Source organism: Falco peregrinus, chromosome 3 (genome assembly GCF_023634155.1).
Source record: "Falco peregrinus isolate bFalPer1 chromosome 3, bFalPer1.pri, whole genome shotgun sequence".
NCBI lineage: Eukaryota > Metazoa > Chordata > Aves > Falconiformes > Falconidae > Falco > Falco peregrinus.
In genome coordinates this window covers 39,499,858-39,571,946 of record NC_073723.1, presented here as the reverse complement: position 1 = coordinate 39,571,946, position 72,089 = coordinate 39,499,858, and positions in this window count along the sequence as shown.

The window sequence follows — 72,089 nt, the reverse complement described above, 5'->3', positions numbered from 1 at the left end:
TTTTGTTTTACTTTTAATATTTGTATTTCTTTCTGATGTGGACCATATATCCAAGCCGGTATTGGTTTTGTGCACATGGTCTGGCTTTCTATTTGTCTAAGTGGTAATAAATTCCCATTGATCAGGGCTTAGTGGAAATTAGAACACCCTCCATGTGCCTCGGCCGGGGAGGCTGCTCCCAGCAGACTCTCGCTCACATTAAAAGCCCACTGGAATGTTTCAGGATGGTTGGTGTTGCTGCATATTACTTCATAATGTCAATACCAGAAGGCCTATTGATTTGGATCACTTTCTTTAAATAAAAGAAATTATTTAGTATTTGAAAATGGTAAAAAATGGCCACCTGGAGTAAAAATAACACCACCGCATCTCTCTTTCTTAGACTGTCCATCAGCTTGGGTCAGCCTTAAATTATTGCACACTAACTATTTTTAAAAATTGTATACCACATGTTGTGCTTTCAATATATTGATTGTAAAGGCTTATATCTGTACCCTTCTGCTAAAGAATAAAACCTGAATTTATTAATTACATTATATTTTAGATTAAGATTAGTGGGATTTCTTTTAAGCAGTGTGTATATGTGTTTTGAAAAAGGTGAGCTGAGAGAGAAACAGATACATGCAAGGCTTATCAGCCTTTCAAACCTGTACTTCTTCAGTCAAGCAGCACCAACAGAGGACGTGTGGAGAGGTCTCTTTCTAATGGTGATTTCCATGCGAGTGTCAGCAGACTGCTAAAAAAGTGACAGAGAGAAGCTAGGAAAGCAAAAAGGACAGAAAGAAAATGGAAGGCAATATACACTATGCTATTATCTGTACACAGTAAACACTTCATAATTAGTAAATACCTAAATCAGCTGCCAAAATCCATATTATAAGGAGCTAGAAGTCAAAATACATCTGTATGAAATAAAGTTGGCCAATAAAGAGGGTGTGGTTTGGTTTTGGGGGTTGTTGGGGTTTTTTTCTCAAGAGGTTAGGAAGGCTGGAACTCAGCCACATATCAAAGCATGCCATATGTCAGGGAGGATCTTCCTTCTCTACAGCAGTAGCTTATTATCTAAAAGTATTTTCAGTATTTTCAACCAGATTGTTTCCCACCCCTTTTGGGTTCCCTTTTCCGTTGCCTGATCTTTTGTCACCCCACATAAATACTCTGCATATATGACCTGTGGTCAGTGGGTGATGAAGCTATTAAAGAGATGCAGCTACTTGGGCGGGCTGGAAAGATGTGACACTACCTCCTGGGCGTTCTCCTTTGGCATCCTGGAGCTGTATCACACTGAGGACCTGTTTTTAAATCCTAGTACTATTCCATAAAAATAATGCAGCTTTCTCTTCTACCTTAAAATGTGTTTTCTTCAAGAAGAACATCATTCATGCACAGCCTGTTAAATGAACACTTGTATTCAAATAACTTACTGATTATGCAAAACAACTCTGCCTGTTACGGTACACATTCAGTGCAGAAAATTGCTCTGTTAGTTGGACTGCTTTTCCCGTCACAATGAAACATATATCTGCTTACAGCTAAAAGTCCAAGGGCCTGATTTACTAAAAATTAGTGATCCATCAGATTGATGGGCAATCTGCACTCTTGGTGCCTTGAAATTTCTTGCATCAGTCACCAGATCATGATTTACTAATAGGGTTTCAGGGCTTGCAAAATAGCACAACTCTAACCACATATTAATATTTAATCTGGCATTTTAAGTGCACCTAACAAAAGACCCCAGAGCTGCTGACAGGACCCTAAATTGTGAATTTCTTAAAAAGGAATTGAGTATTTCCATAGTGGTTTCATGTGGAAATCTGAAATAAGAAGAAATAAATGAGTTAAGCCCTGCACATGAACTTAGAAGCTTCTGACTATATTTTCTTGAAAAACTGTTTGTAGTTTGTTTTTTTGCCGTCTAGCTTCATTAACATATGACAAAGCTTCCTTTGGCAGTTTCAGTGTCCATAGCTCATATGGCTGAGAAATTTCAAAACTCATTCCTATATTGTGTGCAGCTAAACAGTCTGTTCTTTAAATACTTAATCCACTTGGCAGCTCCAGAAAGGTTCTAAATGAGGATAAAATAAAGTATAAATCACGAAGACCTCTTTATTACCATGAAATTTAGTAATTGAATCTGCACAGACTTAGTAAATTGGGCCCTCTGTGTTTTGTATAGCATTTTAAAGTAACCAAGATAGCTAAGAAGCTGAATTACATATTAATAGTGTTTCTACCATTTCATGGCTTAAATAGAGCAATAGAGTGTGTTAATAAGCAACTTCTGCTGCTGTCAGGTGAATATTCTAATGTTACAGAATGTATATAGTGCATGTCTAGAAAAGGGTTTATTTGTTTCTTCTATTTTCATATGCCATAATTTATGAAAGATGTTCTCAACACCACCTGTAATAACAGAATGTTTATTAGTGTGCAAATGAGGGTTATAAATGATGTTGCTTATCTATGGAACAAAACACAAAAGACAACTTATTAGCAAAAGACAAATTGCTCAGCAAGTTTCAATGAGCTGCTATGTTTGTCATTAAAAAAACCTTTTATTTGCACCGATCAATGCATTTATAATCCATTTAAAATAATATACTTGCCACTAGGTGGCTATTTCTGATCAGATCATTTTACCATTTTAATTACATTTTTAATATCCCGGCTGCATAAACAAAGATAAATTACAAGCCTTGCACAATCTGGCTGCTAGTTCAGGCACAATCTGTAATAATATCAGCTTTTGTTTGTGCCTCCTCTAATTAGATTCTGAAATCTAGGCTTTATCAATCAATAATTTTAATTTCAGAATTGCCTTTTGATCTTACATTTCATGTTTGTTTGCAGAAAATGATCAGTAGGACAAAGCTGATAATTTATGCAGAAACAATCTCTCAGCAAGTTACAAGCACATTCCTAGCCATCAACACAACCCGGCAGACTAAGCTTGACACAGGTCTAATTAGCATGCAGATATGTGTCGCCTCATTGGCAATTCAAATTGCTTTTTTATAATGTACCTCAAATTGTGCTACTCAAACACTGTATTTGATTTCCAAAGCCCCCTGGGCATCCCATAATGTCTCCCTTCATCCTGGGTACGAAGCATTTATTGAACAATCTGCTTCGACTCTGGCTATCTTTGCGAAAACACCCAAACATTGTAACCATGGGACCAGCTTTTCCTCCTTGTCAGACAGTAACTTGTTCTTCTGCAGAGCAGCGGGTGGCACGTCCGTAGGTTTAGCGATGATATGTTACCTTGCGAGCTCCTGCTCCCACGGTGGCTGCTCTATAGAGGGCTTCGTTCCTGTGCCACTCATTTAAAAAGGGGGAGGATGTCTACAGAGCACACATTAATATGCGGCACATAACCACGTCTCTGAATGCCAGCCTTCCATTCTTCATTAAACAAAATGGCTGGATTGCAGTGATTGTTTTCCCCTCCACACACACGCGCGCGCGCACAGGCACACACACCACACGCGCAGGCACATACCCACACACCCCCCACAAGCACTCCGGCTTTCTCTCTTCTCCCTCACGCACACGCACGCACTTTTCCCCGTGCACACAAACACACAGACACACACACACACAGACACACACACGACGTTCCCTGCCATAGTGTGTCATTGTCAGTGCGGTGAGTTACGTGTGAAAAGTTGTCTGCAGCATGCGTGACATTCAAGGAGATTCCTGCCAACACCAGGGCCCTTTTTTGCCATGCAGCAACAAGTGGCAGAATCAATGGTGTACAGTTATTCAGCAATGTAATTCATTTCACTGGCTTTGGCTCCTAGCCAGATCCGCCATCTGTCTCTTGTTCTCCCTCTCTCTCTCTCGTCTGAATTTGTCCTACATTTTGTAATGTTACGTGCTTGCCATCCTTATTCTATGTCAGAGGTACAGCATGAGCCTCACCCCCGTTCCGGCGTGGAGTTCTCTGAGTTCAGTGGCACTTTGGATATTCCACTTCAGTGCCATGGGAAGAAAAGGGTAAGCAAAACACAGAGGGATAGCTGCAAAGAGAATGGTGCTCTTCTATCCGAAAGCCAGAGCCTCCGCTTTTTATTTAAAGCATTGATATGGATCTGTCTCACATGGGAACTTTTCCTGCTTCGTTAGAGTATCTTCGTTTTCTTTATTGGATGCTGGCACTGTACGCCACTGCACAGCTCCGTGGAATGCCTGCTGTTGGATACTTGCAGATCCCTGCCACCAAGCAACCTCCTGCATTGGAAATCGGGTGACTACTCCAGGATCTTATGCGTGCTTGCTGTTTGAAGCTGCAGAAAAGTGAATAATCAATTAAGTATTGATTTCTTGTAAGATTTGGTAAATTTCAAAGGCAAGACAAAGAGGATGGCTTAAGGAAAGCACTGCAGGGACTTGGCGTAAATTAGACAACTAACAGCAGTGCAGAATAAAATAACACCTCAACTGAATATTTCCTTGGAAGAATTAGCACTAGCTATTGGAAGACGATGGTGGATTTAATCAAGACGGCAGGCATGCTTGAGTTTTAACCGTGAACCTGAAAGAGGAGCTAATTATAACCACCTTTTTATATGGAGCTAATTTGACTGAATGGATGCAAATGTGCTTTATTTATGGATGAAGAAGCAAGCCTTACAGCATTGACTTTGGGATCATCGCATATGCTAAGCTTTACAGCTTCTCTAAAAGTCAAGCCTACAGTACATTTTTATTTACTGAGAAGGTATTTATATGTAAGCATAAGCTTGCCGTACAAAAGATTCATCAGAACAATGTACTGTGGCACTGAGGATCTAATTATAATTTTGCAGCATTTCATGTTTTCTCTAATTTGGTGCTTTTCAACCCTTGCTTGTGATGGGCTATAAATGGGACAATAAATGTATGATTTAAACTATTGTGATTTTCATTGTGTAGTTTATTAATCGTACTGTAGTTTTCTTAACGTGTTTCTGAATTATTCAGCAGTAATTTATAATGAAAGAAGCAGAACTGGTGGGGTGGTTTTAAATTCATTTATAATCTTCTTACAGGTCTAAATGTACAGGTTCTACCAGACGATGAGCTCTATGATTATGAAAGAATGTTGAAATTTTCAGATAAATGGGGCACTGACTTTACAATGGGCACAATATTGTATAATCAGTAAAAGGAGGATTGTTATGTTTTGATTCTGTGGAGACTGGTCTTGGTTAGTTAACTCTTTCTCTGCTGATAATGGTAAGAAAATGTACCTTATATGAGAAAATCGGGGGAGAACGTAATGTATTAGTCTGATGTTTTGCTAGTCTGAAACCTTAACATATTTTTTTCCATTTATTTCCATTTCTGTTACTTTTCCCTGTTTGCTTCTCTGGTTTTTTGTTGGTTTTTTTTTCCCCCTCCTGTCTTGCAATCTACATTCCCTGAGCAGCCACAGGAACCAAGTTACATTAAGCTTCAACACAAAGACGATGTAAGAATAATGAATCCTCATTTGCATCGACATTTGTATTCAGATTTGCCAGGCTATAAACTTGGCAGATCAAGCGGAATATTAAGTAGAAGATTCCATGCTAAATTGTGACTCTTGCAATTGCTGAGTTGTTTTTCCTATTTTTTGCGCGCGTGCGCATGTGTGTGTATATGTGCGTGTGCACGTGTGTATGTGTGTGTGTATGTATGTGAATATCTGTAGTGGCAGGTAAAGTCTCATGACTACTTGATTTCTGAGAAGCACATTGGCCCTCTTTCTCTTTCTGTATATGATGTCAGTTTATGCAGAAATGAAGCAGGCATACACCAGTAGTAAGCATTTTAGCTGAAGATACAGTGTGACATGACTAAAGCATTAACTCCCTTGTCTAGAGACCATGTGAAACAATTCTTTATGCAAACAGATAAACACTATTGCAAAAGCAAACGGGTTCTATGCATCAGCTGGAGGTTTGATTTCACTGCAAGCAAAGTCCAAAGCACAAACTGTGATATCGCACTAAGCCTACCTGCTGCATAACATGATATTCTGCTTTATTTGTGGTGATGTTAATGTATCCATGTATGTTTCCATTAAAAAACTTGGGTCTTGGTATACCTACCATCAGGTGCTCTCAACTTAAGTTTGGTTGGACCTTCTCCAACAGTAGTGTGTCTGAGAGCAAAGCTGGTCCTTCTCTTCCAGGTCTGGACATTGAACCTTTTTGCTTTCTGACATTTGCTGAAGAGGTGATCCTAGCTATACATTTCTACAGGAATTCCTCCCTTCTCTCTTTTGATAAGCCTTTTTCAGAATGAATAATTTCAGAAATAGAAGATTTACCTTATCGTTCTCCTTTCTAACTTTGTGTTATTGAAAGTAATTTATGCATGAAGTTTGAAAATTTTAAGTTTTCCATAATATGGATTATACTATCTTAGAAGCACTGAAAAGGTGCTCAGTCAAGTGCTGAAAATGTTCCAAGACTCACATTTACTACCCATAGATTTTAAAGTAGTTGTCTCAGGACTCCAACAAAGTTCTCTGGGGAGAACTTGAGAGTGGCAGTGAATTAGGAGATGGGGGAAATGATCAGGCATGCAGGAAATGCTTCAATGTCTTCAGTTTGTGCATAGCTCTTCCCTACCACACACATAAACATAAACCTAGCAAAGAGAATGCCAGTACAGTCCATAGCCTGTATTTTTCATAATCGTTTAAAACAGGCTTCCATGTTAAAGAGGTACTATGATAGAGAAAAATCCTGGAATTTTTTCCAGTCCTTCCTAACCAAGTTGAGGGAATGAATTCAAAAGCTTAATCTATGGCTGATCATTTAGCTAAATCCATTGAAAAGCAAGTGCAATGCAATGGCTAAACCTGTTGTAAACAACTGGCAACAGTATTATACTATATCACTATTGACTATAATTTCAGCTGCGAAAGTCTTATCAGCTTTTCTATCTGTAAAAATACATGAAACCCTAATACTGTTTGGATTTACTTTTGGTTTATTTTGATGCAGTAATAGGATAATTCATCATGCAGGGAATGGTCAGTTGTAATGTAGTGTTCGCTAAGGGTGGAAGATGATATGCTGCTCTTGTAGAGCGGTAGCCTATGGCAGACAAAGGTAGTCACGCATCATTATTTGTTTGCTATTTTTTATAAGCTTTAGAACCTGGTTCTTTTAATATGGGGGGAAATATGAAATATGATGTCTCCTTCCTTTAAAAGAGTGTTCTGGGCTACATTTCCAAAATGGTGCTTAAAGTGTAAGGGAAAGGTAGAACTCTTAAGGTATGTTTCCATACTCTGCTTCCTTATGCATATCATCTTGATGAATTAATATTAAACTTTGTTGTACAGGTCAGTATATGTACCTACCATGAACTGTTTTGGAAATTTACCCTAAAACAGCTAACAAAATGGTCCTTTTCTGAGAAGGGAAAAACAAAACAATATTTCATTGGCTTTCTGAAAAAAAAAAATATGTGGAAAAGAAGCCTTGCAATTTAAGTTACAAATCCATGGAGAATAACATAATAATAAACTGTAAAGTTTTTGCTGGACATGCATTTACAACAGTCATTCACAAAAGCGAATCCTGCAAAAAATTAATTCTTGTTGGGATTTTTGTGCCCCATATGCAAAATCCCCCAACTTCTTGCTGCCTGTAACTATAGAACCCAAAGAAAGGAGAGATGAATGAAAAGTACTTTAAGCTCCAAATACATTCATCATGTTCACTGACAAAAAGATAAAAACACCTGGCAAGAAGAAGGTGTGAAGCTAATATTTCCTGGGAGAAACACCAATCTGTTCTCTGGCCTTTTATGTGTACTGTGTTGTTGAGTAAAATACGGAGTGTTATTCATAATAAAAATGTACTGTGTGATGGGTATCCACCATCACTGGACAGAGTGTAGTAGAGTCAGCCCAGATATAGCATACAGATGCTTTAGAAGGAAAACTCAAGGCCTGTTACAACATTGCCGTCTAGCTAATTGTGTGCTAAAAATTTTAAGATTCCAGCAACACGGAGCTCACTATATATTGGCAGAGTCAGATCTCCTGGCCTATAGAATTTAAAGGGAAGTTCTCACTTTTTATAATTATCCTTCTCATCAAAAATCCTTTTGTGTAACCTAAGTTTGTGATGAGTATCATGCAAGGGTTGTGTTTCTTACTAGAAGCTTGGTTGTCTGTTCCTATCACTGTTGTGGACTTCATCTTGGGGCTGAATTGTAAGCTTTCTGCATCTGCAGGAATGTAGTTTCCTAAATATTTCTTTTTCTGATTACTTTGTGCATGTAACAGCAGTTTGAACTTAGACAATTTAACTGTTTCTGTTATATGGGCAGTAAACCATTTCTCCTTCATGTTTTTTGTTTCCTAGACACAAAGGAGACAGAAATGACTTTTAAAAGAAGCAAATAGGTAGATATGCAAACCAAGGACAAGAAGAGATAACAGATTGAGACTGGAGAGTGGCTTTTACACTGGCTTTTCATAAATGATAAGAGTTAAATCTTTCTTTCCAAGGGGAAACTTATGTGTTCTCCTGCTTTACAGTTCCTTCAGTGGTATGCCTGTATCTGTAATCTCCAATTGTGCACACTGCAGTAATTTACAACTAATAATTGAAGGTTTTGTGCAAGGTTTTCTAGTTTTGCTAAAGACTTTGCTGGGAAAGTATAATCCACTGAAATGTGTTATTTGCCCTACTTTGGCAGTCCAAGAAAAGGTTCATCTTTTCCTTAATAAAATGAATGTGCTTTCAATACCAAAAGCTTTCACATGGCAAAGCTTTTAATTTAATTGCCAGGATTCAGTTAGCTATTTTCAGTTTCAAGCAGTCCTTTGATTACTAAAGACAAAATTGTAATGGCTATAAATATTGTTAGATAATGAATAAACTGGATATGCACAAAATTCCCTCAGACCCGAGATCTCTTTCTGTGGTTTGTTACTTATTGGATCTTGTATCAAATTACACTGCAATTCTGTAATTTCTGTTTGTATAGCATCTAGCATAATAAGGCTCCAGTTCTGATCAGTATCATGACATAAATAATAATAGAAATGCATTGGTTTAGACAACAGGAAAGCTTTCCAGAGTGGTTGTTTATTTGCATAATCAACACTGTCTCATTTAGTTTAGTGCTTACTGCTTTTGGCAAAATTCTGTGGTCATTAATTGTACTTCGAATTTCATTGGGAACTTTGCTTAATGAGAACATATTTTGATGCAAGGTCAGCTCTCTGAAAACCATACCAACCCACACTTCATTATTGTCACAGTGAGTCATATAGCGAGCAACATGAAAATCACTTTACTCTGTACTGAACTTGGCCAGCTCCAGGGCTGAATTCAACACTTGGGTAGCAAAACTCAGCAACTGAGCACAGGGGTAGATTGAGAAGAATCTGATTTCTGAATTTTAGGTTATTACAGTATAGAGGTGAGAGGCAGGGGAAAGTTTCTGTGAAATGAAGAGGGAATACTGGATGCTGATTAAACATGTACAAGTTGATGGGAAATTAAACAATATTTTTACTGTTAACTTGATGTCCGTAGTTAAAAGAAAGAACAAGAAGCAGAACACAAATTCCAGCCATTGCAACTTGCAATGTATGACTACCAGTTTCCCTGGATCCATAATTTATGTTGGAACCTGCAATGAATCATGCCACATAGAAGTGGTTCTAGGCTGCAGAAGATAAATCTAATGACACATCAGCTATTACTAATTTAGGGCTGCCTGCTTCTGCTCTCAGTAATGTAAGTGGGAGTTTTTCTGTGGACTATACTGGGAGTTGTATTTTGTCTCATTCACAATACACTGAAGTTATGTGTACTATACTATGCCACAGTCATAAACACTGAATAGGAGGTGGCATTTTAAATACCTTAAATATTCTGAGACTTGTTTATGGGGCTATATTCAGTTTAAAGTTTGCTCATCCTGCTCTAAGCATTTACCTATTAATAGTTAACATAGTAGTTTATCACTGCAGTTTAGAGAAGTATTTGATTTTTCCTTTCATCAAAATCTGGTTTTGCATAATGAATTCTCTATATAACAAATAAAATTTCCTCAAAAGCAGTTTTCATTTTTAAACCGTTGTACTCCTCCTTATAAGATATAAATAAAATGCTGCAAAAGGGAGGTCAAAAAAGGGTCCTGCTATGATTTTTTTTTTTCTTCATCTTAACATTTCTCAAATTCACATTAGCTTTCCTTGGGTTGGCAAATGCATTTGTGTCCCAACCAGCCAGTAAATTCCCCCAAAAAATCCCTGTAGCCAGAATGACCGTTGTGAATCCTGGATCCACAATAAAAACATGGGGATGAACTGGTATCTCACTGATGTCTTTCAGAATCACCTTGACAATTAGCAAGCCCAGTATACCAAAAAATAGAGAGGCAGTCTATGGTGAAGCTGTTGGTCAGAAATCTAAGTCTGGGGGGAAAACGGGAAAAGTAAAGAAGGGTAGACCTATGCATGTGTTGTTGTGTCATAGGAGATGTACTGGGCAACAGTAGCAGAAAGGAACCTCCCCAATAGATCCTCTTAGATACAGTAGGTAGAAAAAGACAGCACTCTTCTAGGGAAGTATTAGCAAAACACAAGAATATATAGAGGACAGGGGAAACATTATTTACATTGCTTAGGCAGTAGACATTTTAGAAAAAAAAGACAAAATGCTTCCTAGATCCTCAGCTGATTTTTTCCTCTGTTTCCAGAGCTGCTTAAATTTTTCTAACTACTTCATTTTACACTTTCAGCAGTATTGTGTATGATCTTGAAGCTCCTACCTTCAAAACTGTTTTTACATTTCTTATACAAACTACTTCAAGACCACTTGTTCTCATACATAATGACTAGTACTATCTGGATGACCTGCTGAAAGTGTTGCAGAATTTCTCAGCAGGATCAAAGTTAAAAACAGAAAGTTGTAATTTTCTTGATTATTTACAGGGAGATCATGAGTTGAGGGAGAAGGTTCTCTTGTTCTCAATAAAAATGGAGGATCATGGGAGACATGCTTAGCATCCTGTGGGTTTTTTTAACAAGTTGTCCACTAGTTTTGTCTCAGTTATGGATTTCAATCTTTCGTTTACTCATTTCTTTTCAAATCAATCTAAATTCTGGTGTTCCTTATTACTTGGATTTTCATTCCATTTTATGTTGTATAATCCATATCTACATCAGGATACTTCCAGATGTTTTACTTCTGTGAACTGTTGAGCATCTTAAGCATATTCAAATCCTCTGCTCAGCACCACATAGGTTTTGTTCAGAATACCTTGTTATTTCTTGAAGATTCAGTTAGAATGTTCTGTGTCATTAAAAACGGACTACAAGGATGGTAATTCCTAAGTTTTGCTTGCATTGGCATTTTGCATTAAAGAAAAAATAAACTTTTTTTTTGTTTTTTTTAAGCTAAAACCAGGAGTTTGAAGTGGGGCCAGATAGCTGAGATTTTTTTCAGATTGGGAGTACCTATTTCAAAGGGACATGAGTGACAGCGCTTCCTAAAATCAGGCCTCTGTCCCGGCTGTGAAAAATAGCAGCCTCCAATCCTTAAATTACCTTTTGAAAATATTAATTTCAGTCACCAGTGCATTTTAGATGACATGTCTTATTACTTTAAAAAACAAACCAGAATTCATGCTGAACTTATCTAATACAAAAAAAAAACAAAACAAAACAAACAAACAAACAAACAAACAAAAAACCCCTAAACAATCCAAAACAAAACAAAAAAAAAAAAACCAAACTGATTTTCATGTTCATTTTACAGTAACTACATACTCATGCACAATTACAGCAAAGATTTCTGTTTCTCAGGCTGTTGATATGGTAGGAAATGTGATGCAGGGAAGCGTAGTGGTAAGAGTTGTTTCTGCCCCTGAAAGGGCAATAGTGGACAGAGCTGGCTTGACCAGTGTTATAGCCAATACAAAAAGGGAGGAGTTTCTTCTCTTCAAAAGAAGAAAAAATATTATCTTTTTATCATCAAATCATTTAGAAAAGAAACCACAGGTGGGAATCCTGAAAGCTTACATGAGTCAGAAAGGTCAAAAACCAATTTCTGACTTGTTGAAGACACCCTCCTGATTCTTTGAAGTGTGATATTTTTTTTCTTTTTTCTTTTTTTTTTTTTTTCTTAGTGGCATTCTTTGCCAGCCAGGCAGCTTATTAGACAGTCAGACTGCTGCATTTGACTTTTCTAAAGACTGTGTTGGCTTCTTATTTGCACCTCTATTTAGTTTAAGGCTTGATCTTCGAAGGTCTATTTGGTTTGTATTTGGTGATATCCCTATATTCATGTCATTACCTTTGTCATACAGAGCAACATTGTTCATTGTGGTGGTCTCTCAGCCCCATAATTTGCAACTTCCAGACATGCTTAACCCTTTAGATCTTGAAAACATAGTGGAAATCTCTATATAAAAATCAGTTTTTTTCATGAAAGTATTGACTTACAGAAAAAAAATACACAATAACATTCTAGGGCGGGGATCTGCTTTGAATGTTTGACTGTGTATGGTGACATGGCCTTAATAATACATTTGGTAAAACTTTTTAATTGCTAAAAGTCAAACAAATATTTCTAAATAATGCATTTAGTCAAAAGTCAGAAAGCATTAATTTTTATAATCTATCTCAAAGAATTTGTCTCCCAAAATACTTTACTCTTTAAGTAAATTAAATTGGAGAGAAAATCAAGTACAGGCAAGGGGGGGGAAAATCTGATACCCTGCCACTTGAGAGCAGTCACATTTCTCATTATTGTCAAATGTGATCGATTTTTGCTATTAAAAAATCTTTGTGGGGGAGGAGAGAAAGAAGAAGGGGATTGCTGACTCAGTTACAGTCCTGATACTTCAGCTAAATGTCTTACTAAAAAACTGGGAAAGTTAAAAAAGAAAAACAAGAAAGACCATAGAGGTAAAATCTCCTGGGAGTTTTTTCCAATACGTTAATGATTATAGCAACATCTGTCTGTTACCTCTGCAGGAATCTGGTAGCATCTCACAGTGATCAGGGTTGGAGGAACATTCAGTGCTGGACAAGAGTCAATCCTGAAAGACATCATGCATTTCCCCATTAGAAACAACCCTCTTTTTATCGGACCTGACTGAATCATCAAATAATTTTCCCTACTTGAATATTCTCTTCTGAGATCCACTTTTATCTTGAAGCATTGAAGCAGAAACAGGCCATTTATGAAGGGGTGAAAATACCTGACTACAGCTCCTAGATTCAATTTTCTTTACATGAAACATTCTGAGTTCTGTCCTTATTTATAATTCTTATTTCACTAAAAGTAGCCCTTGAAGACAAAGCTTTTCATATTCTTATTCTAGACATACTAGGAACAAGTTTAGCATGAGTTAGTGTGTGGCTTTCTTAGAAACGAATGTACCACATGTTGCACAGAGGTTGCTCTAGTATTGATTGCAAATGAAATATTGAAATTTGGAAGCAAAAAATATATACAACCTGCTTTTCCCAAGGGGGGGCGGAGAACAAAAGAAAAGAAAACCCAAACCTTCTGGATTTCAACTGAAGGTTTGCAGATCATTGTGTGAAATACTAACCTTTCATCGCATTCAACAGATCCTGTTATGTGACAGTATGAATCTTCTAATCAAGCTGCTTAAAACCCTCAGGCCATGGCTTGACAACGCAGTAAATCTTGCTTCAAAGCTGCTGCTATAGGACTGAAAATGCCACAGCCATGTGACACAAAGCACTCATCTGATATAAGATCACTCTTATGTTTGCACCACTGACTTTTCACTGGATCAGGTATCATTTTTCCTCCTACAGCTGGCATAAAACCTCTATAAGAGCAGAAAGCTGATATAAATGCTATATGGCATGTTCTGTCCAGTTCAGCAGTAATGCAATGTCATATCCACATTTGAATAAAATCAAATTAGTACCTGATAGTGCAAAAATCTAGTATAAGTGGTGGTAAAGTTGCAGCCTCAGAAAAAATCATTTCCTCTGTGAAGGCATTGCTGATTTCCAAAATATCTGAAATTGCTAGGGGTGCTAAGTCATATACTGAAGACTCATCATGAAATTAAAGACTTTGTTCTACATGTAGACATGGGCACCTAGTGAAGCTTACTAAAAGTTTGAGTCTAAAAGTACTGCCACATAATACTCAGCACTAGTAATACAAGTAAGGGTATGCAGTGTGAGATCCTAAAATCCTGTTGTCCTGAGTTATATGGTGTGTAAAAGTGTTGGCACTAATGTGTTTGGATATTTTTTCAGTTGCTCCTAAATGTTGACCAGAAAGTTGGAAGGAGTGACAGCCTCCTACAGTACGTTCTCAATGGTTTCCACTGCCAAAGTTTTCATGATAATCATTAAAATTTATACCAACAACTGTCCCTGACTGTGCTTAAAAGTAAAACAAGATGGAAAGAACATTTTCAAGAACAAATTATTCATTTGTATGCAAACTACTTGTGCTGAATTTTTTGAAAACCTCTTGCTTTTTCCTTACACCCACATGAATGCTGTTCCAAAATATTCCAGTTTCAGCACACTTAATTCTTATTGTTCCTGGCACAGTCTGCAAAGAAAGGGATTCTGAGGAGATTTCAGAGGTACTTGTGTACAGTTTAACAGTTGTCTGAAACTTAAATGAACTGTGTCAGTCAACATCCAGTGTAATAATAACATGCTTGATACTGCTATACTTTAAATGCAATCGTACCCTCTTTTGTAGAATAAAGAAGGATTAACAGATGACCTAACAGTAGTAGTCCAAATAATGATACTTTTCTTTGGTTGTATTTCTTTAGTGCAAATATGATGACACCCAATTTTTTTATACTTGGAACTCTGAAGGATCTGCTTTCAAAGTTTAAAGAAACTGTTGGTATAAATGACTGTAAGAAGACTTTTGAAGTAGAAAGTATTAATCAGAACTGGAAGATATTCAAAGGCAAATTAAATGCTTGTTCATAAAGTTACAATTTTGCAAACAAGTTAGGTAAAAGGACGTTAAATGGAGAAGCTGAGGAAGCAATAAAACATGATTGCAATACATAGATAAAATAAGTAAGTTGAAACAGTTCTGTGAGATTCTCAGGAGAAAATTGAGTTATGCCTACTTTTGCTTTTGGTGATGATGCTGATAGGAACGAGATTGCAAGTGATTAAGGCATTGTTGTAATACTTGAAGTAACTTTGACCGTTTCCTGACACCTTAAAGCCTTAGGAAAAAAAGTGCTGTAAATACCTGTTTTCAGTGACATCATAGATTTTTAATAACAGAGGTTTGAAAGAGCTGTAATTTTTCAAAACCTCTTCTCTAGGCAATGTTGGAGTTATTTACTTGGAAAATAGAATCAAAAGGTCTGTGTTTCATATTTATTTTCTTTTCTTTTTTTTTTTTTTTTTACTTTGGTTTTAAGTTTGGGATTTCAAAGTATCTGGATATTACCAAACGTGACACTACTTCTACCCTCAAGTCTTATCTTACCAGTGTTTGTATGTCCTTGGCCTTATGCAAGTGAGCTGGAAGTCCATCTGTCTGGCTGTTGCAGAGACTCGCAGGCAACAGCTATGGCAATATTCTGCCTGGATTATTTTAATGTGCATCAGATAAAAGCTTTTCTTCTGCCTGATACATGTAGGGCAATGAGGAATCCCAGCTTTTCCATTTTGGAGAGCACAGGCTGCCAACATGTCTGATTCTTCTCTCTGTCACCCACATATGGAAATAACATGGTTGAAATCATCCTGTATCTGAAGCGCCCAAGCCTTTGTCTACTGGCCATTTCTGCTGAAAAGCTAAAGTAGGGGTGGGTATCTTTCAGCTTTTCTGTGATCACTTGGCATGCAGTTCCAGACTTCAGAAGTAAGTGTCATGCCACCTTGCAGATAATTCTGCATGAGTAGGAACTGGAATTCGTTTAATAGACCTTATAAACAGATATGACTGTTGTCCTTATCCTGGCTTTCTGTAATTGATGCTATCTATAATTCTTTGCATTTTTATGCAACAGCATCACAAAATTTTAGTCAAATATTGCTTCAGTTTGTCTTGCTAAAGAAAGTGTGTGCATGTGTCTTCCTGTCTGTATCTGTGTATAAATATATCAAAATAGATTTTCAAGGTGGTAATGTGAAACATACAAGTAAAGAGCTCAGAGACTGGCTGTAGACCCAATCATATGTCTCAAATTGAAAGAGAATTACTTGGCTGAATTTGTCTCAAAGAGATTTTGGCAGCTTTTTGCTGTATTTTCTGCCTGTAACAGACATCAAAATAAGTGCAAAGATTTTTATTTTCCCCCTAAACTGCCAAATTAAAACATTCACTGTCAGTTCCTTCCAGTTCACTGCTCTTTCAGAGAATCATAAAGTAACCGACTATATGAACAAGAGAAAAAGTCTGATAAATATTTGTACTGGGCTCTTTTCAATCAGAACTTCATAGGGATGTTGTATTGGGAAGGTCCTTAAGAGGTCATTCAATTTATTCCCATGCTCTGTAAGGCATCAGGTATACAAAGTGTTACTGACAAACATTTGTCTAATGTTCTCTAAAATACAGCCATTGCAGGGGCTTCCTCAACCTCACTGAGCAACCTGTTCCAGTACTATTCTTTTAATACAAAAGTTTTCCATAATATTCAAATTAAATACTTTTCTGATACAAATTCACTCATTAATTCTTCCCTTACAACCAGAGAATGTGAAGAACAATTGATCACTCATAACAATAGTTTATGTATTTGCCTACTTTTACCATTACTGTTCTACTCAGCTGTTTGATTCTGTTGATTGCCTCAGTGGCTATATCTAACATTGGTCTCACTAGTAGAGTTTGACCCTGTCATCTTCAATAAATATGCATCTTTACCAGTGAATCTGATATCACACGATATGCATGTATATAAAAATATATTGAGAGAGAAAAACTAAAGTTCCTAAGTGAGCAATCTGTAATAAATGAAAATATTCAGGTAATATATTTCACAACTTCAGAAATTACAAAACATAAAGAATATATATTTACATAGTTGATATCATTGGCTTTCCACCTGCTATTTTTATATATATATATATATATATTTATATGATACTACAGGGTGTGCAAAAATGGTACAAAATTATGAATAAACTAAGAATACAGAAATTCATTTTGTATCCAGAAAGAGCTCCTGTGGCTTTGGGATAGTCACATTTTGCCTAGTGACTGGGTTATAAAAGTGCATGCCAGTTCAGGCTAATTATTTCATGGTCAAACGTTGTCTTTATGTGTAAGACACAAAATCATACACATGCACACAAAAATCAGAAACCACTCATGATTCTGAACTTCTAAAACAGAAACAGAGAAATACTATTAAAAATATGTGCTTCAGTTTAATTCAGCTTTTTCAGCCCATGAAATTTGGGCAGGTTCACTTTTTGCCCCCCCCGAACAGTTCACCCAACCACCATCAAAATGAGTTGTAATGAAAAGAACTGCAATATCAAAAAAAAAAAAAAAAACCTTTGAAAGACCTTACAGTTCTGAAACTTTTCATCCAACACATGTTGTCCACAGGCCTTCTTAAAGAGATTTCCAAAAGGAGAAATCTAGTTCCAAATACAAATCTGGAAAAAAGGTCAGAAGGGGAGCAAGCAACCCTCACAAAAACTGGAACATTTGGGTCATTTTCCCACAATACAATATATATATTCCATGTCTTAACAAATGAAAAAATTGTAAGATTTCATCGTTGGTACTACTCCATGCTCATCGTTTGTATAGGATTAACACACTTAGAAGCACAGAGATACTGAGCTACAGCTTCATCCTCCATGAAAGAGAGCATATTTTTATTCAGGAAAGAAGTAGTATCAAAGTACTTTCTAGTTCTTTGCATGCACTTATTTAAAGAAACCTTTTCTCTCTTTCCCTATGTGTCTCCTCTGTTCACCTACCTAAGAGAAAGTATTGCTTTGATTAACTTCTCTCTGTAATGTTTTAAGACTTATATGCTCTAAAATATATGTTTGGACTTCAATTTGTAAAAATTTTGTCGAACACCATCTAATGATCCAGTCAGTACAATACAATAATATTTTCACAAGCAATTCTTTATTTTTCTGTTTTGTGTTTAATGCTGTGGCCTGAATTTATAAATGCACTTCTACTTCATACATACCTGTAGAGAGTGAAAAAACTTTGATAGTTAAAAATGACTGCCTTGTTAAAAACCTTACTTTTTCCTCATTTGATCTTCTCCTTTGAAACCATTTTAAATGTGACAAATGTGAAAAGGGATTTCAGAAAAGGGCAACCCATAGGCAGCATTTGAATACCTGGGGATCTGCCGTATTCCTATACCAACACATTGGCTTAATGAGAAATTGTACAAATTACTATTTATTGATTTTTTTCACTATTTATAAATTGATGGGAGAGTCTATAATGAGATCATGCCATTATAATAGGATCATAAATGAAACCCGTCCATGAGTTGCTATTTAGGATGCATCCTCATTTTCATTTCAGTTCACATTTTTTTCTGGACTGTAACTACTAAAAATGTCTTTACTGTGAAAATGTCTGAGCTGTATTTTGTGCCCATTTTAACAGGTACATACATGTTTCCTACTGCTTGTACTTTCTGTTGTGTGGTGGTTGTTGTGAGGTGGTTAATAAAGGAATAAGACAAAAGTAAAAATTCCCTGTGTTCTAGAAGGCAGATTGCAAAGAACAACAGCTGAGATGTAGATCTAAGTGTGTTGTGTCCATCGGTGATGGCAAAGGACCATATCAAAACATCCTTCTTTAGACATGTTATTTTAAAAGAAAGCATTTCGCCCTGGAGGGAGCTCTGTGTTGAGTACATTATCATCTGGATGACTGAATCACAGTCCATGCCTGAGCCCTTGTGCTGCCCATTCAAAACCTGGCTACACTGCAAGCAGGAGACCCAGTGTCTATCTTCCAGACCAGGCTGTTTCTGGGTGTGAGTACTAGAAGTGAAGGTAGTGGTGAAGGTCTCAGGGCTGAGTTGGCACTTAAACCTATGCAGTTTGTCTCACATCCTGATAGCCTGTCATATGAACTGATGGGCAAAGATAAACTTAAGTGGAAGAAGCCGAGCTACAACCAGGTTTTGGAAGAGAAAAAAATTAAGTTGACTGAATATGCTTCCTAAAGAAAAGAAATGTAAAGCTGGCAGCACGTTTTAGAGGTTGTTTGACTGGAGTGACTGAAACATGAGAAAAATTATTTTGGCAGCTGTACTTGCAAACGAGAAGGGAACATTCAACAATACATTTCAATGTATTGGCTGGAAGCCTTTTTTAAAAAGATCTGAATCACGTATGTGTAAACACAATGTCCGTTTCTGACTACCAGAGAGCTTCCATGCTAATTTTATCAAGTTTTGTACATGATTACTAAGATTGAACAAATCCTAATGCATAATCTTAAATACAACTAGGCAAAATGTCGTTATGACTCGCTAGGTTTTATTTTATATGAGTTTAAATGAACTAAAAAAGAAAAAAAGAGTAATCCATCTCATATTGCAAACCTAAGATCCAGAATTTAAGGGACCTAGAATGTTTTGTTTTGGTGCTATCTACAGTATTCTGAAATATTTATAGTACCTGGACACAAAAAAGGCTGCGTTTAGAACTGCACATCAGCCTTCTCTCAGAAGTGCTTTATTTTGTCTAAGTCACACCCTGAACATAATTGTAACATAGCATTTGAAGTTAATTATACTGTATCTAGGAAACACCCTGGATTTTATTGCAAAGCTGAATATGCCAAAGGTTAGGGTGCTTCCACTGCCAGCAGCTAGTATCACAGTAGGAAAGTCCAGCTTCTGGAAAACAGGATAAAACAAGAACTTTCATAGACATAGTGAAAATATACATATATTCATGAGTCAATGGAATGAGTCACAAAAAACATGCTTTCACTTGAAAGTAAGCAACTTTGACCCATCTTACTGAGTCTGTGATGGGTCAGTTATATTTTTTTTATTGTAACTAGTTTGATGACACCCTGTTCCTACTTCTCTATTACCTACCCTGTGAATGAAGATTGCAGCATTCTCAGGGTTCCTTTCCTCACATCTGGAACAGCAAAGTACTTAGGGGACCACTTTCAGATCAAAGAAAAATAACTTCCTTCAGAAGAAGAAATAAAGTAGGATAAAACAGAAAAAGAGCTGTTACAGAACAAACATAACACTAGAAGGTATAGGTTTGTTAATTAGAAAATTGTGTCTGATGCCTACCTTTTCTGACTGCTGTTTAATATATTCACCAGTGTGACACTTTTCAATGAAATAGGGAATGAGGTGGCTAAAACTCTAATATGCTCTGAAAATGTAAGACGTATTTCTGTTTCCCCGAAAACTCTGGTGCACTCCTTAGTATGATCCTCTAAGAAAAGCACTGTAAGGATCTGATTCTTGTCTTACTTTATGTGCTCTCACTCATACCTTTTGCAGCGCACTAGGCTGATAGATAAGTAACAGAGGCCATACATAAAAACAGCGACTACAAGTATCCTAAGAGCAGAAATATGTTCCTTAGGTAAATGTGTTATCTTGCATAACCCAATTTGATTTAAAAAAAAAAAGGAAATGTAAATACCATGATTAAATTTTTTACACCTGGTAGTCTTGGGCTGATTTCCCTCATCTTTTGCATGTTCATACAAAGTGTGTACATTAGTCCTTGCTGGAATTTGCTTAGCATAGATTTGGTGAATACCAACAACAAGGAATTTTATGACTTTGGTGCATAAGTAATAGTTGCACTGAAAATTTCTGATTTTTCAAAAATAAATGGAGCATAAAAGCACATAAAAGTTCAGTTAATATGTCTGAACTTGTTCAAGAACATGGCCCAACTCAGTCAATGGAACTAGTTTTTTATTCAGCAGAGACCTCTTAAATTCATTGCCTCACTGCCCAGTAAATCTGCTCTCTTAGCAGGTTTTTCTTTTAGCAGGTAGTCAATTAAGGGGGGGACAGGTGTCTTCATGATATATATCTTTGCACTGAAATATGTGTTCTTACAACATTTCAGGTGTCTTTAAATTTCATCATATACTATTTAAAGAGTTGTATCTTAACTAACTTTATGGTTTCCTGGGGTAAAATTGTATTTTTAAACATATATATGGTGAGGGGATCATACCCATATTAGTAAATCCTTTTCTTTTCACAGTCATTTCTATATATTTTAACCAGGGAAGAAATATATTCTTTGTTCATAATTCTCACCCTCTACTCTTGCATTAACTGGTATATGCACTTCAACTCATTGTGGATAAAACAAGTACCAACGTAAAGTTATCATTTAGAATTTCTAAACTTATCATTTAGAAATTTAGAATAAGTGACAAATAGAACATTTAAAATGTACAAGAATTACATTGCTGGTCCTCAATGTTATAGGAATTTTATAGCCTAAACATCAAAAGGACATAGGTGCATTTGGGGTGACAGAACACAGAGAGACTTGTAATTTTTAACTTCTGAGCCTTACAGTAATGACACTCATTGCTGTAAAGAAATAGAAAAAGGACAGCATGTTCTTTCATCAAGGGGTTGTCACAGAAACCTAATTTTTAATTAAATTCCCTACAATTTAGTGTTCATAGAAATCAAATAATTGAAATATTAGAAGATTCTGAAATATAAACCTTATTTCTAATGCAGGCATTTAAATGCTGTTATAAACAACCATTCTACATTTAATTGAATTTTCAAAAATCTCCATTATTTAAAAATAATAAATGTACTAATGGAATTTGATATGATTACTGTAACTGAACACTGCTATAAGCTTCAAATACTAGGAACACTGCATACACTGCAGATGAATTAGCTGTTCCTAAATTAAGGAATATTACAGTCAGTAATGGTATGACATTCTTTTTTATGGCCATGGCTTGGGTTATAATGTGACAGAAAAAAAATGTAATGTTTCCAAAATGACAGTTTTTAGATTTGTGTTGCCTGAGGTAGTTCAGCTGAACAATAAACTATAATTTGATTGATGGAAAATTGAAGTGGTTCATCTAACTTGCCAGGCTGTCTTACCCAAGGCTTTGGTTTTGCATGTATGATGATGTATCACAGTTTTAGAGATAATGTTGTTTGTATTATACATGAGATTTTTTTACACATAAAAATGAAGACTTCATTACCCAGTAAAGATCAAAATATGCTATGGATTAGCAAGGAATCAGATTTGTTTCGGAGTGGATTTGTACATCAAAATGTTCTCTCTTTATGAAATCAAATGATAAATAACATATAGGACCAGAGTGTCTTTATTTTTATGAGCAAATCAGCCATATCACCAGTTATGAAATTATTAACTTAAAGGAAGGGTGACATCTGCATCCAAGATAAACAATCAGAAAGTGGTAGCTTTTTGTTTATCCAGAATTAATCCTGTGAAGTAACAGGCTGGTCAGCAGAAATCTTCTCGAAAGAGCAATAACATGTTTATAGATGTATTAGTATATACTCAAGGAGAAAAAAAAAAAAGATGAATGAGAAAATAATGGAGATGTTACTAAATACATATTAGTAACATTTATATAGGGTTTGGGGTTTTTTTTAATTACTGATGCAGTGTGTACAGTAACAGCTTCAGAAAAAATTATATTTTTTTTAGCAACTGTGAGGGCAATTTTGAATTGTTCATACTATTCAGCCATCAGCCATTTTTTCCCTTGAGTATTTTGCACCAAGCAGGAAGTTTGTCCTCTGCTCTTCTGTCATCAAACTAGTAAGGCCAGCCATCTCTAGAAAGATAAAAATAAGGCATGGCATCTAGTTCCAGCTGCTGAAGGAAGCAACATTTTAGGAAAGGATCATATAGCTTGGAGTATGATTAAAAGGTCTTGTTTTGATTCCTTTTTTTCCCTTCATTTTTATTCAAAAGGAAAGGCCAGCTGTTGAGACATTTTGAACAAGGGTCTTTCTTGCTCTTTCTCTTCCTCCCTAAGTACATGAAATAGCTAATATTGGCTTTCTGAGTGAAACCGTAACACTTGAACTTGAAGAAACAGGAATATTACATCTCTCTTTGCTATTTATTACCCTGCCAAACACTAAACAAGGCTACAATCAAACAAAACTGTTGTAATCCAGTCTTCTGGGAGATTTAATTGGCATACTACACTCTTTATTTTTTCTACAAAATGTCCTGAACTACAGACATTCAAGAGCTGGGGCTTAATCAACAAGAGAGAGCTTCTTATTATTACACTGAAATGCAAGTGAATTGTATTTGAGACTATCCTTGAAGTAACAGAAGATCTAACTGTAATGAGATTTCCAAAATTACTGTAGGGAATTCTCTACAGTGGAAGTGCTTTCTTCTTGGGTCATTACATTGCCATAAGTCTTAATTTTCCAGGCATTTTACTCCTTCTCCCTCTGTGTCATGCTTTTTATCAGGGTTCAAATCTGGAAATACCATTGTCTTTTCAAAACTGCAGCTTAAAACTGAGCTATGCATTCAAGAAGATTAATAGAGACAACACATCAGCAGTAGGATTGGCCTTTCTCTGTTAGAAAAAAAAAAAAAAAACAAACAAAAAAAAAGAAGGGTCGAAAGACAGCTTTTCTGTATTTTGTGAAGTAAATCAAAGACTAAAAGAGAAGGATCTGCAAGATGAAAATGCATTTATTTCAGGAATATGGAGAGAAATCTAATTATGGGAAGAAAGTAAAGATCAACTAGAAACACAGGACTGGAAAAGACATTTTAGGTCTTCTATTCAAACTCACAGACAGCACATCATATAACCACTCATGATGTTATTGAGCTTTATTTTAAAAACATTTAGGGTAATTTTTACTGCAAGTCTGTTTAGGAGGCCATCAGAGTTTTACTGCTTGGTAGAGCAGTGAGTTAGGAATACCCTCCCAGTTTCCAGAAAAATGTAGTAACTGACAATTTATTTCCAGTGCCCCAGCTGGGAATAATCAATATAATGATTCATCTGAAGTGGCTGTTCATTCATCCTAGTATTACTAATGTTTTATTGATAAACATATCTATTTTGGGAAATCATCTGAGGAGAACAACTGAAGGAGGATTGGTGGGAGGAGTATTAGTTGACGTCCATGGGATCACCACTTTTTGGAGCAAAGAAAAGGCAAATTTACAGTGATGGGTCAGAGCCAGCAACAGGGCATTATTCACAGTACAGTTTGATAATGGCTACAGTTCCTGTTGCCACCATTCAAGGATTAAATGAAAGTAAAAGAAGTACACTGAAGGAGGTAAAAGCAGTGTAAAAACAGCAGGGATGATCCACTTTTCCTGAGAATATCAGAAAGGGGGATGTCCTGGTTTCGGCTGGGATGGAGTTAACATTCTTAGCAGCTGGTGCAGTGCTGTGTTTTGGATTTAGTGTGAGAACAATGCTGACAGCACACAGATGGGTTTGGTTGTTGCTGGGTGATGTTTATACTCAGTCAAGGACTTTTCAGTTTCCCGGGCCCTGCCAGCGAGAGGGCTGGAGGGGCACAGGACATTGGGAGGGGACAGAGCCAGGACAGCTGACCCAAACTAGCCAAAGGGATATTCCATACCATGGGACATCATGCTTGGTATATATACTTGGGGTGTTAGGTGGAGCCTGGGGGGATAGGTGTTTGGGAACTGGTTGGTCATCAGTCAGCAGACGGTGAGCAGTTGTACTGTGCATCACTTGTTTTCTTTTCTCCCTTTTCCTTTGGATTTGATGCTTTTTATTCTGTTTAAATTATTAAATTGTTCTTATCTCAACCCCTGAGTTTTACATTCCTTTCCAATTCTCCTCCCCGTCCCTCCAGGTTGCGGGGCGAGTGAGCAAGCAGCCACATGGTGCCTGGTTGCCGGCCAGGGTTAAGCCACAACAGGGGAAAAAAAGAGTTAAACTAAAATGCAATATTTGTCCAAGTAATAGTAGTATGATATTGGTCCTAAGTGTCTTCAAGTGGGAAAAAAAAAAAAGTTCTAAGTTGGCTGGTCACAGAAAACCTTGAACAGTCTTCCAGCTGGAGCAGTGGGGTGAAATCCAACCTGCTTTTAAGACACTTTACATCTCCTGGCAAACTCCATCCCAGCTTGATTTTAAAACATCGTCTTTGTTATCATACCTTTTTCCCATTATTTATATGCCTCTGATTATACTGGTTTTGAGGTGGTTAATCCCCTTTTTGGAAGGTTTGTTCTCTTTGTGACACAGATTACTGTTAGATTTAACACTTTTGACTTGGAAAAGCTTCAGATCTCAAGTTCTTGAGCTCAGGTTAGCCATATTCAAGGTTCTCAACCCAACTGACTTTACTACCCAATTCCTGTATCAAAACAGATAATTCTGGAAATCCCAAACCTTACCTACTGTCCTACTTCTGCATATTTTCCTTTTAATTTAAATTGAATCAATTTTTTAATTAACTCCATGTTAATTAAGTTCTTTAAGTTATTTTCTCCAAAAATACTTCAGGGGGATACTTGATTAAGAAATGTATCAGCTAAAAACATCTAGGAATACAGAGTTCCTTTGGCTATTAGTTGCATTTTTCTTCAACATATACCCTGAGAATTAAAATTTCTCAGTGTCATAACTATTGAGAATAGTGTTTCTCTGCGTTAATTTTATAGATAATTCTATCCGTAGACACATCCATATCTGATTCCCCAGGTGCAAAGATTTCTATCGTTAAGTACCCCAATGGAATTTCACCAGCTTTCCAAAAAGTAACTTTGGCCCTGGAAGATCCCTTTTAATACATGCCTATTCTTTCTTTTTTTCTTTTCTTTTTTTTTTTTTTTTCATGAACAGTGGTTTTCTGCCATTTTTTCGTTTTTCATCTGTGTTTCTCAATAAGCACAGACCTGTATTTCATGCCTGTTTTCTTCTCCAGGTAACTGATCAACCAAGTTGCTTTTGTCCCCAAATGTCTGTTTCCTGTTTTCTGTCCCAAGTTCAGGATACTCTTACTTTGCTGTACAGGTTCCTGGCATTTAAGATCACTTAGAAAAAATTTTTAAATTCTGTAAAATGAGCTAAAAAAACATTTAAATGAGCCTATGGTAGTAATTCGACTGCCATGGTACTTCAGTGTCTCACTAACATGCAGAACATTTGAGAGAGGAAGCTAGTAGTATCCAAAATGTTCAGATGGGGAAAACCAAGGCAGACTGATTAAATGTTTATCCAAGGTCATACTGGAAGTTTGTATAGAAGTATAAAAATATTTACTGCAGGTTTCTTGAATCTCCAGTCCCATGCCTTAATCAGAATACCTACCTGCCCTCCATCTGCCTGCAAAACAGAGCAGAGAAATACTATGGGACTGTTCAAATGGCAATAGGAAACGAAGACCCGCAATATGCAATGGCCTGTCAAACTTTGTGACAGTTCACCCTTCACTTTTTCATGGTAGTTATTGTCATAGCCATCTGTATGCTGATTTGTTTAAAACGTAGTTTGTAGAATATGCAACCGAGCATCTGATCCTTAATGTATACATCTAAATTCTTTGAGCTCTTTGAGCATTAGAGAAAAGCAACCATTTGTGACTTTTTAATTGGTGTCAGTTGGCTGTATCATTGTTACTACATGACATATGTTACAAGTACTGTTCCTGCTAAAGGTAGGTGCACAGGATGTCACTTCACATTTTTTGCAAGTAGCCAGTATCTCATCAGTTTCACATAGCACATCATTAACAATATCACACAGTGTGACAGTATATTGTGCCTAAATATGAAATGCTGATTCCTAGCTGAAAATATATTATTTTTAGACTGGAAAGCACTTTCTGTATCATAATGTGGGTTCCTGAACCAAAATTATTCTGTGATCTGTCATAAAATTGCAAGCTGAGAGATTCTACAGAGGAATCTTTTACATTTATTCACATTACCAACACATTGCAAACAATTTCTCTCTCATTTGTTTTGGCCCAAGGTCCTCTTAATCCTGTATGAAGAGCTAGCAGGCTATCTCGAAGAAGAGAATATAGAAACAGCTTATTGTTTTAAAGAATATTTTTCAAGTACCAAATTTCCATGCCTTCTTTCTAGTTGATTGAAGATCATAAAAAGTTGTTAGTTCCTATTTATATTTTAAATTTTTATACATTTTTAAAAGAGGTACAGCTACAATTCATACTATTTCAACTTTTCTCTGCCCTCAGACAGCAAGAGTATGTATCCTCCCACTCCTATTAATTTGAAGAATAAGAATAGATTCTTTGATTTTAAGATCAGATGAGTCTGTTTATCCTTAGGGAAGAATAATACATGATGTAAAATCCTGGACTCACTGAAAGCACTAGCAGTAACTTCTGCAGAGCTGGAATCTCTTCCATGGTTCTGTACATAGAAATCTATCTTAAACATACAGGTGATTCCTGCATACATCTCAGACTCTAAATTCAACCAGCCTTTTCTATATCATAGCTCATTTTCTGGTACCATATGATTTTGAACCAAGACACATGCTTGCAACCATTAGCAAAGTATTTGTGAAATACGGTAAATATTCAGAATGAAAATTCCACTAACACAACAGAAGGGATAGACTTAAAATTTTATTATAAATAAAATGACAACTGCTATCAATTATATATAAAATAAGTGGGCATGCAGGCATATAGATTTGAAATTCCTAGACATAAAGGACTTATAAACCAACATAATTTTATATAAAACTTAACTATAAATGTATCTTTAAGTTTACAGGACTGTAATTACATATTTTACATGTTAAAGAAAACAGCATCAAGGCATCATACCTCTTTCCTGCATTTTGAAAACACAGATGAGATATATATTTAAAAAGCCCCTGGGAATAGGGAAATACTAGGGGACTTATGAACTGATTTTCTGTAAGAACGAAAATTATCTTTTTTAAAAAAATGAGTCAGCTGAAGGTGACATCCAGATACAATTTGTAGAAGTAGAATTAATCCTCATGACATCTCACAGCTGTAACTAGGGCTCTTTAAGGTGGTTTTCCCTGGATATAAATGATTAACTGACCATACACTAACCACAATATCAAGGTCTAATAAACTTTCTGAATGATCTGTTGGTTAAACCAAATTACATTAAACCAAACTCAGAGCAGGAATGTGACAATTTGTAACCACATTCCAGTTTCCTGTTTTGAGACATCAAAAATACTAGGAGCCTTCCCAAAATGCAGCATCCTTCACTGTTTTCAAGTGTAAAAAAGCTAGTGTGAAACATAAACAAAGATCTCTCACAGGGAAAAGAGATGAGTTTGGAAACCAAATGACATTGCAAGGCTCTCTGCCCCACTGGAAAATTGAAAAACAAGGGACAGTACTTATATGAATCCCTTTTCTTTTTCTGAGGCCAAAACACATTTATAAAAGCGCAGTCAGAAAACCTGGGAAAGGCTGGTCCAGCACACCATATGGAGAAGACAAAGCTGCCTTGGAATGCCTCAGAATGTACTCAGATCAAATGCACATGGTGTTTTCTTCAAGATATACTCTGGGGAAGATCACACGGCGGGGGGGGGGGGGGGGGGGGGGGAAGTACTTGTCTAGTGCTTAGAGGTAGTTGTGGAAAAGGATATAGAGGGGGCATCCCACCTTACAAATAGCAGAACCAAAAGAGGAAGAAAAAAAAGCCAACAACAAAAAACCCCAAAACTTCAAGGAAAAGTCCTGGAGTACTCTATCTCCTTTTGATACCTTTGTGCATTTCCTCACATTTAGTTGCTCTTTAAATTTTTCTCTCACCAGCCTGCTACTACTGAGGCAATTACCCCAGGACAGTTCCCCCTGCAGATATTGCAAGGGCTGCCTTTGGCACATTGACATGTGTGTGGCTGCCCAACCAGCCTCCTCAGACTGGGGAAGTAGAGCTTGCCAAGTTACCTGGAGGTCTAGAGAGGTCTGGGCTTCTGTCTGCCAGGACAAAGCATGGAGATGATTGTAATGAAAGGAATCTGGCAGATACTGGAAATCTTTTTGTAAGTGGAATTCAAGATTACACTCTTCAGCAAAAGCATATGATCTCTTTCAGGCTAACAGCTTGGCTTCCTTGCAACATTGTGCAGGGCCTTTCTCCCTCTTTGCACATCACTACCCACAGCCTCTAACGCTCTGTCCACTTGTAGTTCCAGCTGAACTCTTCCTTAGTCTGGCAGAAATCATTATAAGGCCAAACCATGAAGGAAGACAGAGCACAGCCTGTACAACTTTGGGTTGATGGTTTGTGCAGCACCTGTGAAGAACATTCAGGATTAAATGAGTACTGCTAGCTTGTGGGCACTGACAGAATGGAAAATCAAAATGAGTCACTGGGCAGATACGTTTTGTTTGTGTGGCTGGCATCACCTGCATAGGTTGCAAGCGTGGTATGGGAAGCCAGAAGGCACATCACTATACTAGGAGTCTGAGGAATGAGAACTCTAATGTGAGACAGTGAGTAAGGTCCAACTTGAGGAACATTTCTTGCATATGCCATCAACTTCTCTTCCATCATTAGCATTTCAGTGGTGTTCTCCTAAATCCTCTTGAACCTCCTCTGCCACACTAAGCACTGTAAACAGATTCTCTGAAGTTTTGCTGCTGCTTGTGCCTGAATGTCCAAAGACACTTATCTTAGTTCTTGGAGTAGGTCCCAAGGAAGGCCATGCTCTTCTCTGTATTAGCACAGGTAACAGGGGTACACAGTCAACCTACAGAACTGGCTCACAGCCAAGTGTCAGCACCCTCATTGACAGATGGTGATGGCTGGCTGTTCTAGGGAGAGGTAGTCTGCAGCTGTTGCATTAGTGTTATATTGACTTGATAAGCGGTTGTCTCAGCTGGACTGTGGTCTTGCAACAAAGTAAAACAACTCATAGCTGCGGATGGTTAACCTTCCTTCATGTCCTCCAGCTTAATCTGGTACCAATCACTGACTGTCTATAACTGTGTTGCATCAAAAAGTCTTTTAAGGTTCACTTGTAGGAAGAAACAAACAGGGTCATCAGAGCCATCAGAGCACAGTGACTGGCTGTACTGCTGCAGCAGGAGGATCTGAAAGACCTGTATAAATATTCAACTCTGTCTTCATATGTGAAGATGTTTCTTACAGTTAAAAAAATGTTTCCACCAGGCTAAAAATATTTTTGCATCCTGTGAATCCTTCTCAGCATTATTACTGGCAGTTAGAAAAGAAGGGACCAAAACTACTAGATAAATGAGACTTTATTTAATTTATTCATGACAGTAGAATGACAGCAGACATCACCTCTTAAAAGAACATTTGTTATAGATTCCTTATAGAATTAAGGAATGGCTAAAAATTGTTCTCATATATTAATCTTTTGTGAAGAGATTTAAACTGTGAGAAGAGATTTAAACTGTGAGAAGAGATCTGAACGCACATTTAAAAACATTATGCCTTTCGTAACACTGTGTTTGAAGGAGACAGACATAGGAGAAATGATTGAAATCACAGTCTTATGCAAGAAGTTGTGGATTAAACAAATAAGAAAGCCCAGGAGAGAATGAAAGATCCTTATAAATGTAGTAAACTCTTTGGAACGTGAGGTAGGCCAAAGACTGTAACTTTGTCCTCATACAACACTCCTATTCAAGAAAAACATATAATTATATGTGTAGTTAACAAAACATGGAAATTCCTTTAAGAAATTAATTATTTTCAGTCTAATTACAGTCCATTTCAGACATGGACAATATGTTGAACTGCTTTCATGAGCTGAGTGTTCTGAAAGATATTTAGAGTTTAGTGCTGAATTAGATACAGGCGTCACAAATACAAAGCTTACTCTGCATGTCTGAGAAAGGCCAGCTATCAGAAAAAGTCTTTCTCCTCTACTTTTAAAGGTAATGTCATGACACCAGTCATGAGGTCTGATTTTTTGTCAGTTAAGAAACTGAAACAATTTCTTTTTATTTTTAACAATTATTTCTTAATTCATAATTTGTTAATAATGTTAAAGTCTAATTCTTAGCACAAACTTGTGAGGAAAAAGGCAAAATGGTTAAAATTCAGAAAAGGAATGTTGATACCATCTGTTCAGTCTCAGGGGCAGACACAGGCAGGAGACTGAATTTCTCAATGATTCATACATATGTTTAAGATGCATACATAGAAAAGGTGATACAAATTATTTTTTCCACTTTCACATTCAAGAAGCAACACATTTTCTGCTCAGAAGTGCAGCTCGTCACACTGGTCCATGGCCTGACATGGAGCCACAAAGAAAGTCTCATGACTCTTCTTCAGCAGCATGTTAAGTATATGAGACTGAAATATCTTTGCATTAGTTGGTATTTCTCTTCCCAGTGCTGAGGTCCTGTTTCAAGGTCCTGTTTCTAACTCTAAAAGTTTCATTTGGCTCAGCCAATGTATCTAAGGGTATATTTCTTATGTGTGTATATATAGATGTAAGGGGATGTGGTAATATGGATACATGTACTATAACCTGCGTATGTATGCATACATATATACATATATATATATACACACACATACACAAGTTCAAACTTGCCCTTGAGTCCAAATTAACCTGGCATCCAAATTAAATTGGGCATGGTATGTTTGCACTTGAGCATGGACTTTGGCAAACCTGGGGGACAGCAGGCACCTGTCCCCCACACTGTCAGCCTTTGCGCCTGACTGAGAATTTGCCCTCTGATCAGATGCACAGTCAAACACCCCACTCCCTTTATCCTGAAAAGCTTTATGACAGCTGCGGGTTATGGGGCCCTCACTACAAGAAAGACTGAAGGTGATGAAACATGTCTGAAGAAAAGCAATGAAGCTGGTGAAGGGTCTCACCAAGTCCTGTGAGGAGCAGCTGAGAAAACTGGGGCTGTTTCGTCTGGAGAAAGGGAGGTTATATCAAGGTGGGTGTCAGTCTCTTTTCCCAAGTAACAAGTGATAGGATGAGGGGAAACAACCTCAAGTTGCAGCAGGGGATGTTTAGATTGAACATTAGGAAAAATTTCTTCACCAAAAGGGTTATCAAGCATTGGAACAGGCTGTCCAGGGAAGTGTTTAATTCACCATCCCTGGAGGAGTATAAAAGACGTAGATGTGGCACTTAGGAGCATGGTTTAGTGGTGAACTTGGCAGTGTTAAGTTTATGGTTGGACTTGATGATCTTAAAGGTCTTTTCCAACCTAAATGGGTCTATGATTCTATGTTCTCCAATTCTTTCTGGGGAGTAGCATTGCCTTCAGCAAGGGAGAGCCCTGACACCTGTGCACTGCTCTTCTGAGAAGGGGCACGGTAGTGCTAGGGGGTGTAACTACCAACCATGGCCCAAGCAAAGGGCATACTTTATTTCACTATCAGGACCACACACTGCCATCACAGAGGCTTGAGAGGTAGATTTCTTCTCTACTTCTGAGTTGTTTAACTTTACCACTCAAAGAGTATGACCCTCATTTTTTTCTTATTGCCATATCTCCTAGGTCCAATTGAGGAATGCATACATTCCTAGTCTGAGGTACCTGCAGACTGACTAAGCTGCCTGACATCTGTGAAGACAGGATGTTAAGAATGAAAAGAATTCACAAGAAAAGCAGAATTTGTTGTTCTGATGTGCTAGAACTGTTAGTCTTAATTATATATATTTGGTTTTGATGGTGCCATGAGGAGGACTGGAAATAAAAAAAAATAGCAAAATTATAGGTAATAACCTTTTAATAGTCATCCAACATTTAAAAGGTCTGAGAGAGCTGTTAGATTATTTTCTTTTATAAAATTATTTTTGTCTTTGATGGGTTATTTTTACTTTTTCTGACATTAATATAAAACCCACAATTCACTGTCCTGAATCCTTATTCCAAATAACCTTGCTACAGCAAAGCAGATAGCTGTAAATGCCATCACAAAACACCTATGAGAAGTCAAAAATAGAAGACACGAAGTCCAGCCCATAAGATGTATTTGCACAGTGCTTCCCTTTCATATGGCTGCTACACCTTTGTAATTGTACCTCTGAAGAGTCAAGCCTCACCCAAGGCTTTACTGCGGAGCTCTGCCTCAGCTTGTCTGGAGCACATCAGTGACAGCACTTGGCACCACTGTCCTCTGAACTCCCTTCATGGATACAGCTTGAAGAGGAAAATCATTCCCTCTATCATAGTACTTTTTTGCTTTCCATTATGAATTTTATCTCCATTTTACTCTGCGCCCACATATAGTGAAGAAAATTCCTGTCCTTGCTAGAGCTTGCTAGTCTTAAAACTGTAGAGTCTGTGCTTCTGCTATCTCTCTGGAAGCTGTGTGATGTAGATAATATTGTTGACCTGTCTAATGCTGTTAAATGGTCCCTCCTAGTCTGTTTACAGTTTTCCTGCCAAGCTGGGATCAGAACTATGACCTTTTGCTCCACCTCATATGTCTAAGCCTTAACTTGTCAATCATACCAGATTTTCTGCTTTTGCTGTGTTTCAGCAAGGTTATTATGGTGCACTAAGGCCATAAACCCACTTACTCTCTTGTGGAAGTCCAGCACATATGGTACTACTGACTCCTCTGATGCTTCCAGCATGATTTTCTGCTTGTCCCTTGCAAGATCAAGGAGCTCTCTCACCCTCCTGCAAACAGGAGCTTGTAAGGCATAAGCCCCATGGTCTCTTCTGAGACCCCTTGACACGCAAGCAGAGATTGCTACAGTTATTTGTCTTCTTATTCCTACTTTTGGCTTTGTTGGTCTCAACATGACTTTGGCTGTCCAAGTAGACACCCACAAACCCCTCCCCATTCTCTTGTCCTCACACTGCTGGTAATGATATAGGAAGATCTAGAAACTTCAAACCCCAAATCACTTCCAGAGTACTTTGCATGTACTCAAAAATATATTTCTGTTTTGTTTGTACATTTCCTGATGAATTTTCTTCTTCATGCATCCCATCAGCTGACTCCATAATCCAGAATATACTTCAGAAGATATGAAGCATTTTGTTTTGAAATACAGTAGAAATGATTCAACAAAAGAGTACCTAATATTATCTGTGATCAAAAATAGATTAAATGGAAGGCAAAAGAGCACGCAAATTGGTAAAGAGGTCAAATAAACTTTTAGCTGGTCACTTGTTTTGTCTCTAACAGTGGACAGTACCAGATAAGGCAGAAGACATTTTAAGGCACTATGATGTATAATTATTAAACTTTGCTCATATAAAATTTCTTTATAGCCTCTATCATAACATTCCCTGAAGCAGGCATCTTTCACTTTTTTCTTTTTAAATCTCAGTCTTTTTTTTTTCTTTTCATTGTTTTTAATAATTTTTTTCTTAACTGAAGAATCAGCCTTGCTGATAGCTTTGAAAGACATTTTTTAGGTGGAAAATTAATTGAAATTGAGTGATGTCATGGAGAAATGTAAGGCAGAGGAACTCTGTCACAAAGGCCACATACCCTTCTTGGATACTGGAGTTACTTCTTTTTTGTTTCTTCTGGTCTTCTCTTCCAAACAGGTTTTTTTTTATATATATATATATATTACACCTTGTACTAATATCTTGAAGAAAAGAAATACTGGAAAAATCTCAAAAAAAGGAATATTTTTGTCATATCTCGTGTGAATTTTTTACTCTTCTGAACAAACATACTATCCTACTCAATGCGTCTTATATGAACTTATGAGGGTCCCAATTCTAAATACCAGCTATATTTAACTTTATTTCTGTTTTTCCTTTTATATACAATGTGATTTATTTATCTTAAAGAGTCTTTTGAGGCACTGTTTTGTACAGGTGCTTAGGAAGAGTCATGTCAATACTTTTAATCTTCTAATTATGTAGCTTAATTTCACATCTGGAAGTTTTACCGTGCAATAATTGAAAGACATTTCTCATCTGAAGAGAAAATGGAGATCTTATTCAGCATGAAATCAGACTGACATGGTAACATTTGGATTAATGAATTTTTTGTTAATTTTGGAAGACTTACCTTCCAAAATAATTTTAAGTTTCTGTGTTTGTTGATATTGCTTTTTAATGTGACAACTGTGACATGCATTTCCACAACAGATGGATTAATGTCATTTTTTTAAAAATTACTTCACCTAGACAGGTGTTTCCTGTATATGTTTGACATGAAATTAAACATTGCTCCAGATGTTCTATTTGTAGCAAAGCCAGTTAATTTTATTAGAACATTTAATCACAGATCAACAGTGTAATAGAACTGCAATCTATGTGAAGCAGATATTTAACAGAACTTCCTAACGTGGAAGTTTCTATATATGGGAGCAAGGTATGCAGTTTTGTGGATGTATCCCATGAATTTATCAATGTGGCAGGCTACATTTATGAATTTAAACCTGAAGTCATGTTATTTACTTACCTAAAATAATTTTTACACAGGATTGTTATTTTTGTTTGGAGGATATTGATAGCATATACTCTTGCCGATGTTTACCCACACATACATTATCTCACTAACTTAAGTTAGAGTTTAAAACCAGTGTATTAGGAATTATAAGAGGTTCCTTATCTTTGAGTCTAGGGAGTCCTGAACTGTTTTAATGCTTGGGACCCTCCTGTTAACCCTCTAGAATTGCATACATTCACAAGTAACTGCCCTGCTTGCCATGCATGCACGAAGTTCTTCTATGTCAAACTTAAATATCATTACATGCTTAGCTATTCTTCCATTAAGATTAGCTATAGATTTCCCATTAATTATTACATCAGATTTATTCATCATTAATAAATTAGATCTCTGTGTTCTGTCATGGACCACTTGGGCCTCATCAAACAGGTGAAGAAAAATCTTAATTGTAGCCCTAGTGATTCCAGGGTAAATCTAAAAATATTCATAATTTTTTACTTTGAAATATTAGTTTATGTATATGGACTAATAACAACTTAAACCCCTGTGATGATTGATGTTTTTTGTTGGCCCGTCACCTCATTGTATAGAAGTTTGTTTTAATGAGTTTCTCTAATGAATATTTTATATTGATACTTGGATGAATGGCATATGGTAAATGCAAGGTAAATTACAGCTCTTTAAATAAATATTTTTCATAAATTATTTATTTTGTGATGCCTGTATTGGTTAGATGTCATGTCAGATGAAGACTGGAAATTATTTACTCTAATACTTATTTGAGATTTGAAAAAGTAAAAGACTTTTAATTATTAACAAGCTTCCAATATACTCATGTAATTTATGGGAAACTACCATAAATTGTTAAGCTTACAATTTTGTGAGGACAGTTTTATTTGTACCGTGCAAAATAGAATAATGTCTTGTGTCTTTACAAGAAATTTTATTTATTCATACAAAAAAAATGTGCTTTTCCAGCTAAAACCTATTTTGATGAATTTCTGGCTTCTGAAGGATTATGAGTTCTTGTCAACTGCCATTATTTCCAGGATAAGTTACTGGTTATTTTTAATGGTGTCAAAAATTAAGGTTAAAAATCAACAAGAATATATGTAGTGGATTGAGTGCCCTTGGTTTCTGTTGAAGTCCACGACTCTTACAATTGAAGCTGTGGAACACAGCTATTTCAATGCTTAGTTTCTAGAGCCCCACTGCGTTATTTTCACTGCACTATTCTCACTGAAATTAGAGAAAGCTGAGGGAAGTTCAGCATCTGTCAGAACTGAACCATCTTTTCTTTCAGATATGCCAATGACTACCATATAAAAAAAGGAAACCACACACGTGCAAGACAGCCACTGAAACAAAAGCACAGAACTTAAACAGTGTCTACATACTGTATGCTTTACATGTGTCCTGTTAGAGATGAATACAGTTTATCTGTGCTCACCTGAAGATAACTGGCCAAAAATGAGAGATTTTAACTTTAGACATCACCTACTATGCATACATTAAATACTAGGAGCTAACTTCATGACTGCTATATTCCATATGCTTTCTAGAGTAAGCAGAGCAGAGTCCTCAAAAACTAATTAAATCACATACAAATTTATAATTCAGACCATAATTCTGATGTGGAACTTTTTCTGATATGTGTATACATACAGTGGTTTGCAAACTGTTCAGGATGGAAGCTAGATGCACGATCTAGTCTTTAGTAAATAAATAAAATATTTTGAAAGTACTAATATATCACTGCTTTTACAGAAGTCTTTAAGGAATAGCCTATGAAAATGATACATAGTGGATATTGATTATACAAACTCGGTGAAATAGTGAAGGCACTTCACATCACATGATAGCTCTCTCATTGAGGTGAGTGGCATGTCATACTGGTTTTTCAATTGAGTTGAGTCTTAGTCTAGTGGCCTGTTCAAAACTGAACTGATTAATTATGCCTTACAATTTTCTTCAAGGAAAGCTAGTGTTCATTTGTTAGGGACATTCCTTTTACAGCTGACATTTTGAGTTGGCTCAAGTAAGCCTCCCAATAACTATATTTAAGATACTGGGTGCACTTTGTGTTACATTTGGACTTCTCACATCAGGGCCGTATTGGATTATAAATCATGTAGAAAAAGGAATTAAAAAAAAAAAAAAAAGAAACATTTCATTTTAGGCATATTTTAGAATATTTTAGATGTATTTGTCTTATTTTCTTCAAATGTTTCAGCTACGGTCCTGTATGATTTAAGAAAACTATAACACAAAAGAACAGCATTTTTTCTTGTCTACTTTAGTGGTTAGCTCCACTCCAGAAAGTAACAGATATTCATAACAGTATCATCCAAATTCCCAGCTGAGAAGAAATCAGAGGAGTGTGTGTACATTATTCAGTATTGCTCTATTTTGCATGTATGCCAACTCTGCAAAATAATGGCTGCAGACAGTAGGCCACTCTTTCAGTCCAACACTAAAATATTCATCCAAAACAGTAGTTCTCCTTTTTCAACAAATCAACACTAATCAGAGAGCAAGACAAACAAAAAAAACCTCTTCTAGTCTTTTTGGAACTTACTTTACCTAGAGCATTAAAAACCAAGACAATAGTGCATATTATATTTTCAAAACTGAACATTTGCTCATATTTTAAAGAAAAAAAAAGTTTAAATTTGAAGATGATATCTAAAAGCTATAGAAGATTGCTATAATGATATTGCTGTGAATATTTGACTTAGAAACTATTCAAAGAAACGGTACACTTCATACATTAAGGCTGTCAACAAATCCAGGCAGACATTCATATGGAAGTCACATATAAATTGTGTTTTCTGTTTTGTTTCGTTTTGCTTTTTTGCAGCTGTACCTCCTTTCCTGAAGAATGCTAACCTGTGTCTATGCCCAGCCCCTTTCAAAAATTACACCCCATACTGGAAAATTCTGCTTCAAAGACTGACTGTAGGTTTCTGTTACTACAGGCTAATTCTTACAACCTGATTTCCTACTCTGTCTTTAGAAACCTCAGTAATGCTAGTAGCCTTATCTTTTTGTAAATGTTATTCTATTTAAGTTTTTGATTTGTCTTCTCTTGGATTCTATTAAGTAAAGAATCACGTTCCAATAAGTACAAAAATCTCACGCATGAATGTGCATGTATAAACTAGTGACGAGTATGTGTTACAAGTCCCCCTCTGTGCTAGATCCACAGGAAATATATGTCTGTTATAGCCACAGCTACAGGGGATTGGTTTGTTTTCTCAAGCTGTAGTAGCTCACGCTGTTAGCTCTGGAGGTGCCTGGTGTAATCTACAGTGAGTTATCCAAGATGGTATCTGTTACACAAATGCACAGGTGCCCGCGCAAGCATGTTCACTGCACATTTTTGTTGCACATTTTTGTTGCACAGCTCTGCAGCATAGGCTGAAGGTTACAGCAGGCTTTGGATGGAAAAGCAGTTGTGGAGGAAACAGGAGAAATTATTCTGTTATTGTCCCAGGTGGAACGGGTCTGCAGACGCCATTCCTTCTGACACTCATTCTAGAGTATCTCTATTTCCTCACTACCTGCATCACCATGTTTGACCAGGAACAGTTCAACATCCCAATATTTCTTAGCAATGAACTCTATAGATAGCTTGCCATCAAGAGAAGGCTTTGCAGTAAAGCTGGTAGCTCAGCTGGAAACTATGCTGTCTCCAGAGCCATGTGTGCTGCTGCTCAGACAGGTTTCCGTGCTGGTAAGCACTTGTAGTTTGCCACTGGGGGCTCCTTAGTCTGTCAGACCTAGACTGTCAGTTGTGTTGGGAAGTGCTTTTCACCAGAGTCAGAAGACATTACAGAGAGAGTGCAGACATTGTTAAGAGCTACAACGGGACCAGACAAAGGGTGGAGGGTTGAAATATGAAAGTGTTCAGAGTCAGGGAAAAGACTGGGGTGGAAGGAGCAGGGAGTTTAAGTGGAAATTTGTAACTGGCATAGATCTATCCCATTGTTATCTGTGATTAATGACCCCCTTATGCTCTGGGGACTGGAAGGGGTCACATAACGTGGCTAGAGGCCTTGCAGCATACCGCATCCTACACCTAATCATTACACATATGCCTATGGGAAATAGATGTTAATGCTGATGAACTCAGAACAAAGATTTAGCATCGTGGTGAAAATGGGTGTTACTGGTGACTTAGTATGTGTGCTTTTACCCACCAGGGGTGAGACAGTGCTCTTTGTAGAGTCTGCGCTATGTAGACTCTTCATGGAGATAGCAGCCAGCAGAACAACCAAGGCACATTGCAAAGGAGATGTCCTTGACTAAGAAAGTATACTTGTCACGTGTTTTACGTTAATACATGTGCATGCATACATGCACATTTGGCTTTACAATTAATCTAGATACATCAAAAACTGGTATTTTGGGTTGAAACTGAACAGATTCATGCTTGAATCAGTCAGAAAACACTCTGATGTATTTTCACGTCTGTAAGCACAGCGCTCTGTGCCATGAAATGCTATAACCTTTCCACCTGTTTTCTATGACCAGGATCTGCTCTATTTCGTTCACTCATACCCTCTGCAAAGATAAGGATACCTCATATTTAAAAATCAGGATATGCATGTAAGATATGCTATTTGTGTCTAGAAACTGCAGACAAAATAATATAATTCCTTATATTCGCAGTTACTGTGAGTGTCTGTGTATGACAACCTGTAAAGAAACTGAAGTCCAGATTTCAAAAAGACAAGCATAGCACACCTTGGGGGGCAAAAAAATTCAACTCTGCTTACCAAAACAGAGGACTGATTGACCAGCAGACTGAGGAAACAGCTCTAAACATTGATTATATGATATTATGCAGTTTCTATACTAGTCGAAAAATAATGTTCACGTTTATGATAGTTAGCATTGGGACAAACAACAAGGCTCAAATCAACATGTTGAACATGAAGGAGGGAAATTTTTATGTTGCTCTTCTTCGGCATGTTCATAAAACGTGGACAAATGCTGCTACTCGCACAGCCCCAGCTTTTTCTTTTTTTCCCCTGAGGGAATTTAGAAAAAGACCACACCCAAAGAGTTTTTCTGCCATCTGTAGTACAGAAAGATTAGTATTACATGTTGACAAGTGTCTTATTACTCACTGAAAATGCTGCTTCCTCTGGGTGTATTTATAAGATAAGTATTTACCCATCTAATACAATATCTTCTCCATTTTTAAGGGAGCTGTGTAGTGTCAGTTGAAAGATGTCTGAATATTAGATAATTTCACTCAGTACTCTAAAATTATGCACTTTATTTTTAAAAGAATATAGAATTTAAAAATGCATTTGAGTTCAGCAGCAACCTTTTGACACCCCTGGACAGTATTTTAAGAACTCATTTGTTTGAGGGTTTTTTAATCTGGAGACACTGAAAAGTTACACCTGCTGTGATGTCGTCAATCACGCCAGGAGGAAAAATAGTGGCATGATTTGTTATCTGTTATTTCCCTTGCTGTGGTGACTGTCTCCCAGTGCCAGGTCTGTCCTTAAGGCCATCACTTATAGGGACCACTGTCTGTCAAAACCAAAGCCAACTTTAAGGGCTGCCTTTGTTGGAGCAGACAAATGAGTATGACCTTTAACAATAAAATAGGCACCTACTGAGAGAGATGAAACAGCAACTGAAATTAAGAACACCATACGGCCATTTCAAACACTCAGGAAAAGTTAGGAGTTGAACTATAACTTAATTATAAGAGTAAATGTGGCTAGATGTTGTCAATAATGAAACAGACATGGTCAGAAATATTGATTAGCAATGAGGACGAAAACTTATTTCATCCAGGAATCATCCTGCATTTCATTAATTATGAATGGGATTGATGGGGTTCATAAAAAATGTGGAAGAGATTAAATTATAGCATTTAAAGGTTTATTGTTGTTTTTTTTAAGTAGGTTGCAGAAGTGTACAAATCATTTATGAATATTCTAGGCAAGCAAGGAAAAAAATAGAACACGCAAAACCTTTGATTTACACTAATAGGTACTTCAAAAGATCTTCAGAAAAGAGCCTCTGCCTAGTTAGTGATTAGATGTAAGGTGGTCATTGATATTTTGTAGGGTTTCAAAGCACAGTCTGAGAATTCCAAGCAATGCATTGTACAGACCACAGCACAGTTTGTGGTTTGAAAGGCTCTTGTAACCCAACCTGGCAAGTGGTCAATGGAGACTATGTTTTACAGAGCAACACAAATCAATCTTATTGAGCACTTTTCAGGTAATATAATATTCTGCCTGTGACAATAATGAAATTAGCCTATGGATTTTGTTTAAATATTGAAATGCCATTTGAATTTTTAATGAAATACAGTACTCTATAGTTATGCAGATCTTTGTGGGTTTCATTAAAAAAATATCATTAATTTTATGAACAGGTACTTGAATATCATCAAGTTTGTGTTTGGGTTTTTTTGTTCCTTTTGTTTGCCTCCTTGTTCATATTCAGATAGACCAGATCAAGCAAAGCACTGAATGCCTTCAGCTCCTTCTGAGGTCAATAGGAGTCGAGGACACTCAATAGAACAGAGGTGTTTAGTGCCTCCAAGACATTTAAAGCATTAATGTATTCATCACAATCTTTAAAACATCACTAAAGCTTTTTTTTTTTTTAATTTTGTAAAAGCAATTTGTTTTTATGAGTACCTTTGTTTTCTCCTTGTTTCTATTCTTATATGACTTATTGTTTGATTTAGATTCTTTTAGAAACGGTCTGTTTACTCTAACTGTTTTTTGTGTTTGCTTTTTTTTTCCTAGAAAGTATGTTTTATCCTATTTTCTTCTGAAAAATAAAATCACTGTTTTTCAAGAAAAGAAATCTCCAGAGATCTGAGTTCCCAAATAAGAATCAGTTCAAGGCGAAATCTGCTTGGTTTTCTCAGTATAGCCCCCAGTACAGAGATGCACATCATAAAAAGTAAGACAGAATTTTCTGTAATCAAAAGCTTTTGCGAATCTTAAAGGCCCAACTTTTTAATAGGCCTGGAGTCTCAATTGTAATCATACTCTAGAGTGGTTATCCTTTCAGCTTAGGGTTAAAAAGCTTTGACAAAGCACCACAGGGAAGCTTGGATTGCCCTTACCTACATTGTACCTAGCCTTGGGATAGATAAATACAGTCTCATTCTCTAATGCTACTGACTGCCTCCAGGAACAGTAAATTTTAAGAGAGGAAAACATGAATCCTGTATTAAGAGAGGTGGAACTAAGCCATTGTTCACTCCCCTTAAAAAGGATATTCAGTGGCCAGTTCAGATTGCCCTAGGGACACCTAAAGCTGCATTAAGTACTTGTGAAAGTGAAAATCCACTGGGAACCCAATTCCAGTGTTTAAACCTCAGCATGAGCAGTGGAGTTCCTAGCAGGGTTCACTTTTATATGTCTTTATAACCAGGTTCAAAACTTACTGTACGTGCAGTAAGGATCTGCTATCCCAGCTAACCTACAGAAATGTTATAAAGAGACGGCCCCTTAGAAAATCACTGACATGAAGAGAAAAAAGCAAACATTTATTTAACTACATCATGACAAAGGCAGAAGAAACGGTGGCTATTTAAGAACTGGCAGATTCCTTTTACAAGGTTAAGTACCTTATGTTTGACTAAGAATATTTTTAGCACCAATTTTTGTTTTAATTGAGGAATGATAAGAAATCCGGGCTTGCTTCTGAGCTGTGTAACAAATAGAGCTGACAAGAGAAAGCTGTTCCATTTCATAAGGACTGGAGAATTTCCAACATTTGCTTTTATTTCACCTTGGATACTCCAGGGGGGCTATGGTTTTGAAACACTGTGCATTCAGAATGACCAACACTGAAAATTACCACCTTAGCTAAAAAAATAAACAATGTTTCTCATTCATGGTTTAATGGATCACTGAGGGCTGTGTGTTTGGACAGAACACTGGCAGCTTCAAGACCTGTCAACATTTTGATTGTTATTTTGTGAATTAAAACAAATGTGGGTGCTGAAGTTCCTGCTCTGTAAAATATGTCATAGGTATGGGTCCATTCACCTCATTGCTACTCTGTGAAACCTATAATGGGAATTGCTGTTACTGAGATGGGAAAGCAGAGCTGAACAGTGTCAGACATTGTTTATTATTTGAGATTGTCTCTTACCAGCTCACTACTTCAGCCCAATACAGAACCTACACTTAAGCATTTTTCCCTCTAGGTTTTGTGGCAGTTTCATTCACAAAAATGCATTGACCCAGCAATTTTTTCTGCTGATAATGTATATACCTTATTAATTGGTAGACCTGGATTCTTTTGCCCATATTTAGTCTTTTATTCTGACCCTTTGATTCTCAAGCATAAACTGTCTATTAAAAGTCTTTTCGTAATTCCATCTGAATCTTCTGTTGCTTTCTCTCTTGGTGACTTTGAACAAGATCATCATCTTGCCTGCAACTCCTGCCCATAATCTGGCCACATTTATCAGTTCCAGCCTTGCTTTAGTTTTTTTTTTCCCACTGTATATTTTCAGATTAGCTTCTAACGTGTTATTTCCTATCCCACCACCACCAAAAATCAAAACAAACACCAGAAATACCTTCTCCAAGCCTCATTTTGCTGTTCTTCCAAAACTTGATGAATCCATTCTTGTCCAAATTGTAACCAAGAATACTGGACTACATCTCAACAACATCACCCCTCCTTTCCATATTTCAATTAAATATAAGCTGTTGTTGGCCTCAATATTTTTTTTCTGGACTACCCCTTTCCTACATAACTTCTCCTATTCAGTAATGAGAAATTGACTTCTACTTCCCATCAGTCCGTCATACCTGTTGTCACTGCCTATTTGTTACATTTTCTGCCGTCTACTCTTCCTGCTACCTGGAGATGCTCTCAAATGTCTTTGAAAGTTATCTTTAAAAATCTTCAATAATACAAACAAAAATGTTGGCAACAGGCTGCAAGTATCCAAAGGTCATAGTCTATTATGCTGACAAATTCTGTTCCACACCCCACTCTGCATAAATCTTACCTGCTGTGTTTTGTTAGAAGACTGTTGGATGAAGGGGAGGGCATTGCTTTGCTGTATGTTTATGTCACACTCAGCGCAATAGTGCCCTGGTCTATGATTTGGGCTGCCAGGTACTCTGGTAATGCGAACAATATATATGTGGAGCACATGCTCCTTGGGCACAGACCACATGTGAGGTAAATAGGATTACATCCTGCAGGTTAAAACTAGCCTACTATGGTAATACAAAAATGTACACCAGCCACATGACCCAAGGGGAACTTCTTGACTGCCTCTTGATAACGCAGGCTGCAGAGTGGTTGTCTGAGGAAAGGAGAACTAAGCCATTCTTGAATTTCACACCTTAAAACATCAATGCTACTGAGGCAGGAGAAATTTCCTGTTAAATGATTCACAGACTTAATCCCTTTGATATTCGATTGGCTGACCACAACGCAGCACAGCATGCTGCTGGAATACATCTTTAACTCTGACTCCCAGAAAGATCTCATTCCCACTGGAATTCTGGTACAGAGACCAGGATTAAAACCAGATCTCACCGGGATGGGAGGAAGGTACAAGACTGAGACTGGCAAGATCTGGTTTATAAACTCCTGTCTCTGTCACATTTTAGAAGTCTCTCTTTGTCTTAGTCTTGGAAAAGCTATTTAATTCCCTAATGTTTTAGTTCTTCATCTGTGAGTCAGTGATGATAGTTTTTCACTCTATGAGCCTTTATTGTTCATCAGGCTGCAAGCTATTCAAAGTAGGAGTTACAAAGCCCTGAATGCTTATCTCTCCAAAGATGAAGCCTGTATGATCTGTTGAAATACATATGTTAGGGATATGAGTAAAGCTGAGCAAAATCATTTAATTCTAAATATGGACACAAATTAAAGGAAACAGAACCGTGTCTTAGAACAAAAATACATTAAAGAAAAAAAAAAATAAAACCCAATAATAAAACAAACCAACCAACCAACCAAAAGAAAAAAATTCACATAAATGGGGGGGGGGGGGGGGGAGAGAAAAGGAATATAACATTTACAGTGTAGGGGATATGATATGAGTGTTATGAAACCAAATTCTACATAGAACTTCTTAGGAAATCTGAGTTTTCTTCCTTTTGTAACACTTCCATTGTGCCTGATTCAGCTTTCAGTAAAATCAAGGTTCTTGCTGGCCACCACTAACTTGATATGGAAATATGCATTATGGGCAAATCCAGCTACTTAAAAATCACCCCAAAAACATGGCTGAACTCCTCAGACTTTCCTGTGGCCATGAACAAATGAACCTGACTGTTAAAAGAGAAGAATAAACATATCCACCACTGGATAAAAACAAAGAGGCATAAGATTTCAAAGCACTACAACATTTCACACTGATTATACTGTTCAGTCCCTGCTGGAGCCCTCACTTGCCAATGACATTGTCATACCCCAGGCTCTAGACGTGGAGCCACCCAGCACAGTGCTTGGTGCTTCCTGGGCACAGATAAGGTTGTGTGGGGAGTTTCTCCTAACTGCATTGCAGGGATGAGTTGCTGAGATCTGTTGCCATCCTTGGGAAGCATGAGTTTACCGAGGTGCCTGCAAGCTGAGACTGGTGCCTGCTGCATCCCAGTAACAGGGGCAGGGAGGAGCTGTTGTGCAATTGGGCTCTAGTCTCGCACAGTAGGTAGCAATTAACTGCATAGTGTTCCAGCTGAGGCAGAAGCCCAAATATAAGTGCACACCTTTTCTTTTCCAGTCTTGGGAAGGAACAAGCACCCAATTGACATGGGTGGTATGCTGTTACCTGCCTTCTCCCCAAGCAAAGCATGAGCACTTACAGATGGGAGGTCATACTGTTAGTTGCTGCTTCTCCATTGAGACTGTAGTCCCATGATATTGCCAAGTAATAGGTGCTTGTCTTAGCACTACTAATTGCTACCTATCAACAGATATTGGTGCTGGCTTTTTTTCTCCTCCCTTCCATTTCCCCAGTGGGCTTCAGTGACCCCAAGAACTCAGCTAAAGGGTGCTGATGCCTCCCAGCAGAGTAGTACTTGCTTCATCTCTGGCTAGAGGCAGCAAGGTCCAAAACTATGAGAGGTGATATGAGTCAGTGCTACCTGCTTCTCAGACTCTGGCACCTGATACCTCATGGCTGAAACTGGGATACATCTGTAGTGCAGCAGGTCAGTCGGTTTGCCAGACTTTAAGGCAAAGTCTCTTTCCCAAGTAATACATTCAAAGTCCATATAGCTACTGTTAATATAATGGAAGACTCTAAAAACACTGACTGAGTAAATTTCTGTGCCTCTATGATTAATCATTTTCTCTTCAACGTGACAAGCAATGAATGGATTCACAATGGGCTTTCTTTAATACCATTTCTGTCAGAGATAGCACAAATATCACCATCACTGTGGAATATTCCTGCAATCCTGTCATATTGTATCTTATAACCTATATTATTTTTAACATTAATATTGAGAGAGTAGACCATTTTTTGCCATTCTTCATCTAAAGGCACTAAAAATAATTATGAAAATATATCTGTGTGAAGATAAAATCTTATATTGCACAACCTGGTGATGGGCTATATAAACTGGATGAAAAGACTTCCCATAAATATTACAGTGTTCCCCTTTTGTGTATAGATAAAAGCACTTTTCAAATAATATTGGGTTTAGATGGTTAAAGAAGACAAAGGCAAAGGGACAATATCACACAGTCATTGGCAGAGTTAGAAATCGAAATCTGACTCTCTTTTATATTCATTTGAGTTGATCACAGCTGCTTTGATCATTGCAATCCAAGGGTAGCATACACAGATTTTACGTTTTAACTGGGGAAAGTGCCTCTGAACTATGCCTTGTGTGGTACCGCTGAGCAAAGAGACACAACCAAGAGAGAGAGGCACCTGAATCTGTGCAGGTGCCTGAATCCTTTGCAGGTGCCTGAATCCTTTGCAGGTACTATCTGTGCTTCTTTTGCCATCTACCACTCTAAAGGCAAACATGCAAAAAAGGGTAAAACAGCCTATATTTCATAATAAGCCAAGCACATTCACCTTAGTTTCTTTGGTCCTGTGACTAGTTCAGCCTTGTTAATCAATCTTGCCTCAGGTCATGTACTGAAGCCACATATCATAATTTGGAATGCCTGAAGATGTAGCAAAAGAGGGTTTGAAACCATATGTACAAAATTCCTCTTAGACAAGCCAAGAAAGGCTTCTATATCTGTATGTGGTGTTCATATGTTCATGTGTTGAAGTCTTTAGTGATGTCATCTGTCATTTCACCTAAGGCACTGCTGATATATTTTAGGAATACTGAAGTCTAATTCTCTAAAATGTAAGTATCTTTGCTTTCTTTGAGCATCCTTATATCTTCTCTCAGAAGCTCCTTCAATAACAAAGACATCATTTACATGGATGTAAAATATTTTTAGAAAAAACAAGTTTTGAAATAAATCCTATAGACCTCAGCACTTTGAGTTCCAGACATATTTATCTCAACGTGTCTTGAAGTCATCACCACTGGAACATCTTTGCTCCATGGAAAAAGCATAGCATGGAAGTTTGGGCAGGAAAAGACAAAGTCTGCTGCATGCTACTGCCACTCTTGACTGTATTATATCATCAGACTCTTACACAGGTAGTTAAGAAATAGTGAGCCTAGAACAACTAGAACACTGCTCCAAATCATAAGAATGCAAAAATTGTTCCCTATCTCAGTCTTTCCCAAGTATTTCTAGTCAGTGATTACAGCAATTTGGGGTATAAAAGCAGGACAGTCAATGATAGAAACTGCAGCATATATGTGATCACAGTCATGCCACTAATTGTGGTTTGGGTCAGAATGGTGAAAAATGGTCAAAGCTGTCAAACAACAGATATTAATTATATTCAAATGGAGACCAGTGACAAGTGACAATCCTCAGGGGTCCGTACCAGGACAGGCATTGTTCACCGTCTTTGTTGATAACAGGGACAGTGGGATCAAGTGCACCCTCAGCAAGTTTGCTGATGACACCAAGCTGAGTTGTGTGGTTGATACACTGGAGGGAAGAGGTGCCATCCACAGGGACCCCAACAGGCTTGAGAGGTGGGCCCAAGTGAACCTCATTAAGTTCAACAAGACCAAGTCAAGGTCCCGCACCTGAGTTGAGGCAGCTCCCAGTATCAATATAGACCGGGCAAAGAAAGGACTTAGGGGTGCTGGTGAATGAAAAATTTAACATGGTCCAACAATGTTCACATACAATCTTGAAATCCAACCATATTCTGGGCTGCATCAAAACAAGTCTGGCCAGCAGGTCTAGGGAGGTGATTCTCCCTCTCTACTCCAACCTCATGAGACCCCACCTGGAGTACTGTGTCTAGCTCTGGGGTCCCCAACATAAAAAACACATGGACCTGTTGGAAAGAGTCCAAAGGAGGGCCAAGAAGGTTATCAGAAGGCTGAAGCACCTCTCCTATGAAGAAAGGCTGAAAGAGTTAGAGTTATTCAGGCTTCAGAATGGAAGGCTCCCAGGAGAGCTTAGAGTGACCTTCTAGTACCTACAGAAAGCTTATAAGGAAGATGGGGACAGACTTTTTAGTAGGACCTGTATCAACAGGGCAATGGGTAATGGTTTTAAACGAAAAGAAAGTAGATTAAAACTAGATATAAGGAAGAAATTCTTTACAATGATAGTGGTGAAACACTGGAACAGGTTGCCCAGAGAGGTGGTAAATGTGCCATTCATGGAAACATTCAAGGTCAGGCTGGACAGGGCTCTGATCTGATCTAGGTGAAGATGTCCCTGCTCATTGCATGGGGGTTGGACTAGAGGATCTTTAAAGGTCCCTTTCATCCCAAACCATTTGATGATTCTATGATGATTCTGATTAACTGCAGAATTCAGCAGGTTGAAAGGAATAGAAATCAAAAATACAGTAATAAAGAAAAAGATAAGGGCAAGAACTAACAGAAAGTTTTAGAAATACTGTTATGGTCATTTCTTTAGATGTCCAGAAGTGTCTGGATAGGATGCCATTTACAATGATATTTACTAAGACAAAAAGCCAGAGGAGAGACATGAATGCTCTGGGTGGACATTGTAATGACAGACATAGCTCAAAAGCATGTGTAGAGAAATAATAAAGTTGGTTAAAAGAAAAAGTAGTGGAAAGGTATCATTTGAGCCTCATTTCTACTGCCTGGCTGATAGAGGAAAATTAAAACCAACCAAACAAAAACAACCTGAAAAAAACAAGAATGTATAGGACTGAGTAACAGGTGTCCTTTTGTGTATGAGTAAGAGATGGACATCAACTAGAGCCACAAGTGCAGCCTATGTGTGTCATGTACAGACTAGACATCAAATATACATAATTTAGAAAGCACTAGCTGCTAAACAGTGTTGCAGATTGTCCACATTTTCAATTAGCTCGGTCTGAACTATGGGGTTAAAATTTGACAGTAGTTACATCTTTTGAATCACACCATGCTTTTTTATATGTACTAATTGAACTTCTGTGTGAGTCAAAGGAGAGGTTTTGAACTATCTTCAATATTTGTTCTCTTTTGCTTCCAAGAATAGCAGGCTGGGAGTAGTTGGTTGCAAATATACAGTGGTTGGTTGGTTGCATTACATCCATAGCTACTAGAAGTGTAAGCTGTATTCTTGCAAAGATGCACTTATGCTTCTGATCTTCCCAAGAAGTATATTCTTTACGAAGAGTCACTGAGAAACCAAGGATTCCCCTCCAGGCTAGGGAAGATACTTCTCACTGTTAAGTTGAGAAGATTCATATGTAGCATGGCAGACCAGCCAGGGGCATGCAACCTCCTGTCTACAGGCTATACTGAGGCAGCATTACCAACGGTGAAGGATGTGCTCTATTGAGATTTAGATCTTAAAAGGACAATATAGTATCTCTTTTCACTGGGAAAGTAAAACAAGTTGTAGGTCTTATATGTTTAAGCTATACATTTTGTGTCCCCGTTCCAAATATGAACTTGCACAGCTGTATCGGCTAAATCAAAAATCTGTATTTCATTTCATACCACAAGACTTGGAAAATGTGTTACTACTCACCTTAAAAGACAAGTTTACATACAGTATCTTGAAAACTGTTTGACAACAGGTCAGGTGTGACATATATTTGAAAACCTAAAACCTCAAATTAGTAAAACTTTGAGGTCAAGCAAAGGTAAATCAGAATAACCCTCTTGAGATTTTTATTGTGTATGATAGGACCACAAATAAACTTTAAGTCCCCCAGCTTCTAACATGTCTGAACTTGACTGAAAGCTAAAGAGAAAGCTTATCTATTGATTTTCACATGTAAGCTAAGTGGTAAAATAACCTTACCTCATTAAAGATGTCAGTGTTGTAGATGATTTGGATATCTTTGTCATTTGAAAATAACATATGGATAATTTACTGAAGTTGTATTATTCTTAAGTAATTTACAATCTGCAAAGCCTTAGATTTTTCACCTTCATGATTATCCAGAATACTTTAGCATTAATCACAATATTCAGCAGTGCAAAGAAATGCTAGTCTATTTATTGAATCTGTGCGAAGAGTAATATTTCTTTTTACACTTACAAGTTTTACAGTGGGTTGCTTATTGAGATTTTGCCACTGTATGCACAAAAATTTGTTATAAATAGAAATATATGATTCAAAATTGCAAATTATTTTGCAAATAATAGGTCTGTTGTAAAATATCCAGAATGCCTTATGAAACAGTGTCAGTGCTTGCGCATGTGTAGTATAAATATTACCTATCTAGCCTGTCACATCTAGTCTGTGAGGAGACCAAGATTTTATTTCTAATTGGTTTTTTTATTACTATCAAATAAAAAAGCTCCATTCACAAAAAATTATTAAGGCTGTTTCACCAGAAATGTCGTGGTCTGGGGTTGCACCTTCTCCTAGGTAAAGTTGCTATGTTTTTTCCTTACGGGGAGAATTAATCTTTCTCCACATTTGGCAGAATTATTTTAGTTATGCCTCTTGATCTGTTCAGCTTCTAAAAGGATACAAGAGAGTCAGCCAATAATAAAAAAAAAATGCTCAGACTGCATGGGATGATTGAACAGTAGTTTTCATGCTAAAGAAAGTTCCCTTATAGGAAAAAATATGCATTCACACATACATCAGGTATGACACTGGTATTTCTACTCTACACCAGTAAATTTTGGGGGCATTTTATAATTTTCAAAGGATAAAAATAGGTGTGCCCTATCCTCAGGCTTTTGGGCAGCTTATTCACCTGAAACGGAAGATATACGATGTCCTAAGTATGAACATGATGCTGAGAGTAGATGGGCTTGTGCAGCAGGAACTTTGACATCCCAAACAGAATCTGATGTTTGTGCAACATTATCTTTATACCTAGAACATTTTTAATTTCTGCATGTGGGATTTAAAGATTTATACAACACTGGAGGGAATCAGATTGCTGGAATAGACAAGGTCCTTCTGAGATCCTCAATGTGAATAAGACTTTATAGCCTGTTTAGAGGCAGTTCTTGTCATGCCACCCATAAGACAGTATTTTTAAGTGGTATGTCACAGGTGCAGCCAAGACATGAACCTCAACATGCTTCAGAATCAGAGTGCTGTTACCTTGTAAGCAGATGATTCATAGCCTCTTCAGATTTTCTCTTGTATATTTGCTCACAAATGTAATGTGTGAATTGCTGATGGTTTTCAAGATAATCAAACATAAATTAATTACTCTTGGTTCTAAAATCCCTAAAGCTCTGTGGAGACCTTGGCTAAGAAAGGCAGGAGTGCTTAGGAAAGGAAGGAAGGGGGGAAGGAGGCTGCGTGAATGCTCTTTAGGGATCTAAAGGAAGAAAACGATTTGCATTTCCAGAGAGATACATGATGAGAGAATCTGGCTTAGGAAGCTGTTGGGTGAAACTGAAGGAACACATTAGGTGAAATTTGTGTCCATGCTATTGCCAGTGCTTGAGTTATAGGGAGCACAACAGATCTAGAAATGAAGCTTTGCTGCAAATTGTGGTGCTTCTAATTCAGTCAGGCTGTGTTTACAGAGCTGTGTTCAAAGCTGTTTCATTATGCTTGAATTATGTTGGATCTCTCCTAGGAGCAACCCTCTGTTAAGTTAGCATTTTGCTAAGGAGCACTCAGCGGGAGTTTTAAGATCCCCCTCCATATACAAAAGGGAATAGTTGGTGAGGAATCCAGCATTGGTCTGAGTCAGTTAAGAGCTCTGCAGGTTGGGGGTTTTTGCCCCCCAAAGAATCACATCAAGGACAGTCTACAAAAGGAAGAATCAACCTATCTGAAAGAAAAACAACAAAACCAGCTTTATTTGGTAAAAATGAAAAACTTCAAGGCTTTTTTCCTCATGAATTTCTACCAAAGAAAAACATAAGGTAGTGTCTATGACCAGAGTTAGGAGAAAAGTTGACTGAGTATTGACAGACACCACAAAAACTGGGTTAAAAGTGTGATGTTTTGAGGAGGTATATTGTTCTTAGAACAATTTTATTGCAGAATGACACAAACTACACTAGGGAAATCAGGTAGAAGGGCAAGTGCTCTCTGGATATGTGGCAGCTTTGAAGAAGTTGGCAGGAGTGTATCTTTTTGGGACAGCCATAGATCAGGCATTGTGGCACAGGAATGTTTATGATATGTGAAGTGTTATCTGTAAACACTTGCAACTTGCACACAGACACACACACACACACAAGCATTTGGAGGTTAAAAAAGAATAGTCCTATAAACATTTGTTGTAACAGTAGGGACTGTGTTTTTGAAGTAGTAAACAAAATATGCAGCATTTTTGGAAGAAAGCTGCTTCTTTTTATTATTTTTTTTCCAAGTATCCATCTGAAGAAAATGGGGGAGCAGCCCCTGAATCAAACTGTAGATGACAAAGACATATTTATAGTGTAAAACAATGTTATGAGATACAAGTTTGCTGCAAAAAAAATTGCCTTAAGCAGAGACAGCGACAAAGCTATTGGTCTTCCTTCCTCTGGATATAACTTTCTTGGGAAGATGAGCATGGTAAAACAAGTGAGGAGCAGAGAACATAATGTAAAGTAAATGAACACCAGGGTGATGGGTAAGCAGGAAGACATCTTTCTGTTCTGCAGAATACAGATTAAAATGAAGAATGAGAACTGATTTTAAGTTTTATGTATTAAATATAATTGTTTGGTTTAATTTAACATGTCATAGTTCACCTGAAGAAGTAGTTTAGTCAGAGTCCACAAAATTTTCCTCTTGATTCTACATAGAAGGCTTCCAAAACTGGAGACCATAGCTGATACAAACCATACAGGTCCAGGAACTTATCTTGGTATCCCATATATGATAAATTCAAACACAGAGGCATTTCTATTGAGTATTTATTAACAAGAGAAAGTAATAATGCATAAGAAGAAATATGAAGTGGTTTACTTAAATTTGATAGGATCTGCATATGAATGGACAATTAAAACTAACAGTTCAAATAAATTTTGTAAGGACAGAACGTAACAAAATACATGATGTGACACATTACATCAAAGATGAGTTGGGTCAATCTTAAAGTCACAAAACCTTTGGTATTTACGGTTTTAAGTTGTGTCTGCTACAAAGTTTTGATGGTGTTGCAGGTGGGCACCTGACACAAAATACCTGTTCACACCAGGAAGCAGGATCAAGGGCTCTGTAAGCATTCACCCACAGGAAAAATTGTTTCATTAGAATGTACACAGTTATTTGATTGTCATTTCACGCAGCCAATTTTAAAGCTATCTGAGTTTCTAAAGATAATAGAGAAAATGTTTCATCAAAGATGTAAAACTTGATATCAGGCATCTGAAGGCACACCTCCTGTGAGGAGAAGGGATTTGCACTCAGTGATCTTTATGGATCCTTCCAGCTCAAGATATTCCATTATTATATGTTTTTTTTATTTATAAATAAAGTGATTTTCTGGCTTCAAAATTTGCAAAATGCAAATGCAGCAGTACTGGTGATTGCTATAATCACCATTATATTAAAGCAGCTGATTTCCCCAAATCTATAATAATTGTTGGTAAGACTAGCATACATATTTACTTACAAAGTTTTAGCAAGCAAAAATTTCTCAAGAATATCCTGATAGATATCAATGAAATTAGAACTTGGTAGACAAGAAAAAAACTTTCTATTGGATTTCTTGGCTTTAAGATGCTACAGGCACAATAATAAAACAAAAAGTATATGATAGAAGAAAAAAATGGGAAAGCAATTGGAAGTGGATATAAGCTGCAAGTTAAAACCTCTAGGAGAAGTAAAGGAAAGCTAGAGGTTTCAATGAAATATCAATTGCCCATAGAATTAAAAGTAGTAAGAATGCTTTAAAAATCTTATTGCTTACAAGTATAGGTTCACTGCTAGGTTTGTTTGATCAAATACTGATGTATAAAGACAGGAATGTTCAGCAGATATTTCAGTTATTTAGTTGAAATAAACCAGAGAGATCTATCTGTCCCATGTGATGTTGTTGTAATTGAAACTTTACCCATTGTAGCAAAGGTTTTTGCCAGAATTAAACATTTTTAAGTTGACTGGCCAAGATATCTCACGCTCAGGAACTACTCGGAATCTCTCTAAACCATGTTAACCATAAAGAAATAGAAAACAGAGCAGATCCCAAGGAGTAGAAGACTGTAAATTATTTCCAAATATTTCAAAGGGTAAGAAGATTAACCAGAGAGTTACTAACAGGAAAGAATGGTGTTAATTTTAAGTAAAAAATGGAATAGTTGATTTAAGCTATTACTCACAAATGGAAATCATAAGAGGAGGCAAAAATACAGTCAATGCGACTCAGCATTACTTTCCAAAATAAAACAATTGTCATCAAGTTGTATGTGGTTTTTTGTTTGAGTCTTTTAATAGGATTAAAGACTTTGGCGATGAAAGCATTCTGCAGGTAGCTGGGACTTCTTCCAGCCAACTGACTTATTACTGAAAGATAATATGATTAAAAAGCTTGAGCTCTATGGGGTTAACAGGCCATACAAATATGGCTTATAGATATATCACAGAAATTAGTTGTTTATGCTGATACAATGAAGTGACTTTTTCAGTAATGCTTTGAGCTTCAGATCTTGATCCAGTGTTAGCCAAACTCTTTATCAAGAATGTAGATGCCAATATCACATCTTTCCATCTTACAGATGACACAAAGGTCAGTGGGGTAATAAATGATGAGGAAATATCACTTTTACAGAATGATTTGAATGGCTTTTTAAAATGGGTATGGTTTTGCACTTTTTAGTACAACACAATAAAACAACGTATCAAAGAATGAAAAAAAATAAACTCTGGTTAAAGGATTGGATAATAGTGGACAGCAGTAACTCAGCATTGAAATATAATACTGAGTCAGTCAGTCAGAGACAACTGCTAATCCTGACCTCTTTCTGCAGGATATGCCTCCATGGCTCACATGTCCCTTTGGTATGAATGTAAAGCCGATACCAGGTAGCAGTGTGGAACTCATTTTCACTCTGTATGTAGCACTAGAAAACTGTGAGTAGGATATGTATTCACCCATACTTCAGGAAGGACACAGAAAACAGCAGAGAGAGATGAAAAGAATATTAAAATGGATCTGGGAGAAGAGAGGTAACAGATGTTAGGATCCAAGTGTTAAGGCTCCTCATCTACTTATTTTGTAAAATAAACTGGGTGGAGAGTTAATTTATCTCAGAACAATTAAAAATCATAAAGACAATTAAACATCAAAATATATGGTAAACTTGCCATTGGAGTCTTGAAGGCAAGATCATACATCCTTTTAAGAAATGTGCACACTTCCAGCCCGTGAGTAAAGCTCACTGGCTCTGTGGCCCATAGCTCTCTGCAATGGTCCTTCCTGGCTCTGGATTCTGTGGTTCTGGGTTAGGTGCTATTAGATTTGTAATTCCACAATGAGATGGTAATTTTACCAAAACCTGTTCTTGAGTTTCAGCAAGCCACTGACTTTCACTCATCCCAAAAGCACAGCTTGGCTGTTGCTTTCTTCCTACCACATTTCCTGATTCTCCAACAGGAAAAATTCCCTTTCAGGAATTTCTGACTAAGCATTAGGTTCCTTTTCACACTTCTGGCTAATCAAACTGACAGACAGAGCTTCTTGTGTAAATCCTAACTCATCAGTCTCAGTGCAGAATCCTCGGGCTTTCCAGCCACATATTTCTCATGTAGCTGCTGGCTTCCTGAGCTCCATGCAATTTTGCTTTATACGTAACGTTAGATCCCTAGGCTCAGCTCAGGATTTCTTGTGTAACAATTTGGATTATGGACTGCATAAATGATACCTTTTGTGAGGGTTTTTTTCCTGACAAAATTCTGTCCCTTTTCATCCTTATCCTATTTCCCTGTTTCCCTACCTTCCAGTCTGCCTTCAGCTGCTGCCTCAGAAAATGGATATCCTGAAATCTCACAGTAGTTCTGTGTTTCAAGAAAATCACAGGTTGATAGACTGCAGTAATATGATGTAATATCTCCACTATACCGAGGAGCTGATCTCAAGAAGTTTCAGATATAATGTACCCAGTAACTGAAAATGGCTTGGGTTGTGGAACATAACTATTGTCATAATGCTAATCAGAATTTAGGCGTTAACATTTGGGTGGTGGAGGGAGCATATTAGTGTTTGGGTTTTGCCTTGAAACTTTTTTTAATAGTAACTTATATGTCAGCTATATTATCCTGTCTCAGACAAACACACACATGTTCACACTCTGACCATGGTTGTGTAAGGGTGTGAAATATATTCATATGTAAATTTATTGTGTACTAAAAATTACCATTTCTTGAATTTGGAGGAAGAGGCGATTTGGGGATGAAGAACATACCAGTCTAATCTACCTCTGTTTTCCCTTCTGCAAACCTTCATATTTGTCTGACTCTACTTGCCGGAAGGGAGGCTGACAATTTGATAGTGCTTCTTTGTGAGTAAAAATGATAGTATTTATACTTTTCGAAAAGTCACCTTTTACAAATAAATAAAAAGCTACCTGGTAGAATATAACTTTTCATTTGATGACAAAACAAGCTCAAATACTACTTTGATTTGTTTTGTTTTGTTTTCTATTACATATCGTTGCTTTAAATTTCATGTTCCACTTGGTTTAGTGCACAGGTCTACCTGAGCAATTTAGGTACCCTAACTTTCTTTCTATTTCTGCTTTACTTTCCAATAAAATATCAAATGTTTTGAAAGTTAATATAGAGGGAAAATAACATTTGTTACATCAATATGTTTCATCATCGTATAGGATATCCTCTGTATTACTTTATCCATTCAGAGTGCTGCTGCAATTAATGCAAGCATTCTGTAACCTGGCCTTTCGTAGCAATAATACTGGCCTTTATGTAGCCTGTGTCCTGTTTTCTATTGTATAAAACTTTTCACTGTGGATCTCAGCATGGTTTCAAAAACGCATCTGTTTTATTCTTTATTTTATCACACAACCTTGAAATAAGAAGTTAATTTCTATCACAAACTTGACCTTTAATGTTGTTGAGCCTTATCTTTTCTCATACTTTTTCTATAACCTTCGAAGATACGGAAGACATCTAAAACTCATTCAGAGCGTTAAATCCTAAATATTTTCTAAGCAGCTATGATCTACTTGCCACATTAGAGTTGTAAATTAAGGTCTCATGTGTTGCAGAAACCAGCCTTCCATATCACAGTTTTCTCCCCTGAATGAGGCAAGAGTCAGTCAGTAAATATATGTGGTCAACCTCAGATTTGCCTCACTGGGAGTTCACATGTATTTTTAACTGCCTTCAATTGTTAATGTATTCCTCAAATGAGATGCATCACCTTGAAGAATGACTTTTTGCCCTCTGGGAATACGCCAAACAAGTATTTCATTCACTATGATAATCAGTTCTACCTCCAGCAACATATGAAACCCCAATTTAATAGGCACTAGTGATTAGGTTTTAAGACACAGAGTCATTGCTGTCCACTGTAACAATAATAATAACAATAATAATAACGATGAAAAAGGATATAATATGTACTATATTTGCTTTTATGAAGCTTTAATAAAAGAAATGTAACTATCAACATTTTGGTAATATGCTTAAAAACTGTCATGTGTCTTGTCATTAAAGAAAGAAATTATATCAACATTTTGGTTTTTAATTTAGACATTTTCTTGAACATAAATAAAAGCTACTACTTAAGTTTTCCTACATGACCTAGTTGTATAACCCTGGAAGAAAAAAAAGGGGGGGTGGGGGGTAGAGAGATGGGGCTGCATATCATATTTTTTAAAAGCTTGTAATTATAAGATTTTTAATGATAGAAAGAGAACGTGGGAGAGAAAAGAAAAAATTTAGCTCCCTGCATGGTTTTCAGTGTTAAAATTACCTGAGATCTTTCAGAACTTAAACTTTTGTAGAAAGCAGAAAGTATAGTTATATGACATTATGGAAAATAAAAAATCAGCCTTTAAATCAGCAGCTTAGGTTGTGGACAGTAAATGATACAGTGGTTCCACTTTCTTGCAACTGAGAAGCAGAAGAAAATGAAGAAAGATGCCAGTGACAGGGTGAGGATGATGGGAGCAGGCTAGCATTATGAATGATATGTTAAGTGATAGGCTCAGATGGAATCACGGGATTGCTGCCTTTTGCAGATGCTGATTTTCATCTATATTGTTTGTGTCTCTCAGAAAGGCCTAACATATGCAGAATGTGTGTGCATGCGCATGAGCAATATAGACAAATACAGATATATATTTATATGATAAATTAAATATTATTAAATGTTCAGAAGCCACCTTATCCCCTTTAATGTCCTTACACCTGATCCATTTAGCTAATCAGGATAGCTTGCTACAGCATAGACCAATAAACTGTATTTTTTACAAGAATTAATATCCTCCTGCTTTCCTTATTCAGGGAAGTATAACATTTCTTTTTTATTTCTCTACAACACTGAAAGGGAAAACATTTTTGGTTTGGGTTTGGGGATTTTTTTACTAATTACTGATTCTGAAAGATATCTTCTGATCTATTAACTGCATAAATAGGAGAAATAGTATTTCTACTTCATAACAACATGTTGTCTAATAGGAAGACATACTGAGGTCCTGTTACATTTTCTTTGATGTGCTTTAAGCTGCATACTGTGCATTCTCTGCTTTCAAACTATCAGGTATTACTGGGTTCATTTAGTCTGCCTGCTTCATGTGGACAAACAGAAAGATAAAATGATGCTTAACACTGATGAGATATATCAGAAACACATGCATGCAATTAAATGTAATACTAATTTTCAGGGGTTGTTTTAATAAGATCACCCTCAGCAGCATTTTTTTGCATCATAAACAACCCCGAACTCCAAGCTTTATCTCTGAACATTAACTCCTTAGTGCCTTGTTCATTTATTTTGAGCCTGGCCCCATATTCTTTGAATATACTTGATCTGTGATTGAAACAAACTGAAATTTAAAGGGTGTACGGCTAGGTCACATATTAGTGTATAAAATAGCACTTTAAACTGTTTTTCTATAAGATTCCAATGTGACAAAAAAGACAAATCTCCCCTGTTTTTCTAAAATATACCACTGCTGTGCAATTTAGATACCAATTTCTTTTGTTGCAAAAGGGCCTACCATCTAAAGACATGTACACAAATGCATGTAGGCACCCAAACACTAGTAAGGATGTGCTGTTTTTCATCTGAATAACTTATTAGAGATTATTCATTATACAAATACTTATGACTGCCATAATAATATATAGGATACTGTTTCTGTGTGGTAAATCAGTTTCTGGCAAAGAATGCCAGATAACTCTTCAGTTTAAAGTTTCTTAGCTTAAAACTTTACACTAGATTAGGTCAGTAGCATTTACGTAACTAATTTCTTGCTGTAATCCTATCTTTTAGCTGAATATTTACCAATTGCTTGTGGGGAAAAATAATGAAATCCTTTTTTTCAGAGCAATAAATACTGATAATTAAACTAATGAAGTATTATTATTTTTTCCAGGCTGGACATAGAATTGACCCAGGTGCTCGTTATTAAAACTTTTTAATATATTTTTTCAGAATGAGAAAATGAGCATCAGTGAACCAATATAATTAGCATGCCTTCTAAATAGATGATATAGTTATATACTTGTTAGTATTAGGAGATCCTACAAATTTCATTTATCAAGATACAGCCCAGCAGGCATTTTCTAGTGAAAAGGGCGCCTGTGAATCCCCAGTATACCACTCAGATCACCCCCTGAGGGGAAACGCAACTTGCATTCAAATCAAACGTTTTCCTATCAAATGCTCTACTAATGGCTTTCCTATGAGACCCAAGCCTGTCAGTCACCTACTACCTATTTAGACATGTCAAAACAGAATTCGTTGTTTATTTGTATTTCATTGAAGTGAGTCTGTTTTCTCATATTGAATTTGTATCCAAACCCCAGGTTGTCAATACTACTTAGTTAGATCTGCTGTTTGTTGTGTTTTTCTCTGCATGTGATCCAGGGGAAAAATTAGTGTCACTCATGCCAGTTTCAACCCTCCCATAAATCCTTAAGCAGCATATTAACAATTTTTATAAAGTAACTAACATAGACATTGAAGGCTCTAGGAAACTGTTTTCATATTGAAAGCCGGTTTATAAGATTTAGCAATGCCTTTGTTATGCTAAGGTTTGCCTAGAAAGCAGCTAGAAAAATGACCACTGTAAGAAAAAAAAAAAGGGGAGGGGGAGGAAATGCAATTTTTTTCAATATTTCTCCTAAATTACACTAAGTTTGATTGTCTTGGTTAAATATAGCTTGACTAGTCAGTTGACATATGTGACTGCTGTGATTTTTGTGAAAATTATTTAAATTAATTCTGTTAGCAACCTCTAAGTTAGTTTACTTGTGCTTAAGCCTAAATCTGTGCATTAAACATTCCATAAAAACAAGAACTAAGTGTTATGTTTGATATGCACTTCAAAAGCCTAAAAGGCCAAAGAAAGCCCTTCCTTAATTATTGAAGAAGTGTCTGTAAAGGAAACATGAGCAAATAGCATTCATGCTTTCATCCCCAGTAACCTTTTATTGTCCTTTTCTTCAGATGGCCAAGTCAGTATATTTAATAAAGGGAGCAGCAACCATCAAAGAAGGCAGGGGTCTAATAAATGGTCCTGATTAAAGGCCCTGACAGGGTATGAACTTTGCATAAATTTTCCTATGGTGTCAGGCTAGGATCCTGATTGAAAACCCATTAACATAATCACACATTTAGAGGAAATGCTGTAATGTATCAAAAACATTTCCCTTAGTGTAATAATTTTAAGGACATTAAAATGCAAATGATAATAAGGAGCTGTGTTTTAGTGATGTTCTGAAAGCCTGATTATTCAAATATTTAGTGTGAAATATGGAAGCTCCTTTAACTAATGCATCTACATGATTTCAAAGATTTAATCTATATTTGTACTTGAAAGACTTTTATACCACTACTGAATATTTCCTGTTAATTTCAGACTTTCAAAATCCAGCAAGAAATTTAGTTTAAATTATAGTGCTAAATGCTAAGACCTTTTAGCCTGCTTTAAAAAAAAAAAATGTTGAAACACGGACACCAGCTATGCTCTTTCATTAAGTACTGAATTATAAAAGTCCATGTTTTGATATTGTTTGAATTACAAAAATAGTTTGCAGAATTCAAATCATCTTTTTCTCTGCTTCTATTAAAATATATGCTTAAAGCAGATTGGTCATTGAATCACAGCAGTGATATTCTTTAATGCTAATTTTTAACAATAAAAGAAACACTGTCCTCCCACACACAAATAGCCATAATTATGTAAAGAATGACTGCTTCAGACTGATGACTTTCAATATGCTTGAGTCTAGCATACTGGTATAAGAGGCCAGAAAGGTCAACAGTAATTCATAACTGCTATAAAATTGTGTAGCATCCTAGGGTTTCTGGAGGATGCTGACATTATCATGCTTCTTCTGCTGGTTTGTATATGTAAATTTGTGATAGGAAGTGCACTGCTTTGCCATATCGCATGCAGAGCATCAATCAGGCAGTAGAATACATCAGAGTATTTTCATTATGCCTAGTTATTTACTGCATCAGAAGAAATTACCCTGGCAAGCCAAGCGGCCTTCTCTGGATAGCATGATATGACCAACCAGGTTTCAGCTCAGGAGTCTTGTAAACATTACAGGATTAATCTCAGAATCACAATCATCAATCTTTCCTAGTCCTGCCTGGGTGCAACTGCGGAGATTGGTAACCAGGCAATGTAGATTTAAATTTAACCCTGAACATCAAGAGCTATATGTCAGATCCGTGCACCATATTACAAACACCTATATTTTTACTCCAGCTTTAGTACGAAATGATGAAAACATAAAATTTTTGCACTTCAAGTTCATGTCTAATTTTTTATTCCCATTTTTGATGCATTACAGGGAAATGAGAAATATTCTGAAAAAGATACGTTTCATAATACCAGACTCTAATGCTAAAATGATGCACTGTGATGCCTAGTTCTAATGTATGTATTAGAGACAACTGTCACTGCAGTAAAATGTGGAGTAGTAATTCAGGTTCAGGACCAGACCTGGGCTCCTTGGCACTGAGCCATTAGAGGTTAGGGCACTGTAGGGGTAATGTACTTAGCCTCTAACAAATGGAGCATTAAATACATCACGCTGACTCATAGGTGGCACTGGCACCAGTCACCGAAATGACTGCTTGCTTGCCCTCTTGCCAAAGGAGAAAGAAGAGGATTCTGGCACACCTAGCTCTGTGTAAAAATGAGAATCTGGGAAATGAGCAGCCTATATGAACATTTCATCATTGTGTGTTTAACTATGTACAGTACATAATCTAGCCTACTGAGATAATGCAAAAGATAACAGGTATTCTTGTGTCGTTTTTCTTTTTCTTTTTCTTTTCTTTTTTTTTTTTTTGAAAGTCAGGTAGAAATAACAGTGATAGTGATCATTTTCCAGTAGTCGAGAAACAATAAATATATAATGAGCAGATCACATGTAGAGACTGTGTGGCAGTTTAATTTGAACTCTGATCTTTGTTTTTACTCTTGTCCAAAATACTTCTTTGCAGCATGCATCCTAAATATTTTTCTCTGTTTCTATATGAGAAACCTCTGTCCGTGTTTCTCTCTTTCCCTCTGTGTCTCTGTCTTTCTCTTGCTCTCACATACATAGTTGTTCTGTTTTACAGAATGCCTATAGAAATTGTTAAAGAGCTTGGGGTTACTTTTATGCTTTACAGAAATATTAATTTCCATTATTTTGTGCCTTTCTCTTTATTTAATCAGAACTGCAGGCATTTTACTGCTATATATAAATGCATTCCTTCTATAATAGGTTCCTGTTCAACAAAAGAGCTAGCTTTTGACTACTAAATAATCCTTGTATAATATGCAGCGATCATACTCATTTGGTCTTCAAGAAATGACAAAAACTCGCAACACAGTGCTTATCTGATCCACACATTTGAAACCACTGATTTCAGAGATGCTTCCTGATTTATGCCAGCTGAAATTTTCATTTAAAGTGTGCTTTCCTTCTAGAGATGTGGTGACTGAACAGTTAAATGCAGATAAAATGGGTGTATTGCAGTGCTTACTCCATTATTTCTGTCCACAATCCTCCTCCCACAAATTGATTTTTTATCTTTTTGACCATTTTTAAATAACTAATAGCCTGATATACTTTTGTGACTATATCTAGTTACATGCTGTTCTTTCCATAGGCCCAGTTAAACCCACAATACATAAGTCTTCCAGTGCAGATAAGACGAATGTGTACCACCTCACACTGTTTCACAGAACAGCTTGGTGCATGTGGGGTGTAAGGGTGGGAAACTTACCTGTTTGCAGACAGGGATCACAAAGTTCTTTAGGAAGTAATAAAGCCCATTTATCCAACTAGCTAGCAATATAATTCCTGGTTCTTTGTTGCTTGTTACTGTAGTGAGATTAGGTATTTCTTTGACCACAGGCTCATAGAAATTTCTTCGGTAGGCAGGAAGACATGAGAATAGCATAAAAAAACTAGCTTGGGCGAGCTCCTTTGTAGATGGCACATGTCCTGACTCTTGTGCCTAGAAAATCTGCAATCTCTGTGCAACCACAGTGCTATGCTATGGGCCCAGCTGTGGCATGTTGAATGTAACCTCCTGTTCTTCTGCTGGTGCTTTTTTAGGTTGGCTGTATTGGAGGTGATGAGCAAGCCCACAGCTCTGTATGCACACGTGGAAGCCCAAGACTCCTGAGCCACTAAGGAGTTTACAGACTCTGACCACAGTCTATACGTAATGAAATGGTGGTGCCTTTGCCCTCCTTGAAAAGAATCTGCAAAGCAAAAATGCTCCATTCTTTCTTCCATCTTCTCAGAATGCCATTAAAAGAAGACATTAATCTTCTTGTTCAGTACTAGAAGACAGTTATTATTTTTTCGGCATTTAATATTAACTGATGACATGAAAAGAGAAGCTGACATACTGTAAACTAACACAGAAAGAAAGGCAGGCTGAAAATTCAGCCCTTTGCTAAGGGTGAATCCACAGTATGACATAAGGCAGGTTGCTGGACTCTAAACTTGAAGGAAGCTTGCCCTAGAGAGTGTTGCAATACACATCAGCTTATTAATTTAGAGACCTATTAGTGACAGGCCACAAACCCACTCATAAATTTATAAAGAGTAAAGGACTGAACAGAACTGTTCAATTCCAGAAATTGCTCATGTGTTTGGTGAATTATGAAATATAAATTTTGAACCTCTTATACTGGATACACCTAGGAAATTCTGAGCTGGTAATGTTTTATGGGCCAGGCAGATTTTTCCAAGCCTTTAAATGACATTGCAGTGTGTGCCATCTTATGAGGTCCAACAGCTCTAGAAATGGCAAGGGAAGTATTCCCTCTGGACTCCCTCTGACATGCCTGAGCATTTCTAGCTACTGCTGCCTCCCACAGAAAAGATATCAGCAAATAATGCCTAGTGGTAGCAGCCGAGAAGGCTGGCTAGTGCACTGAGGAGGGCAGCACCCAACAGTTAAGAAAGCACCCAACACCTGGAAGGACTCAGGCAGTGAGGAGATGCCATGAGCAAAATGTGTTTCCATAACTCCTGTCTCCCAGTCTTCTCATTGCCATTCACAGCAGCAGAACCACTAGCACACTCAGTGAAGGCTTATCAGATGTGGCTGCAGGAGTTACTGTTCCACCTGTAAGCAGCAGCAATGTAAGAAGGAACTCTCCAAAGCTAAACAGTTTGGCTACTGATACCACTACCTGCACAATGTCCCATTAGAAAGGATATATGAGATCACTTTAACCATTCACAGTTTTGTAAGGCTTAAATTCTGCTTGTCTATACAAGAAGTTAGTATGCAGTCACCAAGGGTGTGAATTGACAGAGCACTAACTACAGCACCTCACAGAACTGAGCTTTCTTTATATGTTGTTTAGATAATAAGTTCTTTAAGGAAAGTACTTTGTCTTCATTCCTGTCTAAACAAGTACCTTTTTGTATGAATATTCCTAGTATGTATTGTTTGGTGCTACCCATTCCACTTTCTACTAAAGGCTGTCCCTGTGCGGTGTAGCCAGATTGCTATAAATTCACATTAAGGCTTACTAGTATCTAACTTCTCCATCTAGACAACCCGAGCCAAATGGTGGTACAGCCTAAAGCAGGACCTGAAAGACATTCCTTTATACACAAGCCTGAGGCTATCTCCCCAGCTATCACCCTGGCTAATCCTAGAATGAATGGAGTTAGCATGATACTGTAGAAGCAGTGATTCTTAAACAGCAATCAAAAGCAAGAAAAATCCTAAAAACATACAAGGGCATCAGTCTTGCTGACTTACACCTAATTGATGAAATCTAAGACTCACTACTCCTCCTTTCAGTAACACCATTTAGGATGCTCCAGGAATCTAACCGAAGGTGTTATATAGTACCTACCACTGTAGTATATATCAGCTCAGCATCTCCCAAAACTGGGTTCTTTGCATGCCATTTAGGTTATAAGGTCTTAGAGGAAAATATTCTGGCTTCTTCCCTGCCTTAATAGCCTAGCCTATTGTTCTCACTACACAAATAAACTGTAATAATATTTGGATGTATTTCCAAAAATGTTTATCCATTTTACCTATTCTCATCTTTACAATATTGGAGGCACTTAATGTGACAGTATTAACTGCACTTTGAGGGTGTCCAGCTGTAGGGAAAAAAAAAAAAGAAGAGCTTCACCACATTGGGCAGGAGCTAGAAGTGTGTATGTGTTCTGTTTCACATAAATCTGTCAGCAGTCTTGGGGCTAGTGCCAGAAAGTAGACGGAGCACCCCACCCCACTAACAACCAGGTTGGTGGTAATGACAGACTAGCAAATATTTTATGATTCCACTGGAGCCTCATCCCTGAGCCTCTGTGTTTGTGAAACTCAGATGTAGAGTACATGGAGAAAGCCACATCCCCTGATGGGAGAGAAAGCGCCTGCTAGTTTGTGTAGACATTCCACCACAGCATATTTTTAATGACCACTTCAGACTAGCGACTGCTGCTTATGCACTGATGAATGTGTCCATGCTTAGTAGTTCTGACAGAGCTGGGATGAGCTAAAATAAAATTAGGCAAACCAGCTGGAAACCAGCCATTCAACAAGCCTACCATACTGTTATAATGCAACAGAATTAACATTTTCCATGTCCTCAGTTTCAAAGTTCTTTTCTTTGACCATAAGTAGTTTAGAGCAATAAAAGCTCAGATCAGGGGAACAGTGGTTCTGCTGAAAAACTGGCAATTTTGGATCTTCATGCATCCTCCCTCTTTTCTAAACACTAAAACTTCTGTGTTCTTGGAAAATATATTAACGTGAAAATTTCAATAGACAACAAAATAATTTTGATTCATAGTAATTATTTATGATGGCATTTAGACCAAGGCCTGTGTGTTTATTTTGATGTGCATTTTCCTCTAAACATTACTGAAAACTGCTTTAGCTACAGCAGCAGGTATGCACAGTACTTTCTTTTAACTAGGTAAAATGTGGATCCTGTGATCAGGTAGTTTCTAGCTATGCTCAAAATATATGTGACAAAGCTGCATGTCATGTAAAAACACTAAAATTCAGGTTTTAACTCCTGTTAGCTGATATTCTGCTCTCTTTTCCTCATTCTTCTTCCACTTCTTTCCTTGTTTGCTTTAAGAAAAACATTTGGCAAGTCATCTTTCTGTAGTGAAAAAGGGATTTGAGTGTGTGGGTGTAGTGGTACACAAATAGATGATGCCCTATTTTCCTTGCAGTTGTAGAAATTTTATTTCCATTTCAGCTCGTGTCTCTCCTTCCTTTTGCTCCTGCTCAGCATAGCATACGAGGACTCTCAGATCGTAAGGTTCTTGGGCAGAAATTTTTCAAGTATCATTAATTCCATCAATACATGTAATATGTCCATAACTCTCATGCTTAAAAGTAAATTATGGATGGCTATAAAAAGATTGTGCCTATAGCTATTCTTAGGTTTAACAGGTTTTAGAGGTGTATACCTTTTTCCTCTTTTTTTCTTCCCACTTTACTTCTCCTTCCTTTTTTTCTTCATTCCTTGTCACTCCTCCTGAAGCTGCACTATTATGGAAAGATTTTCTTGTGAGAAGATGTGATTTGCATTACATCTTGAAATATGTTGAATTTTCCTTACAGAGTCAGGTACATAATATAGGAAACACTTATGAGCATTTGAACATGGCTTCCATACACTTTAGCATTTTCAATAAGCACAGTTGCATGGTGGATCTTGGATAGAAGCCAGTATCTAAAATGTTGAGGTCTTAAATATAAGGACCAGGAAGTTGATTTGTATCTGGATAATGAATGCAGAAATCCATTAGAGTGTGCAGATTTCCATTATGATCTCTTGGCAGGTTTTCCCGCTTAAGAGGTGGGCTGCTGAGTGTTGCACAAGATGAAACTTCTGTGGAGCCCTTAGTCCTATTAGGAACATGGAGATGATAAAAGTATGAATCACAGTTTCCAGATCTTCTTTAGACAGGAATAGGCACGGTCTCTTGGGAAAGTGGAAGTGCAACCATTTCTTACCACAATTATCTGTGTAGTCAGGACTATCAGTGAATCTAATACAGCCTCAAGATTGTTCTCCATTATCAGCTAGTGGGGGGATATCCTTTGCTGAAGATACAGTCAACATTACTGATTGCTCCTTTCAGTGTTTTGCATTAACTTACTTTTCCCTTTAGAAGGTTGCTTTAAAAATTGTAACTGGTTTGTTCAGCTATCAGTGGCCTTTTAGCTACTCAGGTCCTTGCAGAAAAATTTTTTTTTTTCCATAATTTTATCTTCTCTCCTTTGAATGATAACATTGTTTGTAGAGGCTAAGATGGAACTGGTGGAGTTGGTGAAAGTTCAGTACAATTGTGGTATTGCAATTGTCTCCACAGACCCAGTTGTCTCTGAAAAGGAGGGGTGGGATAAGTCCTTGCAGGGCTCCGTGTAGATAACCTATAGCTGGACAGCTATCTCACAATTCACTGAGATCTACTTAAAAATAATTCTATGCCACCTTGGGTATTCCTTAACCAGATCACTGAAGGCCACCCTTCACCACCACCCAAGCAGTCTACATTGTCTCTCCTGCAGGTAGCCTGATGATGAGGGCTCCGACATGCTATGTCCTATCTTTGCTCCACAATGTTCTCATTGAACAGTCAACAAAAGGATTTTAGAGAGTATTCTACAGCAGGTGAGATCACTCCAGTCAAGTGTTTATTGTCATGAAAGATCTATTGCACATTACGATGGTTGGGAGATTACTTTGTGAACCAGCATTTATGTTTCCGGTCATTAAAGTAGCCAGTTGCACTTTGCTAGCTTTTACTAGCTATTAGGGTCAGGAATTTACTTAATAAATCATAATAGCATATGGGAAGATATTTTTTGAATCTCTTAAAGCATACAGCACGTTATTGGTCGTGTCTATGTAGACTCCACCTTTTTTTATTGAGTATTTGTGTTTGTGCATTTTTCAAAATAAAGTCCTGGGTACTCCATACATTAAGGAACGTGCCTACACAAATATTTTTTTTATATAGGCAGAGGGAAAGTAAGATTCATTTTTCAGCTCTCTGAGCCTGCACAACAATGCAAAAATACAGACTTGTGATGGAGAAGCATGCATGTGTACAGTCATATACCAAGAAAGAGAAGAAGCAATTTATGCCTAGCTTTTCCAGCCTGGTGAAGGAAGGAAGCCTTGAAAAGCTTTTATTCCTTTGGTCCAGTGCATTTCAAAATCGATGACTTTACTGACCACAGGACAGTAAAGGAATTTCTATGATCATGTGTTGTTACACTGTGATTTCCTTACTATGAGGAAAAATTTCATGAAAGACATGGATGGCATGACTGACTTGGGCATCTAAAATGGCAAAAACCATTTGGAACAGAATGAAAAAAATCATCCTATAGAATATATATATGTATTTGTATATGATTTTTGGTGTGTAAATACAGTGTGTGGTGTGTTTGCATATTATACTTGAGTTCAGATCTTGGTCTTTCTTTCTAGCCACAGCCACAACAATTGATGTGTAAAGGTTGAGGCACATGCTTCCTTTTGTCACTCACTGTAGGTTTATTTGTATATGTGTTTATTTAAATATGTAAACACTGCAAAATTTAAGAATTTGAATTAGTTATCAATAAAATACTGTTCATCCTTCTCTTTGCAGAGTACAAAGATCAACAGAACTAGGTGAAATTTTTGTTCACTGTGGTTCTTTGTACTGCTGTCTGTCTTAAGAAAATTCATGCATTAATTTTTAGGTTACAAAGAAGCAGAGCAGAACTCAAAAATGTGGAGTTTTTACAAAATCCATATTCAGGATGTGAACTTAAATTAATGGCTCTGGCTCTTCTCTGCCTCTGCTGTTAAATAAATAACATTTATTTGATTGAAGCATTTACTGGTGTTATTCGATTGCTTTCCTTTAACAAAGTCTGCAGCAAATATATGTGTGCAATACTATACATGTATATCATAGAATCATAGAATGGTTTGGATTGGAAGGTACCTTAAAGATCATCTACTTCCAACCCCCCTGCCATGGGCAGGGACACCTTCCACTAGACCAGGTTGCTCAGAGCCCCATCCAGCCTGGCCTTGAACACTTCCAGGGATGGGGCATCCACAGCTTTTTTGGGCAACCTGTTCCAGGGCCTCACCACCCTCACAGTAAAGAATTATTTCCTAATATCTAATCTAAGGCTATCCTTTCTCAGTTTAAAGTCATTACTTCTTGTCCTATCACTACCTGCCCTTGTAAAAAGTCCCTCTCCAGCTTTCTTGTTGGCTCCCTTTATATTTCAGTCTTCGGCATGGTCTTGCTTCTAATACTTGTATTAACTCCTACATACAAAATATCAAAGGTTATAATTGTTGAGGTTGTGTGCTGTAAATGTGGCCATGGTTTCAGTCTCTATTATTTGGTGGTTTTTTTCTTTTATATCAGTATATAATATTTTCATCGCTTGTGCTCTGACTTTGTTCTTCTCCTCTATTCATTGCCACCCAGAATCTCTCATCTGCCAGGACCACTGTGGAAACACTAGGGCTTGGGCGCGCTGTTGATGCTCCATGCAGACATAAAAAGAAGAAAAAAAATAGTCATAGAACTATTTCAGCCTGGAGATTTGAATGGCAGTCTCAGAGCAGTCTGGTTTAGGGTGGTAGTTGGTTTTTTGTTTGTTTTGTTTGTTTTAATCAAGATTTTACTGTATTTCCTTTATTTTCCCTCAGGGCTAGAACCTTGCATTCATACAGTACTTCACACAGTGGGACCTTGATCCTGACTGGGACCTCTGAGTGCTACCATTATACAAATAATAAAATGAAGCAGAATAAAACAGGAGCCCTATGGGCTAGTTTTTAATGCTCCTATCTCTTCTTCATCAAAATTAAATCAATTGAAAGATAACACTGAGCAGGGGATTTTTTTTTTTTTATTTTAACTGATTGTACATTTTCATAACATGCACAACATGAAATGAGTGCATGACTCATTTTCAAAAAGAAATGATAACACTGGATTCAGTTGGTTGTACTAGGCAGGCTGCTATGCATACATTGTTTGGTGGCACCCTCTTCTCCTAGACAAATAGTAATTTTTAAAGGGATTTAATGCTATGAGAAAATGCTTACTTTTTAATTGTTATTATCATATTATTTTAACAATTGTAGTCTGTTAAATCCACAAAAAATGCTTAATACCACAAAAACAGATTGAGCTAAATTTATGAAATTTACAGATTACCTAAAATGCTAGGAGTTAATTACAGTCTGCTTTCCCTGGCATGTCAGCTTGATTAAATTTGGAGTTCCAAGATGAATTGGCCCAAATTCATTAGTGTTCCCTGGGTGCATATGTTGGTCAAGGTCAAGCGAAGCACATTGACTGTAGTGTTAGTCAGGCGGGGGAAGGGTTTCTAAAGAAGGTGGACTCTTAAAAGGTCTGGGGTTGCAGCAAGAAACTTTGATACTTTTTAACTTAATAAGTCTTGACAGCCTAATCATGGCTAAGCCTTTGCAGTGTTATTGGTACAGATGGCAAAGCTAGACATATTTAAAGAGATCTCAGCAGCTAGTGGCAGGAAAGCATTGAATCCAAATGCACTGTTGGGCTCTCAGAGAAAGTGCAAGAAGAGAGGATA